The sequence below is a fragment of the Panthera leo genome, chromosome B4, assembly GCF_018350215.1.
Source record: "Panthera leo isolate Ple1 chromosome B4, P.leo_Ple1_pat1.1, whole genome shotgun sequence".
NCBI classification, from domain to species: Eukaryota; Metazoa; Chordata; class Mammalia; order Carnivora; family Felidae; genus Panthera; species Panthera leo.
This window is the reverse complement of record NC_056685.1, coordinates 80,258,618-80,309,530: the sequence shown is the minus strand read 5'-3', so window position 1 is coordinate 80,309,530 and position 50,913 is coordinate 80,258,618. Positions and strand designations below refer to the sequence as shown.

Sequence of the window (50,913 nt, the reverse complement as noted above, 5' to 3'; positions counted from 1 at the left end):
CCAAAAAGAAAGTAAAATTTGGGTGTTTTTAGTATGTGATGAGCTTATGTCACTTTCTGTGAAATTCTACTTGGCATCGCATAAATAAAAAGGCCAGATTTAAAGATGGGACTAATTGTTCCAACTGGTAGACTTTAGAGAAACTTCACTGGAAAGACCATGCAGCAGTTCCTCCTGGAAACTGGAAGAACCCTTCTGAGGGTGGTTCAATTACCCCCGGGCAGGGCCTAGTAACCCCGGCTACAAGTCAGAATCCCCTGTGGAACTCTTTTAAAGCCACAGTTAGCCAGACCTCATGTGTGAAGATTCTGATCTGCTAGTTCTGGAAGATCTGTCACTTTAAAACTACTCAGTGATTTTCATGCACAACCAAGATTGAAAAACAGTCATTCAAGACTTAACTATGACATCAAAAACTTCCAAACCTCTTGAGAAACCATAGACCATATGGTGGGAGAAGAGGAATTGAGTAGCTTGAACAGAAAGTTGATTTACATCACTTGACAAAGGTACTTTGCTCTCCCTCACCCCAAACTTCTGCGAAATTTGCCTTGTTCTGACTTGTAGGATTGTTTCCCTCTTCAGATTCAGACACACTTCCCTTCAGATTCTTGAGAGACACTGCTTCAAGAATAACGTAAGAGATCTCAAAGGCCTCTAGACTCAGTTTAATTGTCAAAGTAGCTTCGAGGCTACAACATTCTCGCCAAGTCTAATAGTATTAAATCAAATGGCCTCCATTATAGTCTTGGCCTCCCAACATGGGATATTCAGCTATCGATAATTAGACAAATGGTCCAAGCTTACCAATTCTTGCTGCCACTTTTGAAGCACTCTTTGTTAAGACCAGCCTTATCAGTCTGATCAAACTTTATACTTTTCTAGGCTGCTGGATAAAATAAGGGTTTGGGGTTATCTGAAGACTACATTTTAGTATTAAAGCTCTTCTATTATCTTTAAGAATCTAAAGATAACTGTATGATACTGGATTATACTGCAGGTGTTATTTTCCAGAAAGCCAATTCACTTTATAATAAGTGTTCGTGGCTCTAATATTATCATTAACATGCAGTGTAAGCTTGAAAGGGCCACCCTGGCTTGCGTTCCTGAAAGGCACCTGAGTGTAAATCCCTGGACTTAATCATCTAAATGCTCTCAGGAAAATCTGACATTTAACAGTCTAGCTCTGTGCCCTTTGTCTATGCCCTAGGCATGATCCAAAGCAGAATTGAAATGGGCTATTCTAGGCACTTTTCTATCCTTCCTTCTTATGCCACTCTGCCTTGATCCTCCCCCCCCCCCCCCCATCTCAATCAGACTATGCTGTCCCTGCTTTGCAGAAATCTCAGCTGTAGCTGTTGCCTGGAAACTTGGGAGTCCTTGAAGTGAATGTCTGCTAGGATAGCTAAAGACAGCTAGCCATAAGGGAAAGTAGGCCTCCTATTGGCAGTCAAATGTGGCAGATTTTAGATGGTATATTCTTAGTTCTTTCTAGGAGTCTTCATATGCTGATACGTACAACTTTAAAGATTTCAGACTGGCATTCACAGATAATTATAAAGTAGCCTGAACTTGAACATGGTACTGTTCATTCTTCTCTTCCCCTCTCCCCAAAAGGGCTATGCTGATCTGACAAGTAGCATCTTTGTCTAGCAAAGGGCTTAATTTAGATAGATTTGGCAAAGAGAAGGAAGGGAGCAATGCTGAACTGTAAAGGAACCAGCTGCCCCGGCCTTGCTTTCCTGAACACTCAAGCTGATGGTGAATTTCATCTTACCCCAGTACTGTGAGCTTTCCAAAGAGCCTTGTCTGTTTAATACTCTATTTGGGGGCACAGAATTCTATTCAAAAGAACCCATGAGACTAAAATATATGTATAAATGTTAATTTTTAGTTTTCCAAGGCATGTAAGCCGTGAAGTTCTCCTATTAGCTGACTAGGCTATTGCTTTAGACATGCAAAACTTTCATAGGGAGATACCCATATCTTTGCCTCTTTTTTTGAGAACAGAAAGTAGGCCTATGTCAAAACTACTTGATCTTAAATGTCAATATTTTCTTTGTCAACCCAAGGTTCCTACTATTTAGGCCTCATGGAGCCAGAAGTCCTAGAAATATGTCCTTATGACCCAAACCACAGGATGCCAGCCAGCAGGTTACAGTACCACCTGGCATCATGTAGAAAGGTACGTTTTCCTGGTTAATACAAAATGTTGGGATATCTGGGTGGCTCAGTCGGTTAAGCATCCCACTCTTGGTTTCAGCTCAGGTCATGATCTCAGTTTGTGAGTTCCAGTCCTGCATCAGGCTCTGTGCTGATGGTGTGGAGCCTGCTTGGGATTCTCTCTCTCCTTCTCTCCCTCTCTAATCTCTCTCTCTCTCTCTCTCTCAAATAAATAAATAAATTTTTAAAAAAATGTTAAATCACTGGTGGAAGAAATATAAGCTCAATATAAAAAGTTAAAAGATTAAAAAAAAAAAAAGAACAAGCTTCTGACCATACATAGCACTTAGCAGTTCTTAATGTTGGAAATGGTTTGTCTTCAGCATTTCATGAAAGGAATGGAGGGTAGAATACAGGCAAAACCTAATAGCCATTTCACAAGAGCCTTTTTCTTTTAGAAAAATCTGAAGATAGCTAAAAAGATGGCTAATTGCAAATATAATGCTTGCCATGTGGTCCCAGTCAAAAGGCTCAAGGAACATGAGGCTAACTGTGTCAATAGAACTGCTGTAGATGATGGTAAGTCTTTTTTTGGGGGGGTGGGGGGGGAGGATAGATGAGTGGCATCAAGTTCTTTTGCCCCATGCCCTCCATATTTCATAACTAGGGAAGTCTTAGCCCACTAAGAGGAATGAAAAACAAAAGGAAGTTTCTACTCTGCTTCTACAACTTCTGATCTGCTTTATTTCAGAGCCATTTAATCTTCCAAAGGTTATTTCTCCGAGTTTGGAGCCAAATGAAAAACTTTCTAATACTGCCAATCAGATTCTAGACCCTGATGTCTGGAACATAGGTGAGCAAGGGTGAAACAGTGAACACAGCCATAAGTGAAGGCTTGGACCCTAAGTCCTTCATAGCTGATAAGTACTGTAGTCCTGGATAAATGAAGTCTTAATACTCCTCCCACAAAATCCTTCAACACAGTCAAATAAATCTGGGAATTTCATCTGCATCTGGAGAAGCAACCCAGCAAAAAGGGATCTAATTAAAACCAAAAATCATTTATAACAGCTTAAAGAATCTTACCTTACCAATATCTGGTCACTTTCCATAGAAAAAAGTATTGGTATAAATTGAAACGTGTAGTCTAAAAGGTTTGGATTTATCCCATCTCAAGTGATATCCTTTCTCTAAAATGTAGCATGCCATAAAGAATCCACTAGTTTTTCAGTCAGTCTAGGTTCAACTATAGGCTGTGGCCATAAGGAAAGTTACTTCTCAACCACATCTCCCTCACCTATAAAGGTATAACACCTACCTTATAAGATAAGTATTAAATAAAGATGTATGTGTGTATTAGAATAATGCAAGTTCCTTTAACAGATAAAGTTCCAAGTTGTGTTGATATCCTGGTTTAACACAACAGAAGTTTCCTTGTGTAGCCCAATGCAAGCATTCAGTGGGGATGGTGGATTGAGACCACAGGCTCTTTTCATCTGTGACTGTCACCTTCCACGCTTGGCTTCCCAAACTGCCACAAAAAGACAGTGGAGGTGCAGGTGCCTCTTAAGCAGCTTGACCCAGAAGAAAATACTTCCACTCACATTCCATTGGCAAAAACTAATCATATGGCCACACCTAAGGTAAAACTGGTGGGAACGTTGTCCCTGGCGGCACAGGCAATTCCCAGCAACAACTATGGAAGAGAGATTCAAATCTCTGCTGCCAACTAGCTTTCTCTGCAACAATCTAAAAATGCTTAGTACTGGGGCACCTGGGTGGCTCAGTCGGTTGGGTGTCTGACTCTTCAGGTCATGGTCTCAGTTCATGGATTCGAGCCCTGCATTGGGCTCCATGCTGATGGGGCAGGGCCTGCTTGGGACTCTCTCTCTCTCCCTCTCTCTGCCCCTTCAGCATGCGTTCCTCTCTCTCATAAAATAAACAAACTTTAAAAAAGTAAAAATTAAAAAAAAATGCTTAGTACTTGTATCACATCTCCATCCTCTCTCCTCCTTTCTAGATAACACATATCATTCTCCTTTATTTGTTCTTAAGACATTTGCTCCAAAAATGCTGGTTTGTGAAAGGTAAGATAAATCATCTTACAGAAGTCATTGGAATAGTAGGGCGCCTGGTGGCTCACTCAGCTGAGCGTGTAGATTTTGGCTCAGTAATAATCCCAGCGTCATGGGATTAAGTCCCACATTAGGCTCTGTGCTGAGCATGGAACCTAAGATTCTCCCTCTCTTTCTCTCTCTCTCCCTTTGCCTCTCTCCCTCGCTTGCATACTCTCTCTAAAAAAATTTTTTTAAGTTATTGGAACAGAGAGAAAAATACCTTTAAGTTCAATTCTTAAAGCTAGATGGCCACTACGTCATAGACCTGGCAGATGCCTAAACTTCAATTATAAATTTTTAAAAATCTATACTCATGGGCTCTGAGTACCTCCATTCCCTCCCTAAGGCTCCACTTAGGACTTTAATCCATTAAGGACTTGATTACACAGGTTCTCAATTCTATCTTATATTTTCAAAAATAAAAAAAAATTCCTAAAATTGTAAAGGGAAAATAATTATTATACTACACATGAACCAACCTAACAAGGATCCAACCTAACAAGCTTGAAGGGCACATCTAAGAGTTAGAGAAGCCAGGGCACTTGGGTGGCTCAGTAGGTTAAGCATCTGACTCTTGGTTTCGGCTCAGGTCATGATCTCTTGGGTAGTGAGTTTGAGTCCCACACTGGGCTCTGCGCTGACAGTGCAGAGCCTGCTTAGGATTCTCTCTTTCTCCCTCTCTTTCTGTCCCTCCCCTGCTCTCTCTCTCTCGAAATAAAATAAGTAAACTTAAAAACAAGAGTTAGAGGGGCACCTGAGTGGCTCAGTTGGTTAAGTGTCCCACTTCAGCTCAGGTCATGATCTCATGGTTCATGGGTTCAGGCCCCGTATCGGGCTCTGTGCTGACAGCTCAGAGCCTGGAGCCTGCTTCAGATTCTGTGTCTCCCTCTCTCTCTGCCCCTCCCCTACTTGAATGTACTCTGTCTCTGTCTCTCAAAAATAAATAAGACATTAAAAAAATTAAAAAAGTAAAAAGAGAGAGAGAGAGAGAGAGAAGCCATCAATGGAATTACCCACCACATGTACAGGGGTATGGGAAGTACAAAGGGACTGTATAAACAGAAGCTTACACGAAGTCAATAATTCCTACTCTGACAATAATATAGTAATTTTAATCTCTGGGGCACCTGGGTGGCTCAGTCAGTTAAGCATCTGACTTGTGACGTTGGCTCAGGTCATGATCTCACAGTTTGTGAGATGGAGTCCCACACCAGGCTCTGTGCTGACAGCTCAGAGCCTGCTTGGGATTCTTTCTCTCCCTCTGCCCCTCCCCCACTCATGCACACTCTCCCTTTCTCTTTCCCAAAATAAATAAATAAACCTTTTTTATAAAGTAATTTTAATCCCCTAGAACTGGTTATCTAAACTAAATCTTCAGTGCTGGTCTCCAACTAATTTTCCTTTTTTGGTTATCTTCTACAGTGACTCAGGAGACATAAAAAAAGAGACTATGGATGAAAAACATCCTAACAACTATAAGTCCTGGAGAAAAGGTAGCGTAACTTTTTTAAACTAGTGGGTCCCTGGGTGGCTCAGTCAATTAAGTGTCTGACTCTTGATTTATGCTCAGGTCATGACCTTGGGGTCATGAAGTCAAACCCCAAGTCGGACTCCGCACTGGGTGTGGAGCCTGTTTAAGATTCTCCCTTTCAGGGCACCTGGGTGGTTCAGTGGGTTGAGCATCCGACTTCGGCTCAGGTCATGATCTCGCGGTGAGTTCGCGCCCCGCGATGGGCTCTGTGCTGACAGCTCAGAGCCTGAAGCCTGCTTTGGATTCTGTGTCTCCCTCTCTCTCTGCCCCTCCCCCACTCACACTCTGTCTCTCTCTCCTTCAAAAATAAATAAACATTTAAAAAACAAAAAAGATTCTCACTTTCCTTTTCCCTCTGCCCCTGCCCCTCTCACACTTATGCTTGCACTCTCTCAAAAAAAAACTAACAATATCATAGTTCTATGATATTAACATAGTTTTAACTAATCACTAATGTCGTATTCTAAATCTTCAAAGTTTCTTAGACAAACTTTTATTCTTTAAAAAAATAAACCATATTTTCTACTCTAAGTCCTTCTCCACACCAAATAGTAGAATGCAAGGAAAGTCCCAATGCCTTTAAGTCAGAGTATGGAGAAAGAACTGTCTAAAACTCTATTTGAAATGCAACTAACACATATCGAGCTTAGGTCTTCTATAAAAACACTATAAAAAATGACACTACTTTAATGTTCTCTTTCTACCCATAGGTCAGAAAAACTGATGGAGAAGCTGTGGATTAAAGAGCCAGCAGACAGAAAATGTATTGTCCTTTTTCAAACTTTGGGGGAATCTTAACTGTCAAGTTTTAGATAACAACTCCAGTCATTGTTGGCATCTTAATATGTTTTTATTTATTTAAATAAAGAATATCCTTCCTGTGACCAGCTTCATTTGGTTTTTTAGTCTTCCTTGTTTTCATATCCTCATTTGTCAACCAAAAGGCTAGAGGGCTTTTTTGCCTATTTCCCTTATTAGTGGAGGAAATACAGTAACCTTAGTCATATCCTTTTTTGTTTTTCTTTTTTTACCATTTATTCAGTTTTAAGAGAGAGAGAGAGAGACAGAGCGTGAGCAGGGTAGGGGCAGAGAGAGAGACACAGAATCTGAAGCAGGCTCCAGACTCCGAGCTGTCAGCACACAGCCAGACGTGGGGCTCGAACTCACAAACCATGAGATCATGACCTGAGCTGAAGTCGGACACTTAACCGACTGAGCCACCCAGGCGTCCCCTTAATCAGATTCTTTATCCTCCGATTATTTTTCTCCTACTCCAAGTCATGTACTACATGACCATCAGATCAACCTTCTTCAGTTAATTTTGTACAAACCTTCCATGTTTAAAAGATACAGTTTTGGGGAATGAAAACTGGTGCAGCCACTCTGGAAAACAATATGGAGGTTCCTCAAAAACTTAAAAATAGAACTACCCTACAACCCAGCAATTGCACTACTAGGTACTTATCCAAGGGATACAGGGGTGCTATTTCTAAGGGACACATGCACCCCCATGTTTACAGCAGCACTATCAATAATAGCCAAAGTATGGAAGAGCCCAAATGTTCATCGATAGATGAATGGATAAAGATGTGGTATATATGTGTGTGTGCGTGTATACACACGCACACACACATACAATGGAGTATTACTGGGCAATCAAAAAAAATGAAACCTTGCCATTTGCAACTATGTGGATAGAACTATAGGGTATTATGCTAACCGAAATTAGTCAGTCAGAGAAAGACAAATATCATATGATTTCATCATACGAGGGCTTTAAGATACAAAACAGATGAACATAAGGGAAGGGAAGCAAAAAAATATATAAAAACAGGAAAGGGGATAAAACATAGGAGACTCTTAAATATGGAGAACAAACAGGATTACTAGAGGGGTTGTGGGAGAGGGGATGGGCTAAGTGGGTAAGGGGCATTAAGGAATCTACTCCTGAGATCACTGTTGCACTATATGCTAACTTAGATGTAAATTAAAAAATAAAAACTTTAAAAAGAAGTAAAAAAAAAAAAAAGGATACAGTTTTTAGGAGCATCTGACTCAGTCAGTAGAGCATGTGACTCTTGATCTCAGGGTTGTGAGTTTAAGCCCCAAGTTAGACATGGAGACTACTTTAGAAAACAAAACAAACAAAAAAGATATAATTTTTATGAGAAGCTGAGTCTGGAGCATGTCTCCAAATCTCCCTTCTTAACTCTATAGAAGTCAGGTTATTCCAATCTTATATACACCTTATTCTTTGCTACTCTGTTCATTTTTAAATGTTACCCCTTGCCCTTCAACCATTGAAATCTCTTTCTAGCTGTTTTTTTGTTTGTTTGTTTGTTTGTTTGTTTGTTTTGTTTTGTTTAAGGCTACTTCTTATGCCTCACCACATTTAAACTTACCAGGTGTCCAACCTCAACCATACCACAAATCTTCACAAGAGAAGTCAGAATCACATGCTGCTTTGTATTTGCTATACCATATATCACTAGCCTGGTGCTATGCATCTAGGAGATATTCACATACTTGGTGCTTAAACTGAATCAAGACCCAATTTATAACAGGCCAAAATTTGTTCCTTTTAAGCTGTTGTTTTTGTTTTTTGTTTTTTGTTTTTTGCAGCTAGCTAATTTTAAAATGACTTCAGGGACACCTGGGTGGCTCAGTCTGTTAAACGTCTGACTTCAGCTCGGGTCATGATCACTTGGTTCATGGGTTCCAGCCCCACATAGGGCTCTGTGCTGACAGCTCAGAGCCTGGAGCCTGCTTCGGATCCTGTGTCTCCCTCGCTCTCTGCCCCTCCCTGGCTTGTGCTCTGTCTCTCTTTCTCTCTCAAAAATGAATAAACATTAAAAAATTTTTTTTAAATAATGACTTCAGTTTTTTGCTAGTTTACTGATTAGTTCAGGTATAGTTAGACTTACAATTAAAAGTAGAAATTGTAATCAAATGGATATTTTCTGACCCTATGAGACTTATTCCTACCTAAATACTTTCTAGATCCTTTTCAGATGATCTTTTTCTCCCCTTTAAAGCAGAAAATAGAAGGGAGAATAACTAGATACCTATAGAATCTAGCACATTCTAGTATACTTTGTACAAAGGAGGGCTACTGACTTGCTCCCTTGTATTTACATAATATAAACAAGATTTTCATCTAAGGCCTTACACAGATTTTGATTTTTTTAAATTACACTTTGGTATATTAACACCAAACTATATGAAAATTAAAATGTTTCCTAGGTGGAGCACCTGGGTGGCTCAGTTGGTTAAGCATCCAACTTCAGCTCAGGTCATGATCCCATGGTTTGTGAGTTCAAGCCCCATATTGGACTCTGTGCTGACAGCTCAGAGCCTGGAGGCTGCTTCAGATTCTGGGTCTCCCTCTCTCTCTGCCCCTCCCCAGCTCACAGTCTCTCTCTCTCTCTCTTTCTCTCAAAAATAAATAAACCTTTGAAAAAAACTTTAAGAAAATGTTTCCTAGGAAAAATAGCCCAAAAGACAAAGATGTCTTCCTTTATCATATCTTAGGTATATGGTATCGTCCCCTAAAAAGCCATGTAGTCTTAATTGATTGGTGTGACCACATAATCTTTTCTTCAAACCAGGATAATCTTGAGCATGAAGGGGGGAACAATAATTATCCTAGGATAACAACAACACCACCACGTTGGCCACCCTAGTCTTAAGGAATAAAACATCATTAATTAGGCAGCTGCCATTCAAAATATAGATGTCAGATCTACTCAAATCTCACTTTGAGAAGTTTTGAGTTCATTGGAGGAAGGCACCATAGAAACTAAAATATCACTTTTTTTTTTTTTTTTTTGGCCTTTGACGTAACATTTGGTCAAAGCTTTGAAAGTAAACAAACTTATGGAAAAATACTTAAAAGGAAAAAAAAAAAAAAGCAAAGTTTCAAAGTAACTGCCTCAAAGCCTGCCTAGATCTCCAAAGTCTTAACTATTCCCCCATACTCCCATAACAGGTGGTTTATGTCTCCATTTAATGTCCCTTCATTCTGATTTATTATTATTTTACTATAAGGTGCTTTAGGAGAGACATGATCTTGACTATGTAACAGTTCTGTGCCTACAAAAAAAAGAAAAATCAAAGTTGCTGAACATGAAGAATCTATATAGACATGGGGTATAAAGAAGACTCAGTGCCCTGGATTAAATATTTATACTGAATAAATCAATCTTTCAAAAACCTTGGTAACCAGAATCACTCATTTTCACCAAAAAGTCCTAACAAGGCAATTTAAGTTGTATTTATGTAATGCTAACAAGCCTTCCTAGCTATGAAGTTTCTTCCCTACAATCACGTTTAGGATTTCTACTCTTACATTCACAGTATGATGGGGAAACAATTGCTAAGGCCCATTACTCATGTCATAATGTACCAAACTATAGCTCATTGGTTCCCCAGCTTTATCTTATTGTTGGTCCATACTTCTTGACCTTTCTGTGCAGGCTTCCCAAGCAACTGTGGTATAAAACGAGGAAAGGACAAATCTCCAATATTTTAGTCTCTTCTTCCCACGTTTTCTTACAAGGTAGATGATGTCTCACAGTTGTCCTAACAGCTCCTGACAAAATACACCTGTGCTCTAAAATAATCAAGTATCTACTGTGCTTGCCACACTATGTTAAGAACTACAGTGGCGTGGTCCATTATAAAGGAACAATGTTGACAGTAAGAGTATAAGGCAATGGTTCTCCAACTTTCGTGGGTATCAAAATCACATGAAGGCCTTGCTAAAACACAGATGAAAGGACATCTCACCCGAGCTTCTGATTCAGTACGTCTGTAGTAAGTCCTAAGAACTGGCATTTTCTCAAGTTCCTAAGTGATACTGATGCTGCAATTTGGGACCACACTTTGAGAACCACTGGTCTAACACACAGTTTAAGTGCTAGGAAGGAAGGAGGGTGGAAGGAGGTTATAAGAAAACATAAGAACTTAATCCCAGGCAAACATTAGGTTTCAGAGAAAAAAATGACCCTTGAGTGACATTTTTATTTTTATCTTATTTTTTGTTTTATTAATAATTTATTTACTTTTTAATCTACATCCAAGTTAGTTAGCATATGGTGCAACAGTGATTTCAGGAGTGGATTCCTTAATGCCCCTTACCCACTTAGCCCATCCCCCCTCCCACAACCCCTCCAGCAACACTGTTTGTTCTCTATATTTAAGAGTCTCTTCTGTTTTGTCCCCTCCCTGTTCTTATATTATTTTTGCTTCCCTTCCCATATGTTCATCTGTTTTGTATCTTAAAGTCCTCATAAAACATTTGACGTTTTTAAAAATAACAGATCAGAATGACAGAATTTTAGAACTGTTCAGTGCAAGATTAGTCCTTTATGTAATTTTTAGTGGGTAAGATTTCTTTAGTATAATTCTGCCATTCTACCACCTTTTCAACAAACTTCTTTTAAGCAGTTCCATTTCCTCACCGATTTGTTCATAAGCCAAGTGATACTCACAATGGTTTGCAAACTTTGACTTACAATTTACATCTTAGCTGCCAGCATCAGAAACAGTGTGAGGAGCTATTTGTTGCTGACTCCTGGAAAAAGAACTAGCTGGAAGTCACAGAAAACACAGAGAACAGATTTCTCAAGCCCACTGGTAACTGTTATAGGCAATGTGGATTACACAGGTATATGACATTTATATATTAAGCCACAGAATTAAAGTACAAATTTTTCAAAAATCACTACTTTTTTTTTTAATGTTTGTTTATTTTTGAGAACGAGCCCGAGTACAAGCCGGGGAGGGGCAGAGAGAGACGGAGACACAGAATTCGAAGCAGGCTCCGGGTTCTGAACTGTCAGCACAGAGCCCGATGTGGGGCTTGAACCTACAAGCTGTGAGATCATAACCAGAGCCAAAGTCAGACGCTTAACCAACTGAGCCACCCAGGGACCTCTAAAAATCACTATTTTTATTCACCCTTTATTATCCTGTGTTTCTCGAGCTTAATATTGGTTATTATTCAATCCAAACTCCCACTAGGGACTCCTCTTTAAACATAAATTTATTTTCTTTGGCTCCCTGCTGGCAGCACTTCTCTGTGCTACTTTCCCTGAAAAATTGTAACCAGGCCCAACTTTTCACCCTCCTCTACAGCAATACTTCCCAACCTATCCTCATCAGTAAGAACATCTATTATGATCCCCTAGCTCTCTCATTTTGAAATATTTTGCAACTGTATTTATTGAATAGTTTTCCTATTTTTTTAATTTATTTTTGAAGGAGAGAGACAGAGTATGAGCAGGGGAGGAGCAGAGAGAGAGGGAGACACAGAGTCGGAAGCAGGCTCCAGGCTCTGAGCTGTCAGCACAGAGCCCGACACGGGGCTCAAACTCACGAACCGCAAGATCATGACCTGAGCAGAAGTCGGATGCTCAACCAACTGAGCCACCCAGGTGCCCCAATAATTTTCCTATTTTTAATTATGCACTTAACTACTGACCGGCATCTATAATTAGATAAGAGAATCAGGATTTTGTTGACAGCACTCAAGCCAGAAACAAAGAAGTTTAATATTTTAGTCTTCCGGTGGACTAAAGTTTCAGTTTTATTGGGCTATCTCAAACACTGAAACTCCCAAAGAATCTCAAGGACTACTGGAGTTCCTTCCATCCTAAAAGCTGAGAAAACTAATTTTCTAACAAAGATTTGTTTTTTTAATCACTAGTGTACAGATCTGTCTTTATAGTCATTAGTCCAGAGTGTTTGTTTTTACCTTATAATTATTAGTTCAAAAATATAATCTATAGGGGCATCTGGGTGGCTCAGTCAGTTAAGCACCAGACTCTTGATTTTGGCTCAGGTCATGATCTCACGGTTCGTGAGTTGGAGTTCCATGTCCAGCTCCTCGCTCACAGTGCAAAGCCTGCTGGGGATTCTCTCCCTCTCTCTCTGCCCTCCTCCCATCCCAAGCATGAGCGCACACACATACTCTCTCTCTCAAAATAAACTTTTTAAAAAATTTAATATACATAATCTATAATTTAAGGACAAATGCTAGCCTATCATCAGAGAGAACCAGCCAGGATCAGATTCGGTTTATGGTATTAATCCTAGCTAGCTTCTAGCTCCTAGACTAACCCTGTGTAAATGCCTTGGTTTGTTTTTTTCCCTTTTCAAATATATTCAACCTGGCTGAAAAGCCAGTCTGAAAGACAACTCAGCAGGGATCTTAGATAAAGCAGGAACTTTCTAGGTTGGAGATGAATGAACAAAGCATTTAAGAATAGAAAGAATAGATGTGTGGCGCATTTTTATTTTAAAATCTCCACTGAAAGTTGGGGGGGGGGGAGTTTGTTTACAAGTTGATGGGCTTGTTCACTCCTGCTAAATGGAACAGCTTTCTCAGCTGAGGATCCTGTCACCCTGACGCATTACTGAACGCAGTGAAGCCTGACTTTGGATTCTGGTTTGGAACCCACCCACCCCTTCCGTGCTCTCAAGCCCTAGGTCTTCCTCAGAAATTTCAGTCTGCAGGTATCTGAAAAGTACTTATGGGTCACAGTAACAATGTCAACAATTTCACCAGCTTACTGCAATTTGAAGCCTGAAAAATCACATTTCACTTCAAATCACATTGGCCCCACCAATCTGCATGAATGATGTGATAAATTAAGAGGTTTAGAATTTCAGAAAGGTTACCTTAAGATATTCCTAACAATCTGAAACCGATTTGCCGAAACAGCAGCTTTCTCTAAAATGCTTTGCGCTAGGCTTGCAGTGAAGCTTTCATTCTTAGCTATTATCTTTCAAGAAGCACTTTAACAGCTTGCTCCTCCTTCACAGGAATTATCCAGGCCACTCAGGTGAAAGAATAGCTTTCCTAAATGCAAAACAGTGCCTAGGTCAGTGGTTCCCAGCCTTGACTGCACATTAGAATCATCTGGGTAGCTTTTTAAAAATAACTATGCCCAGCCCTTTCTGATTAACTGGTCTGGAAGGGGAACTTGGGCTCCCCAGATGATTGGAATGTACAGACAAGATTAAAAATCACTAGCCTACAAGAATGGCTTGGGCAGGGCGCCTAACAACACATTTCTTTTTAGGGTCTTAATATGAGCCAAAGACTGTGATGCACACTCCTAAGTCCAAGAGCTGATAATCTTAAAAAAAAAAAAACAAAAAAACAAAAAAAAAAAAACAGGTAACAAATTATGTTTACAGAGTATTCTCGGAAAAATAAAATGTCCCATCTGTGATCCTTTTCACTGAAGCCACATTCAGTTCATGCTATCAGGATAAGTTCTCCTAAGTCACATTTAGGCTCTATTAGTCACTGATATGTTTCAAAAATCCCAATATTTCAGTACTCAGACTGATCTCTCATACTGCCTCCTATACTTTGGAGTACAAAAATTTTTGTCATATCGTATTTTTACTTCTTGGTTTTGAAAAATAGTATCACCAGATCTACCGTAACAGATGTCAACATCTTCCTTTTTTCCTGTCTAACCTTCAAAGACCACAAGTCCCTTTTTTCCATAAAGCGTTCCCAGCTTACTTTGGGCCTCAGTGATTTCTTCCTAACGTAAATTTCCAGTCCTGACCATATTTTCGACATCTGTTACACTGCTATTTTGCCTTTCATCCACTCTAGGCCTGTTTTCCTAAGCATTTCAGGGACAAGTACCGCGTGTGTGCGTGTGTGTGTGTGTGTGTGTGTGTGTATCACAGTTTCCACAACAGGGCGAACAAATCTATGTTTGGGTTTCCATTATCAAGTTATAGCGTTCTGGTTCCCTTCACCTCTCCAACTCTTTTCACTGAGCTCTCCCCTCAACTCTAAAACTCCCTTTAACCCAACGAGGTCATCCTCCCTCCCAAGCATTCTTACCTACTATTATTGACTTCTGAATTTTAAGATTCTACAACGCTTGCTAAACAAAAACAACTAGATTCCTGTCCTTGGTGTTTTGTTTGTTTAGGCTCTTCTGTAGGCTTGTCTCCTTTACGATTTCCCTCTTCCCGCCCCGCAAAATCCAAATTACACTTCTACCTGGGTAACTGACACCAACAAGGCTTCCTTCCCACCAGCAGCCGGCCCTAACCAGTCTCATTCCCGCTTCGAGCGCACATTCGCCTTCCTAAGATGGCCGCCACGAACCCCGAGGAAGGCAGGGCGGGTTCCACCCACGCAAGGCCACTACCGTTCCGGAGACCCCCAGGAGGATGGGCTAAAAAAGGAGAATGGCGCGAGGCGGGGGAACCTGAAGGGCAGGAAGGGGCCAAGGCGGGGCCCACGGCGAGGGAAAGGAGGGTCCACGCAGCCCACGCTCCCGCGGAGCAGAGGCCAGCGTCACAGGAAGTGGGGGCCCCACCCTCCAACGTCAGGGGCCGGAAACGAGCGTTGCTGGGGCGCGGAGGTGAGGAGAAAGCCACTGTGGGAAGAGCGTGTCTCGACCAGGTAGGGAAGGCGAGGCCCGTCTGGCTTGGGGCCGCCGAACACCTCCCCTTTAGTGTGCTGGGACACCTTCGCCCTCTAATATCTTCCTTTTTCCTCCCGTAGCCTTGGGACTGTGGGTTCCCGGCGCTGCTGTTGTGACTGCGCACCCCGAGGGCCTCTACCTCTTTTGTCTCCATTTTTTTAAGTTAACCACCTTCCCCCCCCCTTCTCGAGTTTAGTCTCCTTGCTTAAATCTACTCTGATTGTTTCGTTTAAAGGAAGAAAAACGATAGTTTTACTGAGACCCCATCTCTGTTAAGAGTTTAACCGGTCGCTTCAGACTACATCCAGCCCCCCAAACTTGACTGCTTCACGTAATTTGTCCATTTCACCGCGGTCTAGTACTAGGGAAAAGGTAAAGAATCGCCTGTTAACAGTTCGTTACGGAAGATACTTCAGTGGACACGGCTGAATGATGAAGCTATGGGTTCCAGGGCCCTTAGTCTACTCTAATTAGGCGTTCTGCCCCCAAAGTTTACGGTGGCTTAAAAATCAAGGAACCTAATACTTGGTTCTTCCTTCCAAACCTCTTAGTTTTTATTGAAAACGTGTAAAGTACGTATAAGTAAAACTTGTCAAAAGGCAGATCGGGATTTCTTAATCCAGATATGAAAAATATTTTTTACAACACTTTCACTAACAGTTGTCATTAAGAAATGGGCTCCACAGCAAATTTCTAGAGTTCCAGCTGATCACTTGTATTTCCTATCATAGATTCCAAGGCTGCTTATGTCATAGAATGGGGGGAAGGTGTGTAGAATTGTATGAAGGGCCAAAGCAGAGCTTGCTCTAGAGACAATAGCCGTAAATCTAGCCAATTTTCAGGAGTTTCCTATGAGAATGGCTTTATATAAATTTAGTTCTTCCCCATAATGATGTTTGTTTAATCACAATGCTAAATAGGGGGAGATCTTCAGTAGAAGAGGATCCAAACTACAGAACTATTTCCTATCCTTTAATCGTCTGCATTTCTGGTGGAGAGTTGTACTTTTGTTACTGTGGTATCCATAAAATGAACAGTTCTTAAGTCCTAACATTCAAAAGTTTTCCCTCAGTGGTACAGGGAATGAGTTCTAACTGGAGGCACTTAACCAAGTGTATCCATTTTAGCATAGGAGATTGGCAGGGGGGAAGGGAGGTGAAACATCACTGGAATAAGTGTGGCACTTCGCAGTCGTGCTTAGGAAAAGTCACAGAAATAATAAGCTAGAATGGCTCTGGGCTTATTGGATCCATTACGTGTGTACTTAAAGTAGACTGCCTTATCACCTGAGTACAGTTTAAATTAGTAGTCATATTTGGTTTTTCTTAACTGTGAGCCCTAGAATTTATTCCAAGAACGTGTGTTAGGCAAGCATGTTAAAATACTTCAAAGTAGTAAAGAATGCTTTAAAGGAGGGTAAATATTTGGGGGAACAGGACAGTCAGGCTTTCTTATATTGAACTTGGGTAGCTTCAATTCCAGTTCGACTCCCCTTTTTGGGACTTCCTTTGGTACATTTTTATTTCTGGTTACCTGAACCACTGCTTTTTTTTTCCCCCCTCAGCACTTGGATTCAGCTCCTTCATTTCCAACATGGAAGAAACTTACAGTATGTACTTCTTGTTGCTTTTAGAAAATAAGTTAAATTCTTTACATATAGTTTTATGTCTGACAAGACTTTTAGTGTGTTGGGAAGGATTCACATTTCTCCCTAAACTGCTGAAGATGTCTATGTGGTAGGTAGTAGAGAAATACCCAAAGTTGAAATAAGACACTTGAGGGGCGCCTGGGTGGCTCAGTCGGTTGGGCGTCCAACTTCGGCTCAGGTCACGATCTCACAGTCTGTGAGTTCGAGCCCCGCGTCGGGCTCTGGGCTGATGGCTCGGAGCCTGGAGCCTGCTTCCGATTCTGTGTCTCCCTCTCTCTCTGCCCCTCCCCCATTCATGCTCTGTCTCTCTCTGTCTCAAAAATAAATTAAAAAAGTTAAAAAAAAAATTTTTTTTTAAAAAGAAATAAGACACTTGAAATTTATCAAGCTTTGAAAAGGCTACAGTTGGGACAGCTGTGTTAAACTATATTTTTATTAAATGAAGCATTTTAATTTCTCAGGACTTCAGTTGCTCCTATTAAGTACAAGGGGCTAGTAACCCCTGTTTTCTTTCTATTGTGAGGAATAATATTGTGTACATAATGATGTTGACGTACGTTGAATTTTTAGGATTTAAAGACATCCTAGGAAGAGTTCTTAATTCTCAAGTGACCCAGGCACCTTAGATGGCCCAAGAAGTCAAAAGGGAGTGAGCACCTAGAATCATACAAACGTAAAAACAAAAGAAACCTGAAAAATCATTTCATTTAACGTTCAGATTTTACCTACGTGAAAATAGAACCTGGGTTAACTGACTTTCCCAAGGTCGCATAGTAAGGGACAGAGTCCTATGTTTTTCATGTGTCATGCCATACTTGATACCATAAGGCACTATGGTTTCTAGGTCCTAACCAAGTTTAAAGAACCTCTGCATCAGTGAATGGATGAAACTTGTCAGCGGGGCCTGCTTTGTTTCTTACTTTGCTGTCTCGTTCAGAATGTCTTTAGAGTAAGTTCCAACGAAAGGATATTTTTGTTCCATTTTACCTTCAAGGAAGAGTCCAGTAGAATCTTTATTACCAATCTATAGAAACTACATGGAAATGGTCTTTATTAAATATCTACATCAGAGGTTTTCAGACTTTTGAGCATGCAGCAGAATCACCGAGGGAGCTTGTTAAAACTCAGATTGCTGGACTCAATCCCACAATTTCTCATTCAGAAGGTCTGGGACCCAAGAATTTGCAGTTCTGACATGATTTCAGGCGAGGCTGCTTATCAGAGGACCACACTTTGAGAATCCCTGATCTAGAAAGCTGATTCTCTTTGGTCTTCCGTAGGGCTCCCTCCCCTACTCCCTTAATTTTTCTTAAAATATTATAATTTAAGCCTGGAATTCCATGTGAGATAGGCAGATAAATATTTATTTCTTCTTGGAAGCTTACTACTCTATTAAATTAGAAAGCAACAACTCCCCTTTATGTCTCTCATTCTTTACTTTTTTCAGCCATATGTTTCTATTTTGCTTAGAAAAATATCACTTGGGAGTGTGTTAGAAATGCACAGTGTCAGGACACCATCCCAGACCTACTGAATCAGAATCTGCATTTTAACACAGTCCCCAAGTGATTTAACGCCTAGGGATTATGTTAAAGTTTGAGAAGCTCTGCTTTAGAATATACTTGACCTTCTCAACCTTAAATTTTAACCTTAATCTGATAGATTGTGGGGCCCCTGGGTGGCTCAGTTGGTTAAATGTCTGACTCTTAGTTTGTCTCAGGTCATGACCTCATTGTTCCTGGGATCAAGCCCTTCGCTGATGCTGAGGGTACAGAGCCTGCTTGAGATTCTCTCTCTCCCCCTCTCTCTCTGCCCCTTCCCCACTTACATGCGAGCACGCGCACTCACGCGTGCACACACATGCTCTTTCTCTCTCAAAAATAAATAAACTTAAAAAAATTAATTTGATAGATTCCAGAAGATTTCCAGTTTCTGCTTGGGAGCTGTACCTCTTAGCTGTTGATACTTTTGTTGGGTCTAGTCCTGATTTCTATGAAGTTTCCTCCATTTTTTCTCACGTGGGTTCCAGGCCCTGCCCAAGGGTAAGGAACATCTGAGTCTGTGCTTTTAGAGGCAGCTTATCTACAGGGCCTACTCTGTTTTCCAAATTAAGTTATATTCCCAAAAAGCCAGACAGAGTTTTTGCTGAGCAGTTTGATAGTATTTATTACAGGTATTTAGGACTTTAAATACACCTGTATCTCAATGCCACACTCTTAGGTATCTGTCCAAGAGAAATGCTCATACGGTACACAAAGAAGTGTATACCAGATTGTTAGTCACAACATTATATATAATAACAAAAAACTGGAAACAACCTAAATGTCCATCCGTATAAAAACTGATTAAAAATCTATGGCACATCCCTATGCAACACTAAAATATTCCTGTTATGGTTTGGTTGTTTTTGGTTTGTTTGTTTGTTTGAATATTCCTTGTATGCACTGACATAGAAGGAGCTCCAGGATATATTAAGTTTTAAAAAAAGGGGGCAGGGGGTCAGAGCATCCGGCTGGCTCAGTTGGAAGAGCATGCAACTCTTGATCTCAGGGTTGTGAGTTCAAGCCCCACATTGGGGGTAGAGATTATTTAAAAATGTAAATAAAAACTTAAAAAAAACAAATAGCAAAATAGGTGCAGGAAATCCTGTCACATACTACTATATGGATGAACCTTGAGGACATTATGCCAAATGAAATAAGCCTGTCAAAAAAAGACTACCCTAGGGGCGACTGGATGGCTCAGTCTGTTAAACGTCTGACTTCGGCTCAGGTCATGATCTCCCTGTTCATGGGTTCGGGCCCCGCATAGGGCTCTGTGCTGACAGCTCAGAGCCTGGACCCTGCTTCAGATTCTGTGTCTTCCCCTCACGCTCCGTCCCTCAAAAATAAATTAAAACATTAAAAAAATTTTTTTTTAATAAAATAAAAAATTTTAAACAAGACTACCCTATGCTTTTACTTATATAAAGTATTTAGAATAGTCAAACTCATATAAACAAGAAGCAGGATTACTGGTTGCTAGGGATTGGGGAGAGGAGAGAATGGGGAGTTGTTGCTTGATGGGGATAGCATTTTGGTTCTGGATTGCTTGATGGGTATAGCGTTTCAGTTCTGCTAGGCAAAAAATTCTGGAAACTGGTTGCACAACAATGTGAATATACCTAACACTACCGGACTATAGACTTACAAATGGTTAAGATGGCAAAATTTTTTTTTAACTTTTATTTATTTTTGAGACAGAGAGAGACAGAGCATGAACGGGGGAGGGGCAGAGAGAGAGGGAGACACAGAATCGGAAGCAGGCTCCAGGCTCTGAGCCATCAGCCCAGAGCCCGACGCGGGGCTCGAACTCACGGACCGTGAGATCGTGACCTGAGCTGAAGTCGGACGCTTAACCGACTGAGCCACCCAGGCGCCCCAAGATGGCAAATTTTATGCTGTGTATCTGTTTATCACCATGAAAATTTTTTTACTTAGAAGTAAAATAAAATTTTTCAAATCTAGAAACCAGTTGAGAGCTGACCTAAGTTACCAGAGGCCAGGAAGTAAAGCGTTAATGGTAGGAAGCCATCATTATCAGCTCTGATGCATGGCACTGTACAGGTAGTATAACGTGTACGAGTCATAAGGTGTGTCCAGTCAGTCAGCTGCTGACATGGCCCGACGTGCTCATGATGGAATGGATTAAATGAAGAGAAACTAATAAGAATTCTATCTGTAAACTCTCCCTGGGTGTCTTGAAGCTTCAGAAATATGAAAAGATTGCTCGTCAGGATGAGCCCGGTTGGCGTAACAAGCCTGCCTGTCCTCTAATACTTTTCCTTCCTATTCTTTCCGTCCTTCAAGTCACCTTTCTGGCTCATTTGCATCACGATCATGGCTAGCAGTCTATTCCATGTTTACCACTCTCCCAGTGAAACTGCCTGTTTCAATTCCCCACTGACCTCTGATTTTCAGAGCAGTCTCCTGGTTTATAAGCTGCTTATCAAATGTGAATTGTTTACATGATTTCACTTTTATCATTGCCTTCAGTGATGGCAACAGCATTTTATTAGGTTGCCTCTTGTCCTCATAATATACTCAGAATGTGCTTAGCCATTTAATTTTCCTTTCTTAACCAAGCTTGTTAGAATTTGGGGCTCAGCTTGGGCATCATGTGAAGTCTACAGGTAGCATTATCCATTTAGAGAAACTTCTTTCGTAACTATAGAGGTAATTCCTGAAAGTATAGTCTTCTTTTAAAAAAAAAAAAAAATGTTTGTTTTTTTTTTGAGAGAGAGAGAGAGAGGGTGTGTGTGTGTGTGCGCGCGCACACGAGCGGGCAAAGGGTAAAGAGAGAGGGAGACACAGAATCCGAAGCAGGCCTCAGGCTCTCAGCTGTCAGCACAGAGCCCAACGTGGGGCTCGAATCACGAAACGCAAGATCATGACCTGAGCTGAAGTCAGATGGTTAACTGTGCCACCCAGGCACCCCAAAAGTATAGTCTTCTAAGGGTAGTTTTAAATAGCATGATCTAGGTTAGGGGCTTTCTTTCACATATGTCTGCAATTGTCTTAAACTTAGGAGGTTCTGTTTTTGTAGCTTACTTTTTTTTTTATCTAACTTGATAATCACTAGATTAGAGAATTCTGGTTTTTCCTCACCTGTGTTCCAAACTATGAAAAGTAAAACCACCAGGGCGCCTAGGTGGCTCAGTTGTTTGAATGTCCAACCCTTGGTTTTGGCTCAGGTCATGATCTCACACTGCGTTGGGTCCTCACTGACAACCCAAAGCCTGCTTGGGGTTCTCTCTCCCTCTCTCTCTTCTCCCGCACATGTGAGCACACATACAGGCATATTCTCTCTCTCAAGATAAATTAAAAAAAAAAAAAAAAAAAAAAGGTAAAACCACCTGTCTGATAAAGGTATTGTTTTCATTTGAGAGGTGTCTGCAGCAACCAATATCAGGAACTACTTAACAGTAGTCAAAACAAACGAAAAAGAAATCTAGATCTAGAGCAGTGCTTATGAACTATTTTCACGACCTGGCATACTAGTAAATAGGCAGGAATGCTGGCAAAGGGTATTAACTACCCTCAATTTGCCCTAGAACTGACTGATGGGGGATAGAGGGCACACGTGCAGAGGAATCCCCCATCAATATATTGGCACACCATCCATTCTGACCTTTAGCATACTGGTTGGGAGGCTTTGGTTTGGCTAGCTAGAGGTAAGAATGACCCTGAATTAGCACATCTAGAAGGGAGAAGAGGCTGTCATTTCATTTAACTTTATTGTTGTTTTCATTGTTACTCTTCGTATAAAACAAATTTATGTACAACCAAATATGAACTAATAAGATTCTATCTTATCAATATCCTATCAAGCTATCCCATGATAGCTTGTTTTGCTAGACTTCCCAAGATTTGGTGGTAATACAGTTTTATCTTCTCGGAGTTACATTTTCGTGTTTAAATGTTTAGTCACCCTTTTTTTTAAAATGCCAAGTTGTCATTAGACTGACTTGTTCTATTGTTAAAGATTCTGTTGAAAAATCCAGTGTGTCTGGAATACTGGAGTTGTACAAAGCCTGGTTGGGTTTATGTTTATCCTACCTTTCTCTCTTTTAGTCGATTCCCTGGACCCTGAAAAGTTATTACAATGCCCCTATGATAAAAACCACCAGATCAGGGCCTGCAGGTTTCCTTATCATCTTATCAAGTGCAGAAAGGTAAGATATTGTTTGCATTATTTGCCTTGTAATGACCTCCTGAGTTCTTTTAAGAGGCCAGATTTTGTAAATAACCGTATAATTTTAACAAAAGTGTTTTAACTTAATGCCGGAATTGTTTTAGGACTCTAACTACCAACATTTATAGAAAGGAATTTATTTCTTGAGTACATAAATTTTTTCTCGTTTTCATTTTTTTCCCCCTTAACTAGTGAGAAAACACCCTTTATATGCTCTTTTCACTCTTTGTAAAACAGAGGAAACACTAATTTTGCTAGCAACGAGAAATCCCTCTTGGCTTGTAAATTTGATGTGTTCGTTGTCCTGATAAGGATTGAGTGCCATAATACACTTATTTTTTATTTTTTTGTTTGTGTGTTTAGCAGTGTTAGAGAAGTTGAACAGCTAGAGGTTAGCCTAAGAAAAGATTCCTAAAAATAATCATTTCTCCAAGTTTAAACAGTAAGCGTCTTTGGGGTTTGGGAGGGTGGGGGGGAAGAAGTCATCTGAGTTTTTTCTCTGGTCTTAGCTGATGTAAACTACTTTAATTCTGGTATACTAATTGAGGCACTTAGAAAGGATTTTTAGAATACAGATGTCAGATACAGAGGGCAAAGGTCTGCAAGGACTTTTGCTTGGACAACATTTTTGGTATTTAATCCAAACTGCATACAATTCATGTATGCATTAACATCCTTTAAAGGGTGTTTCTCTTGTAATCTTGGAGACATGGTTGTAATGCCATTGGTGATCATTTCTCCACCCCTTTTGAATCTCTAGAGCAAGGATCCCTTAAAGTTGAACCTGGATAATCTGGACCAGCAGATACCACAATGACTTCCTTCCCTAGGCTCTCAAACATGCCCCAAGGGTAAAGGTTGGGAAAGGAAGCCAAGCGATAAAAAGACACTGTCTTTAACTCTCTTCTTGTGATGCTCTTAATCTTTCACCGCAAAAATCTTTGCATTGGAATGCTTGCAAATTCCTCACAATTTTCTTCATCCTCTGTTTTTCTCTAGTGTCCTCCCCCTTCACATTATTTTTACATTTTTGAGTATCATTTGTGATACGTGTTTTGCTTCTAATAATAAATGAATTTCTTAACTGCTGATATACTTGCTACAGGATTTGGGTGATGTTAAATACTTTGTTGTTTTGTTTTTTAAAATAAGAAACTTGGTCAGCAGAACAGACCCTCATTTGGGCTTTTCCTCAGTACAATAACCAAAATAAAGGTCAAATTGTTCACAGCGTCATTTCAGGGATCGTTACTTTAAATAAGTGTTCCTGTGTTAATCTAAAAAGCCATTGCTTTGCTGCTTCTGCGGCTCCCTTCCAACAGCTATTTTCCAGCACTATTGCATTGCAGTAATAGGGGCGCTACTGCAATGCAGACCAAGAGCGTGTTTCCGTGTTACTGTTTCCTGAATATCACCCTTCAAAGACATCCAGAGAGCTCCACCGTTATAGGCTGTGCTGCCAGAGTCTTGTGATCCTGAGAAAGATGGCTCAAATACCCAATCCGAAATTCACCATGTCCTTCCGTATAAGCCACTTTTGACCCAGTATCTGTGTTGTCAGTCTCTGTGATCCTAACAAAGAAGCTTATGTTTTGATGATCTTGAGGTCACCTGTACAGTCTGTGTGAGTGATAAATAATTCCCTCTCACTTTTCTACCATGAGTTTGCCTCCCATAGTTAAGCCACAAGTTTATTGAGAGATATTAGTGGAGTCGTTTATAGAATAAACCTCCTTATTTTGACAGACCCCTTAATTTGTGTTCTGCAGAATCATCCTGATGTCGCAAACAAATTGGCTACTTGTCCCTTCAATGCTCGCCACCAGGTTCCTCGGGCCGAAATCAGCCACCATATCTCAAGCTGTGATGATAAAAGTTGTATTGAGCAGGATGTTGGTAAGACTAGCTAAAATGTTCCAGTGCTAGAGGTTAGCCCTAGCTATGTATTGTGCTATGTTGTCACCTTGATTTTTGACTTTCATCATTTCAGAAGAATAATACCTTTCTGCCTTTGAGTTTTTTATCTCATCAGTAACAGGTTGTCAGGTTGTGTTTGTCAGACTGCTTTCCCTTCTGAACAGCCTGATCCATTTTACCAATAATTCATCTAAAAATAAGAATCATTTTATTGCCGTAAATATGATAAATGTCTTTGTTTCTGCGGGATAAGACCTCTCTGTTTAGCTTTTGTAGCATCCATTTTTCGGAAACAAAGACCTGTTAGGCTACCCTGCAACCTTTTAGGCCATTGACCCCTTTTAACATAATTGGCGATGTCCCCTTCTTACAGCAGAGTCTTTATTATCTTGCAGTCAACCAAACCAGGAACCTTGGACAAGAGTCTCTGGCCGAGAGCACCTGGCAGTGCCCTCCTTGCGATGAAGACTGGGATAAAGGTGAAGTGTTTCTATGTCTTTTTCTTCACAGTGTCTAAATTCTCAAGTCATTTGCTTTAGACAGAAGGAAGATTTTCCTTTTTTATGAGCACACCATGTTGTGCAGAATGCCTTATTATTTTTATTGGGCCCCAGAACGAGCACATTTGTATCACTGTGCAGACACGTGGAACAGCCTATCCCTCTTGATTGGAAGAAGCACTTCTTTACATCTGTTTTTTTCCATAAATTGTGTTGTACCATCTGTGTTTGGTTGTTACTGGGCACGTTTATTATTATTTATGTTGCTGTGTTTATATCCTTCAATTAAATCCCTGCTACTGTGTCAGGCAGGGTACTTGATCAATTTTTACTTGCTTCTCTAAACTTAGGTGTATTATTTCCCACCTTACAGATTCAACTAGCATAAACTACAGCACCACAAACTGTGTTTTGCTTTCTTTGGCAGATCTGTGGGAACAGACCAGCACCCCATTTGTCTGGGGCACAGCCAACTACTGTGGCAACAACAGGTAAATGAAATGGTCTCGTTCCCAGCACTGCCTCCCAAAATCCAAGTGCTCTGTTACCAAAGGAAGCCACCAAAGCCTGATTTGATCTCGTTCCTTAATGGTGTTACTTGGTGGTAATGTAGTCTAGATGTGGTTTTGACGAGTTATTTTCCTTTTTTATTCCTCAGTTCATAAAAAAGTCACATGCTTTGTGTTAATCACTATGGGAACACAAAAATACTAGCTTATAGCCTAGCAAGGGAGACAGTGGTACGAGACATTCTTGTGTCTGTTTGGTTTTTTTGCTAGGTTCACAGTATTTAAACACTTTGAAAAAAATTCTCCAGCTACACCACATGGATCAGTTTTACTCTGGGTAGCTAATGTCTAAGGAAAAATAATCTTAAAAGTTTGTGACTTGAAACTGGGTAAGCCAGAGTACCTTTGGGTAGGGAAGAAAATACATCTCTTCTTTCCACTGATTTGTATCTAAATCTATAAGATTTCTCATTACTGGGGAGCCTGGGTGGTTCAGTCTGTTGAGCATCCCAACTCTACATTTCAGCTCAGGTCGTGGTTGTGATTTCATGGTTCATGAGATCAGGGAGTGGAGCCTGCTTGGGGTTCTGTCTCCCCTGCTCATTTCTGCATATTCACTCATTCATTCTCATATTCTCTCCCTCTCTCTCTCTCCCTCTCTCCCCCCTCCCCCCTCCCCCTTCCCCCCGCCCCCTCCCCCCTCCCTCCTCCCTCCTCCCTCCCTCTTTCCCTCCCTCTCTCCCCCCCCCAAATAAACTTTAAAAAAAAAGATTTCTCATTACTACTTCATCTTCAAACAAGACCAAATTGCAAATATTCAGAAATGAAAATATTTATGGATTAGAAAATGAAGGAATGAGATGCTAGACTTCATTTTTCCCCAAATAGAATGCTTATCAATTTTTATTTCTTAGCTCCTAAGATAAGTTAACAATTGCATGTGTACCTTATTGTGTGTGTGCACTAAAATAGAAGAACGTGAAGATGAATTTTAATAGTACAGTTTTAATTTTCCCTCCGTCCTATGAGATGTGTTGCCTTTGGTTTGGTTGTCTTGGCATTTTATCTCTCATATTTGTTGAGTGAGTTGATGAGCCTGTCACACAACTGAACAGTAGATGGCATTGCTGTTTATCTCAATTTCTGGAAAATGAAAATGGTCAGACCCATCTTAATGCTTTTACAGAACAGTGAGCTTTTCAGAGAAGTAGTAATCATTCTAATTGCAAGAATGTTTTGATGGAAATGTGTTTACATTTCAGAATGTAGTTTGCTGTTTTCCCCCAAATTACAAAAAACACATTTTTGATGGTCTTGTGTGTGCCTGCCTGGAGAATACAGATAGGCGGGCATAGGCAAATTTGTCTTTCTTTTTGCAGCCCTGCAAGCAACATAGTTATGGAACATAAGAGTAACCTGGCTTCAGGCATGCGTGTTCCCAAGTCTCTGCCGTATGTTCTGCCGTGGAAAAACAGTAAGTGAAATAAAGGCAAAATGCTTTTATTCTTTTCATTGTGTAAATATGGTTGGTCTTGACTAGCCAAAAACATGTTCAGCGTGAACACATTACACTCGCATGACTCTGAGAGTGAGTGCCTCCTTGAATTTTGCATTCTGAGCACTTCGCTTTCTTCACCCTAGCCCTGGCCCTGGTTAATAACAGGAAAGTACAGGATCGCAGAAACCAAAAGAATGTGCTCAAGTTGGGGTGACCACTGACATCAAATACTGTGGGCAAATTTGGGGACCAATAAAAAAGCTATTAATTTTGCCTAGGAGGAAGTCATCCCTGACATTCAAGGCATAATATCAATAGGAAACTGGGATTCGAAATGGATTGCAGAGACCTAAAAGGAAATGAAAGAGAGAAAATGAAAGTAATAAGTCAGAAGAACTGGCATTAAGAATAGTATTCCGATGTCTTCCCTAGGCATCAGAGGCCGTTCTGGGTAAATAGGTACTGAATTCATATCATATCACCCTGATAAATTCCCACACCCAAGATACTGTCATTTTTATTTAATACGTACTTTCCTAATGTTGCTCCCAAATGCACATTCCCTTGATTTCGGTCTCTGCTGCTGTTTGAGCTAATTTTGTAGGTGGCTAAAAGATTCCCTTTAAAACATTTCCCTTTGGATACTTCCATTTCCAAAAAAAATGAGATCACCAGATCATATGCCTGAAGGCTTGATAGGTAATGAATGAACTATTCTTTTCCCATGCGTTTGAGTAGAACCCAATCACTAATTTTGAATTCTTCTACTTTTATATTGTAATTCAGCCTACCCCAGGAATAAGTCATTTGTGTTTAGTAAGAATAGGGAATGGAGTGAGTTTCAATTGTCATGGTGTATTTATTTTGAAATATTTCTACTCCATAGATGGAAATGCACAGTAACTGAATATCTCATCAAGTAAGTGTTTCAGTTTTATTTCACTATCTCTTCAGATGGTAGCAAGATTTAACTGGACATAAAGCAATTTGGGTCCAATTTTCTTTCAGATTATGGTACCAAATTAAAGCTTTGTGTGTGCCTGTGTTTTTTAAGTATATAGCTTCTATTATGGCTTTACACGCTAATGAATAGGCATTTACTGGTTAAATTAGAATTCTGTTAACATGCCAAGTTGCTTTCCCTAACGTTAATACACATTGCCTTTTTCCTTTTTCTTTTCTTCTTTTTTTTTTTTTATCAAAGTTGCATTCTAGATCTATCATGCCTTTTTAATGGGCTTGAGATTAATCAGACAGCTGTGCTTCACTGCTCTGCAATTTTTCCTTTGCTGTACAGTTTAACACTCATCAAAAAATTCACTCCTTTTAATGAGCACTTAAAAGTTTGGGGTCTCTAAGAGTCTTGCACTGTCGATCTTATCTGAATACCTGATTTAGTAGAATCTCACAAAATCTATATGAAGGGAGCAAAATCTTTTTACAGAGAAAGCCTTTCCTTGAGGTAACCGTGTACACCTATGGCAGAGCCAAATTTGATGCTTCAAATGCTATTTTGGTTGAGGTTGCCCGGCCATCTTGCTCCTGGCAAAAGGAATATTATTAGTCTAGGGAGGAGATGATATCCCCACTGTCATGCAGATAGTAGGCTCTCTGTGAATATTTACTTAATGAGTAATTGGCCTGATGCCTTCCAGTTCATTCGCTTCCTCTGGACAGTGAAGCAGGTGGATCTCCTGTGAGTTAGGGTTCATGTTGTACCAAAACTGATGTTTCTTCTAGTGAGAAGCAGAAAAGAGATTCTAAAAGCAAACACCCTTTAGCCACGGACAATATTTACAAGTTGCTTCTAGGTACTATCCATTTTTCTTGGTAGGTTCTGATGTCACATGGTTAAATACATCTGGAAACCAGAAAATTAGATTTGGCCCCAGAAGAGAAAGTGCTACAGCAGCACTGGGGTGTGTCAGGAAAGCACACACTGACCTGGATGAATGGCGAACTTTGAAGCCTTCTCTGACACGCCTCCCAAGATGCTTGGTGCTCATCTCGTCTGGATAGCTACCTAATAAAAATGGTCTAGGGGCGACTGGCTGACTCAGAAGAGCATGCAACTCTTGATCTTGGAGTTGCGAGTTCGAGCCCCACATTGGGTGTAGAGATTACAAAAAAAAAAAAAAAAAAAAAAGTTACTCTAAGATGAAAGCCTAGGAGAAGCTCCTGTCTCTAATGCTGAATACTAGATGTTCCTCTCCTTTGGAACTTAACTCTTTGCTGTTAAACCCCTTACATGCTGAAAATGTATTTTTCTATATAACCTCTGAGGAACCAAGGGAAAAAAATTATCCTAGTTTAGGTAAGAATCCTTAAACAGCCACAGACCTTTTTCTCTTAATAAAAAATAAAGCATCATATTTTGAATGTCTGTTGTAGAATGCTGTAGCTTCTTTGGAAAGATAAAAAAAGAGAAGATAGGACTTTATCCCTTAAGGAACTTAAGTATGGGTGGAGATTTTTTTTTAATACATATACATAAAAAGGATCGGTTCACCTTGCATTTACTATGCTTTTATCTCATTGTGTTTTTATAAACAAATCTTTTTACTAGGTACGTGTCTCGAAGCAGGTGATATCATATTAATTTTTGTTCCCCTAATGTGCATTGTAAACAGCTCAAAAAATATTACTGAACTAATGAGTAGATAGAGTATGTGAGAAGAGAAAAAGATCAATATGTTAGTTGAAATTAATCCAGAATTGTCTCGAGGAGTCAATTGTATGGATAGTCAATTCTGATTTTCTTCTCACTCATGAAACTGTTGACACAAGGAGTGTACATCGATCTCTGTGTAGAATGTTTTTAATTCAATTAACAAGTTTCTGTGTGCTTAGTGGAACTGAAAAGTTAAGGGTCAGAAGGTACTTGGTGTTCTGCCATTAACAACAGCAGATTCTTCCAGCTGACCAAGAGATTTTAATCAGGTTATGTGGCCTGTTGTCAGATGTAGTTGGTGTTTTTATCACTGACAGGAACTAAGATCTCTTCTTTTTCTCTCATTTCCTTGCAGATGCCAGACCCTAGAAGACTCTTGCTTCTTCCTGCTACCAATGGGTTCTTCATTTTTTTTTTTCTCCTAATTTTAGAAAGATAAACTGTGACTTTCAAACTGACAAGTACCTTTTTCTTTTTTCCTCCCTGCTTTGAGTCTCATTCATTTGATGCAGGAAAGAACTCTCAAACTCAGAAGAACTGCTTCAAATAAAGCATCAACATAGATAGCTTGATAGTTTCATTAAGTACCTGCAGCCCCAAGATCAGAAATCACATCCTGTTCCACATTAATGAAACATAATTATTTAAAGTTATCTTAAAGGATCCAGCTAAAGCAGGCAAGAAACTTGGGTTGGAAAAAAAAAAAAACAAAACTGTATTTATGTTCTCTGACACACATCAGCAAGCTTCTTTTTAGAATTTATAGGAATGGGCCTTTTTTGATCAGTGCATCTTTTTATCCAGAGTCCTCAAGATGTTGATAGCATTTATATAGCAAAATACCCCATTCTTGGTTAAAATCTTAGAACATCTTGCTCTCTGAATATTTCCAACCTAGGGTAGGTTTCTTTTCATCTCTCCCACATTCCAGCTGGAAATTGTACTCGGTGTCAAACCAGGTGTAGATTATGTAGGAGTGAAGATTGGAATGGAGAGGAACAATGTATGCGTGGGGAAGAGATAGGCTTTCCACCTGTGTGTGAAATTTGATTAAGCTTCAAAGCTTAAATTTGTGATGGCCCTGCCGACTACCCTGGGATTTGTGTAGAGTAAGTTCAATTTCTGAAACACCCAAAGCTCGGGCTGTCCTAGCATCTGGTTGGCTCTCAAGAGGAAACCTCATGATTTCCCCAGACCAGTTTTTTTGTTTGTTTATTTGGATTATCTGTGCGTTTTTGCTTTTTTGTTTTTGTTGATTGGTTGGCTTTTTCAGGTTTGGTTTGGTTTGAAGTCTGCATGGAGAGGGATATAGGATGTGGTATAGATAAGGATTTGGATGAAGCATGCTTACAAATAATTTCAAAAATGATCTGTCTAGCATTGTTTGTGGGTAACAGATAAGGGAGAGTGGGCTTTTATGGAATGCCTCCTTTCATGAGTTTTCCATTGGAGTCTCTCCTAATGAAGCAGAGCAGTTTATTTAGTTGCCGTCTCTAAAAACAGGTTCAAGATAAGCCCCAGTACAAGGTATTTCTGCTTCTAGCTGTGTGATCTTAAGTGAATAACTAAACCTTTTCCTCTGGAGATGGTGATAATGTATGGAGGGGGGAGAAAACACCCATTATGCCACTAAATCTGGTTATTTGTATATCAACCAATACCTCACAACCTAACGTTTTAAAAGTACTCGTCTTACTGGAAAATTACAAATCCCTGTTGATTTCATTTGTTTGGGTGATAACAACAAAACTGTCTATTCTGTAGTTGTAATCCAGAACACCTAACCAGTTTAGGAAGAACAAGCAGGGGTGTGAGTCTCATTGCAAAGAATTAACTGCTTGAATACAACTCAACAAAAGAATCAGAAATCACAAAGTCACAAAACATCTGACCTTTTCGAGTGTGAGTACCACTCACTGTAGGAGAACGCCTACCTGTGTTAATTTCATTAGCTCACAAAATAAACAAGCCTGCTGTTTCTTTAGTAAACTAATGATTAAAGCAGCCAATTTGTCTGGTCCAGGAGCTTTCAGGGACTACTTGGGATGTTTATTGGGCCTAGAATTCACTAGTCTGGATTTAGTTTACTAGAGATTTTTGGAAATTCCCAAAAACTAGAATAAAGAAGTGACTAAGTCTATACATCTGTCAGAATTGGGAAGGAGAAACTTCTCTGTGAGATCCTCTTTTTCAGAGGATGACTTCCCTTTGGAATGTGGACAGGTAAGCAGCTGAATATTCTGCCTTAATTTCAGTTAAAGTCAAGTGTTACAGGTTAAATGCAGAGGTATTTCACAACTTTAGCCCAGAGAGCCTTTGAGGCCCGCATTTCAATCTTATCCAAGGCTTCCATACTCTACCCCAAGGAGAGGATTTGCTTTTTGGAAGATTGCCTTTCGCTGTAGGGGTTCTAGAAGTGCCATTGTGATTTGCAAATGTTCTTACCAGGGATAAACACATGGAAGTAAAAATGATTCTGAGCTCTCCTGGTAGCTGTACCCGAGCTAAACAAGGAGAATATCTGGATTTAATTTCAAGTAATGCATGGTAGTACCTTTTCCTTGTTAATCTCTTAGACAAAATGTATATACCTATACTGGCATTCTTGGAGTCCTTTAGTGTTACTTTTCCCAGTTCATTTTAAGCTTTAAAGTAGGCAGACACTGAGGAGATAACGTTGTGTTTATATTACCATTTTTAAAGAGGCAGGTTATAAAAATCAAGGTGATTTGTATACTATATTTTAAATGATTGAAGCAGGACTGGCCTTGGAAAGGAGACCTTTAAGAAAATACACATTTTCCGGGGTGCCTGGATGGCTCAGTCGGTTAACTGTCCGACTTCGGCCCAGGTCACGATCTCACAGTTCGGGAGTTCGGGCCCTGCGTTGGGAGCCTGCTTCAGATTCTGTGTCTCCCTCTTTCTCTGCCCCTCCCCCACTCACAGTCTGTCTCTCTCAAAAATATAAAAAATAAACATTACAAAAAAATTTTTTAAAAATACACGTTTTCTTGTGCCAACTCAGTGGGTAGCATAAGGAAAACCACCAAAATTCTATGAGAAAAATACTGTAGTGACCACTCATTCTTTTGATGACTGTCTTCCTGGTACGATTAAGGTCCAGAACATATTCACATCCTACTTTACAGTCCTGGCCTCTTCAGAAGCCACTGAGGACACTATTAACCTGCTACCCCAGTACCAACAGGCTCAGGTGACTTTCTATAATAGCTGTACTGAGGTCTGACCAATGCAGACCTTTGTATGAACAGGACATTTGCCCTTTACACAGCAATTCCACTGCCTGGTCCAACTCGCTTAACTCATAAACTTGGTAACTGGTGAGACAGATATAAAAGTTAAGATTGTCTATAGCTAGGAAAAATAGCATCCTAGGCCAGATAGTACCCCTGGAGAACAACCATATGGTCAGCAGATTTGCATTTGTGTTTACCTTAAAGACTGTTTTATATAAAAACTAAAATAGTGGAAGAGCCTTTGAAGAAACATGAAGACAAGAAGACCTACACATTTTTATGGAGGATGTAAATCCAGGTTGTATGAAATACTTCATATTAACCCAACCATGCCTCTTCGTTTTTATTAAAATGCTTGTCATTGAGGGGCGCCTGGGTGGCTCAGTCAGTTGAGTGCCTGACTTCGGCTCAGGTCATGATCTCACAGTCCGTGGGTCTGGGCCCCACATCAGGCTCTGTGCTGACAGCTCGGAGCCTGGAGCCTGCTTCGGATTCTGTGTCTCCACTTATGCTCTCAGATAGATGATAGATAGATAGACAGACAGACAGAGACAGATAGGGAATGATAAACACAAACTTCAAGACAGTGGTTATCTCCAGTGGAGAAGCTGCGGGGATGGGATTAGGGAAAAACACAGTATATTATTCTATTCAATAAGTTGGGTGGTAGGTTTCCTGGTGTTTATCTGATGCTTCGTACGTGTGTATTAAATACTATATAACTGGGCATTAAATACTATATAACATAGCACCAGGCTATGAGCTGTCAGCACAGACCCTGGGTGGCTCAATCAGTTAAGCATCCGACTTCGGCTCAGGTCATGATCTCATGGTTTGTGGGTTCGAGCCCCACATCCGGCTCTGTGCTGACAGCTCAGAGCCTGGAACCTGCTTCACATTCTATGTCTCCCTCTCTCTCTGCCCCTCCCCTACTTCCACTCTGTCTCTCAAAAATAAATATTTTAAAAAATAAAATGAATAAATACTATATAACTTTAAAACATTAGGAACAAGTATTACATAGTTGCAGAGTGCTTACTGTAGGCAAACCACTGTTCTTACTTGACATTTTACATACTTTAACCCAGGGTTAGGAAAAAGAGGCCCAGAAAACTATCTTTGCCAAGGATCCATGGCTTATTAGTACTGAGCTGTGACCATAACCTGGGACTTCTGATTTCTAATTTACTGCTTTTGGCTTCTAGACCCTTCCTGTTTCCCTAAATGGTAATTTGCACCCAACCTCTCACTCTCCCAGGCTGTGAGTTTCCTTTTGAACTCATTTCCATGTCTGTCACCTTGGACTTCATAGTCACTCCGGTGGCCTAAATCAGCACCCTGAATTCTCTTGACCGCATTGCTTTTTTACTGTCTCTGCGTCACCAATTCCCAAGTCAAGTGGAACCCACTATCTCTTACACCCTATTTCTTCTGGGTTCTTGAGCATGGTGGTAGAAAATCACCTAAATATGCCAACTGACTCCACTGCAGATGTATGATTTCTTAACTCGGGTATTCATTCTTGTTGGGCTTTTTCAAATTTACCTGGTGACCCCTGCACCCTTTTTATTGTTCTCAACTTTATCTTTTTTAAATTTTTTTAAATGTTTTATTTATTTTTGAGAGAGAGACAGAGTGCAAGCAGGGGAGGGATAGAGAGAGAGGGAGACACAATCCGAAGCAAGCACCAAGCTATAAGCCGTCAGCACAGAGCCTGATGCGGGACTCGAACCCACAAACTGTGAGATCATGACCTGAGCCGATGTTGGACACTTAACTGAGTCACCCAGGCGCCCCTATTGTTCTCAACTTTATAGTCCCTATTTCCCATCCTTACTTTCAGCAGATGGCTTTGCCTCTTACTCTCTAGAGAAAATAGTGGTCATCAAACTTAGCTTCCTCTTTTTCCCATCCCCAGACTAAACTCTTAGAGCATCCACTTTGCCTTTATCTCAGGGGTATGCTTCCTCTCCAAGGCTAACCTCACCCTTGCTACCTGCTCTGTATCCCAGTGTATTAGTTATCTGTTGGTGCGTAACATTTCCCCAAAGCTTAGCGGATAAACCAATAATAAACATCTATTACCTTCAGAGTTTCTATGGGTAAGGAGTGACTTAGGCGGGTGATCCTGGTTTGGGGTCTTTTATGTGATTGCAATCAAGATCAGCCCGTGCTGCAGTTTCTTGTACACTTGACCGAGGTTGGAGGTTTTGCTTCTAAGGTGGCTCACTTACTCGCTTGGCAGATCAGTGTTGGTTGGTGGCAGAAATCTGAGTGTCTTCACAACATGTCAGCTGCCTCCCTTCAGAGAGAGTAAGTTAAGAGCAAGATGGAAACCGTAAATTATTTTATGACCTAACAAGAGTTACACAGTATCATTTCCACAGTATGCTTTTGGAGACACAGCTGAGCTGTGGGAGGGGGTTTTACAGGAGCACGAGCACAAGGATCACCGGGGACTATCTTGGAGGCTGGCTGTCACACCCACTTCTATCCTCCACTGTCTTCCAGAAGTTATTTGCTCTTTTCTCTTTACCTTAATTTTATTTCTCTTAAACTCTTTTTATGTGTTATACTTTTCGTTAATAAATAGCCTTTGGGGCGCCTGGGTGGCTCAGTCGGTTGAGCATCCAACTTCGGCTCAGGTCATAATCTCGTGGTCTGTGGGTTCAAGCCCCGCTGTCTCGGGTTCTGTGCTGACAGCTCGGAGCCTGGAGCCTGCTTGGGATTCTGTGTCTTCCTCTCTCTCTGCCCCTTCCCCGCTCATGCTCTGTCTCTCTCTGTCAAAAATAAACATTGAAAAAAAATTTTTTTGTAAATAAATAAATAGCCTTTAAGCTCCAAAAATGCTAAGGTTACATTTGTTCTTTTAAAAAAACACACACACCTAGGGCTTCTGGGTGGGTGGTCAGCGGGTGAAGCGTCCAACTCGTGGTTTCAGCTCAGGCCCTGATCACACAGTTCATGGATTCAAGCCCTGAGTTGGGCCCAGTGCTGACAGTGCAGAGCCTGCCCAGGATTCTCTCTCCCTCTCTCGCTCTGCCTCTCCCCCATTCTCTCTCTCTCTCTCTAAATAAACATTAAAAAAAATTTTTTTATCTAGTAATTCTTTCCCAATTTACCTAATAATAGTTGCAGAGGCTTTTTGAGCACTTGATGTGCCAAGCACTGTACAAAAGCACATTGTATGTGGGGCGCCTGGGTGTCTCAGTCGGTTGAGCTTCCGACTTCGGCTCAGGTCACAATCTCACGGTTCATGAGTTCAAGTGCCGAGTTGGGCTCTGTGCTGACAGCTCAGAACCTGGAGCCTGCTTCGGATTCTGTGTCTCCCTCTCTCTCTGCCCCTCCCCTGCTCGAGCTGTGTCTCTATCTCTCTCAAAAGTAAATAAACATTTAAAAAATTAATTTTTAATTAATTAATTCCAATTAATTCCACATAAGCCCATGAAGTAGATATTATTAGGTCCCCATTTGGTAGATGAGGAAACTGTGGATTATAGAATATACAAGATTTGACCAGAGTTACTTAATTACTGTATGTAGGAACAAGAATTGGAGTTAGGTCTGTGACCCCTAAAGGCAGTATTCTCTTTTTTTTTTAATTTTTTTTTTCAATGTTTGTTATTTTTGAGAGAGAGACAGAGTGTGAGCGGGGGAGAGGCAGAGAGAGAGACACACACAGAATCCGAAGCAAGCTCCAGGCTCCGAGCTGTCAGCACAAAACCCGATGTGGGGCTCGAACCCACCAACTGTGATATCATGACCTGAGCCGAAGTCAGACGCTCAACTGACTGAACCACCCAGGCACCCCCTAAAGGTAGTACTCTTTTTTTTTTATGTTTATTTATATTTGAGGGAAAGAGAGAGACAGAGAGACAGAGCGTGAGCAGGGGAGGGGCAGAGAGAGATGGAGACAGAATCTGAAGCAGACTCCAGGCTCCGAGCTGTCAGCACAGAGCTCGATGTGGGGCTCGAACTCACCAACCACGAGATCTTGACCTGATCCGAGCTGGATGCTTAACCAGCTGAGCCACCCAGGTGCCCCTAAAGGCAGTATTCTTAATCCCACTGTGTTTTATACTTGCTCCAGCCCTGCTGTCTCCCCATCCTGTTCATAGTCAAACTATAGTGAACTCACCATCTCTCCAACACTGTGCTGTTTAGTGACTGTACCTTGGTACATCTTATTTCCTAAAATGCATTCGTTTCCTCCCTGTGCCAACACTTTTCTGCTTAGCATCTTCCACCTTCAAGTTCCAACTCAAATGTTATCTCCTTGGATAACTATTCCAGCCTCTCTGATCTAGGCTCCTACTGTCCTCTGTTCACACTATATTTTTAATGTTTATTTACTTTCTGAGAGAGAGAGACAGGGTGTGTGAGCAGGCAAGGGGCAGAGAGAGAGGGAGACACAGAATCGGAAGCAGGCTCCAGGCTCTGAGCTGTCAGCACAGAGCCCGACACGGGGCCTGAACCCACGAACCGTGAGATCATGACCTGAGCCGAAGTCAGACACTTTTAACTGACTGAGACACCCAGGCGCCCCTGTTCACACTATTTTTAATAGCATTTATTGAGTTGTGTTATAATTATCTTCTAAATGCCTGCATCAGGCAAGGTTTAGAACAGGAAACAGAAACTCACAGTATCTCAGTATTCTTAAGGAAAAAGGAAACTTAATGCAGAGCATTAAGTGCTTACAAAAATCACTTGAATAGCTGGAGAAGCAAACTATGGCGGGGCCTCTAGGAATGATTCCCAGAACACTACTGAACTAACCCACCTGGGGAGCTGCAGTCTCCGATGGCCGCTGAAATACTGAGTTTGAGAACATAGTGCCGTAGCTACAATCCAGGGATCAGGAAGCTGCCACAAACAGTCCTACAACATATATAGTATCAGAGTTTTACAGAGCTACTGACCGATGTAAACATCCAAATGTATGGTCAGCAGAGGAAGGAAAAAGGAAACTAGATAGTCAGCACCTGAAGCACTGAGAGTTTACTCTAGGGCCTGTTGAGGTTTTTGAATATTTGTTTTACAATAAGATTAGGTCACTCTTTTTTTTTTCATGAGGAAATTGGTTACTTTCAAAGTTCAAAGAAAAAAGTACCATATGGCAACCTGCCCCCATGCTAAAAAAAAAAAAAAAAAAAAAAAAAAAAGCCAAAAATTTGTTGCTACAGTACGTGAGTACTAAGTGGACAAGGGCAGGCAAAAACTACTTGAGAAAAGTGGTTATGAAAGCAGTTGACAGAAGTGACATTGAACTGAGAGTCCATACAAACATACCTTCAATCTAAGACCAGCCCCGCGACCTTGGAAACCTTAAACTTTTCTGTGCCTCATAACTGTCTTCATAAAGTGAGACTGAACTTAGATAACCTCCGAGGTTCAATCCAACCCTACAATTCTGTTTTCTTAGTTATTCAATTGAAAAACATTTTGTATTTATTTTAGAGAAAGAGAGTGCAGGCGTGGGGGGCGGAGGGGGGCAGGAGTAGAGAGAATCTCCACAGACTCCACTCTGCACGGAGCCTAGTGCAGGGCTCTACCCCACAACCCTGGGATCATGACCTGAGCCAAAATCAAGAGTCGGACGTTCAACCTACGGAGCCACCCAGGCGCCCCCAAAACACATTAGTGTTGTTTTTTTTTTTTTAAGAGGAAGATTATACAACCATTTTTAGGGCTTTCTTTACTTTTTGATCATTCTGTAAAATTTTCCTGTCAACCTTAAAATATTCTCTGAGGCCATCTCGATGAGGTGAGAGAAGCAGAAAGTAACGTAGAAAGTGATGGGGTTTTGCTTCACCATGCCGAGTCACATGGAGTGTTTTAAAAGCACACCAGAGCAACTTTGGAGTTCCCTACTTTCCAGTCTGGGGTTTTGGTTAATCTGTCCCCAGGTGTCAAGGGGAAAAGAAATTCTTTAAAGAGTCATCACTGATTCCGGGAGCTAGAAAGGCTCATCACAACCTCAAAAACGAGGCTTGTTATAAAAAAAAAAAAGTGCATTAAAAGCTGTCTCCAGGCTGTGTTAGCTAGGCGAGAGATTAAATAGAGCTTTCCCCATGTCCCTGCAACCTCCTTTGGGCTATTTGAGGTGCTTGCTGGATTTTTTTGGCCTATTTTTTCTTTTTCCTTCAAGACTTGCCCTTCATTCTCTTGCTTCTCTGATGCAAACTTCTTTTCAGAACACAATTTCCAGACAAACCTTCAGATGTTAGCCAAGGGTCGGTACTGTTTTTAGTTGTTATTTCCTTCAAAATAGACACCGGCAGCGACTGGTGCTGTCTTTTTTCAGAGAATCTGTGTTGTTCCAGGCTCCGCGTGCAGCCCGTGTCATTCCTCCCCTGCTAATATGCTTTCTTAGCTTGCTTCATGCGTGTTTACCAACTCCAGTTTAGTCCCCGGGCTCTCCACCCTTCACCCCGCCCCCTGAGCTGTGCATTTCAAAACGTAGAGAAAAAAATGACAGCTTCTTCTCAGGCCCCTCCGGTGAAGGCTGCAGAATCACCAGGGCCAGTATGTCAGAGTGTACAGCCTTTACCAAAACTTTGCACAGACATATTTTGGATAAGCAAAAGAGAAAGCCACTCAACATGTAACACACAGCCTCTTTTCCAAGGACCTCTAACAGACGGGCAGGCCCAGGGCTGCCTCTCCTCAGTGCAGAAGATAAATGAGATGACAGTGAATGAGCAGGGCTTAGTCCTTAGCCAAGGATGATCCAAACTCCAATGTTGTATCTATTGCTACATGCAGCAAATTAAATGGGACGTACACATGAAGATTTGTTATAGTTACAGTCCTGTCCTCGGGCCTTTTATAGTCAAAGGCACTGTTTCTCAAAGCATAATCCAAATATCACCTACATCATAATTACTTGGGTGCTTATTTTAAAATGCAGATGCCTGGGCTTTGATCCAGACTTACTAAATCAGAATATCTGGAAGCAGCACACAGGAATCTGTTTTTCACAATATACCTCACATCATTCTTCTGTACAGTAAGGTTTCTAAAAGTACATGTTACTTTGAATAAAGGCTTTTTAGGAATTCACCAGGAAGATATTCACACTATTTGAGTTTTTAAGGACCTAGGTCCTTCATGGATCCTTAAAACTGTACACACTAATCACAAAGTAAAGAGTATAGTATAGTAACTATTAAGAATATGAGATAATAAAGGAACGGTACCTGAATCATAAGATCATTTAAAGGCATAAATGGAAGGGACACCTGGGTGGCTCAGTGGGTTAAGCATTGGACTCTTGATCTCGGCTCAGGTCATGATCTCACTGTTGCTAAGATCAAGCCCCGCATCAAGCTGTGCACTGTCAACTTGGGATTCTGTCTTCTCTCTCTGCCCCTCCCCTGAGTTCTCTCTCTTTCTCTCTCAAAGTAAATAAACATTTTTTTTAAGGTATAAATGGGGAGGAAATGCACTAAAGTTTTTAATAGTGTTAACTATAAGCACTGTAGTGAATAAACTGAGGACATTTAATACACAGATGACATGATGTACACACAGCACAAGATTATCCCCATACATTGTCTTTACTCCTTGATTTCCAATTTTTAAAACAAAAATTTGAGGGGCACCTGGGTGGCTCAATCGGTTGAGCATCCAGCTTTGCCTCAGGTCATGATCTTGTAGTCTGTGGGTTCAAGACCCGCGGTGGGCTCTGTGCTGATAGCTCAGAGCTTAGAGCCTGCTGTGGATTCTGTGTCTCCCTCTCTTCTGCCCCTCCCCTGCTTGTGGTCTGTATCTCTCTCTCTCTCAAAAATAAATAAGCATTAAAAAAATTTTTTTAATAAAAATTTGAAAGACAGAGGGCATCCTTTCAGTCAAGGTCAGGCATCCAAAACAATAAAAAAGAAATGACTGCTTTTTACTTAACCTTGGTAGATCACAATGTAGTCGGGGAAAGGAGAGTAGATTTCTGGATCTGGTGTCATTTGTTTCCCTAGCCCTGTACCCTCCATGGATTGACGTTATTGTGTGTCCTACTCAATTTTAAGGGTATTTATTGACAGTGTCCCATTTCACCAATAAAAGATTCATTTGAGAGCTGTCACTACTTATAAATGACCTTCACTTCTGAAATGACTTTCATGGTTTCCACCATGAAATGATTGAATGATCGCTGGTAGGTCCTAAAGGAGTTGTCTTTGCTAGTAGGCATGGGAAGAGAACAGCCATGAGTATGAGGAGAGCAGTAGAGAGGACACCCCACCCCCCGGATCTCCCATATCTCTCTGTCAGGTGGGGGACATAGAGACAAGGGCAATTCTTTATCTATCTTTTTTTCTCCCTGCCCCTAAGGTGAACAGGGACCCTGTGATCCATGCCTAAGTATAACGCCACCTACCTGCTGCTTTCTGTTTGTGGACATAGTTAACAGGTGTGAAGAAGGGCATAGATTTCAACCACCCCCCGCACCTAGGGCAACTGATGCAAGGAGGTGAGGCCCTTTATCCAGCCTCTTAGAGACTTTTGGAGAGGGAAAGAATAGCATATGGAGGAAATTGTACACAGCTCTCCCTGGAGTCCAGCCTTCTGAAAAGGCAGTTTCTAAGAGAGAAAAATGTGGCCTCAACAGATTGAGAAGGAAGAATTTAACCTTGGAATAAAGGTGGAGTATTAGTGAAGTTTTACTCTCCATATTCCAAAGAGAAAGCTAAAAGGAGGGTTGTCGATCTCCTTGATGTCCAGCAGGTAGAGATGCAGTCTAAGTCTGCCTGGGGCTGCAGTGGAAAATACTGGGCAATAAGCAGCTTCCAGAGTCTTCTGAAGCCTGAGAGAGAGAATAAGCAAGGTACCTTTGTTGCTTCCCAGTCCCCACTTACCTAAACCTATTTACACCCCATTTTCTTCCTTCCCTTTCTTGGAGACTTTGACCTCACACTAGGACCTCTCAGCTTCTGATACGAGGCTGGGAAGGAGGGATACAAAGAACTCTAAGGTGGCAGAAGGATGGGAAGAAGGGGATCACAGACACATTTGAAGGAGTTTCCTGACGTCCAGGTCTCGGCTGTGTAACACAGATCCTGGGTTGGCAGTGAGGTGTCCTGCCTGCCGGTCTAGAAATGCCAGCATCTTAAACCCATGGAGAGACCATGCTTCTAAAATTCTGCCATATATATACACAAATCTAAAAGTGACACAAACCAGGACCAGCAAATCAGACAAGATGCAGCATAGGTATCCCGCCAGCCATGTGGCATCTGTGGATATGCCAGGCACCAAGTAAAGGCATGGGTGGGCACCCTCCCTACCAGTGGGCAGCAGGCCATGACCATCAGCTGGATACGATCAGCCTGCCAAACTGGAGGGCATCCCAGGGCATTGTGCCCATCCGCTTCCCCTGCCACAGACTGAATGGAGCCCAGAACTTCTGCGAGAACCTCCTGCATATGGAGAAATAGATTCAGTTTGTCACTGAGAGCGACAGGAGAAAGGGAGGCAGGCAAAGGGGGTAGCATTCTATCTGCAAACCATAGCAGAAGCTCTTCATCTTTGCCCTTCCACTGGAAAAGAAAAGTCTAGAAATGGACCTTCTGAATATAACCCAGAACTTGAGGTTGAGTGTTAGGATAAATGGGAGTGGGATACACGGGAATTAGTAGAGTGGAAGGCAAACGTGGCTTGGTGGAAAGAACTAACTTGGGATAACGATACTTGGATTCTATCCCACGTTAGCTGTATGACCTTGGGCAAGTTACTTCATTTCTCTGGGCCTTGGTTTCCTTATCTGTAAAATGAGGACATTGGACTAGACAGTATCTAGAATATCTTCCTCCTCTAATATCTGCTATTTAGTTTTGAGCAGTGATTGACTCTCCCTTGTTTTTTAAATTTTTTTTTAATGTTTATTTATTTTTGAGACAGAGAGAGACAGAGCATGAATGGGGGAGGGGCAGAGAGAGAGGGAGACACAGGATCGGAAGCAGGCTCCAGGCTCTGAGCCATCAGCCCAGAGCCCGACGCGGGGCTCGAACTCACGAACCGTGAGATCGTGACCTGAGCTGAAGTCGGACGCTCAACCGACGGAGCCACCCAGGCGCCCCGACTTTCCCTTGTTGAGGGTGACCCATATAGCACCCACAGAACCCTGTGTGACCCCAGGCATAAGCTGTGTCTAAACTAAGGGAACCATGTACTGGGGGGGCGGGGAGGGGAAGTGAAAGTTCTGAGTTCCTAGTGTCCCTACTCGTGCTACCTCTGTTCCCACACTGGACGTCCACCGCCACAGGGATGTGAAGTCCACAGACCTCCTAGTCTTCTGTGTACTGAGAAGGCTGGAGGCCCTAGTCAACCTTGTAACTCAAAGAATCTAAAACTATTGTGTCAAAAATAAAGTGATGCTCATCTAGGTAATATCCTTTGTGCAGGATTCCTCCCCCACCGTCTGCAGTTTCACTTTCTACAGTTTGAGTTACTTGCGGTCAGCCGCGGCCCAGAAGCAGAGGAGCCTCAGACAAGATGTCAGAAGGTCAGTAGTAACCGATGTCATTCGCCTCTCTGTATCTCATCACGGAGGCATTATCTCATATGATCATCGTAAGAAGAAGGAGGAGTACAGCACAGAGATATTTTGAAAAAGAAATCACATTTATAACTTTCGTCACAATATATCATTATGATTGTCTTATTGCTCTTGTTAATCTCTTACTGTGCCTAATTTATAAATTAAATGTTATAGGTATGTGTGTATAGGAAAAAACAAAGTATGTATAGGGTTCAGTACCGTCTAAGTTTCAGGTATCCAGGGAGATATCCCCTGCAGATAAGAAGGGACAACTGTATTGCTACATACTGAGTCTGGGCCCAGTGCAAGTCTGTCTCTGATCTCTGCTCCATTGCCTACAGAGCTCCCCCTCCTCACTCAAGCCCCTTCCTGCTGATGCAGATTCACAGTAGGCTGGCCATTGGTTCTGGCTGCCTGTGCAATGTTCACCTCGCCCCTGGGCAAGGACTTGTGCCTGAAGTGATCCTGTGAAGAGAGCCAACACTTCACCTTCCCCCGCACCCCACCCCCAGGCACTATCTCACTTCCTTTGTCCAGGTGAGTTTCCAGTATCCTCTAGATACTGGAAGTTTCCATAGGATACTGGAAACTCCCCATTTACCAAAGCTTCCCTATATACCCAGGCCTAAGAACATATTCCACTGCCGAACTGAGAACGGAGAATTCTGGGGGATTCCGGAATGACAAATAACAATACTCATCCTGAGACCTGAGTTCTACTCCTTTATCCTCACCTCCACCCTGGGGACTCGTAAATACCCTCAGAAATAAAAAAACGGTCAGAATGGACCGATTGACATCTTGGTTTTCCTCATTCGGATGTGTCATACTGAATTTCAAGGGGAATGTCATTTCACCTCCCATATTTTGCCAGATATTTCTTTTTTTTTTTTTTTAATTTTTTTTTCCAACGTTTTTTATTTATTTTTGGGACAGAGAGAGACAGAGCATGAACGGGGGAGGGGCAGAGAGAGAAGGAGACACAGAATCGGAAACAGGCTCCAGGCTCCGAGCCATCAGCCCAGAGCCCGACGCCGGGCTCGAACTCACGGACCGCGAGATCGTGACCTGGCTGAAGTCGGACGCTTAACCGACTGCGCCACCCAGGCGCCCCTTGCCAGATATTTCAATATGCTCTAATCTCCAAGGCGGAAGTGGGAAGGGAGGTGATGCAGTAACTTGAAGTAAAATAGGTAGAACTCATGAGTCCTACTTTCAAGGAATTTCTAATCTGCACTCGGTACCTATTGATGCATAACGAATCGCCCCCAAATGTAGCGACTTAAAACAACAGTAAACATTTATTCTCTCACACAGTTCCTGTGGGTCAAGAACTCAGAAGCAGCTTAGCTAGGTGGTTCTGAGCCGAAGGTCTCTCATGAGGTTGTAGTTAAGATGTCAACGGGGGCTGCAGTTTTCTGAAAGCTCAGCTAGGGTTGGTCACCTTGTACTGCAAGGTGACTCATGTGCACGAACTCAAATTCTGGCAAGTCGGTGCTGGCTCTTGGTGGAGGGCCCTAGTTCCTCACCACATGGGTCCTGCCATAGAGCTGCTTGAGTGTCACCATGACATGGCAGCTGCCTTCCCTCAAAGCAAGTGATCCAAGAGGCACACCAAGGTAGAAGCTGCAATGTCTGTTTATGACTCAGCCTTGAAAGTCACATATGTCGCTTCCACAGTATTGTATTGTAGGAAGCCATGTAGGAAGGGAACACAGAAAGGGCATGAATACCATGAGATGAGGATCATTGAGCTATCTTGGAGGCTAGCTACCCCATAATCCATCAAGTATTTCAAGGTTATCGTAAATAATATATTATGCTAAATAGAGGAGGTTGGATGTTTAAACGCCTGCAAGAAATTTTTTTAATGTTTATTTCTTTTTGAGAGATGAGCAGAGAGACAGAGTATGAGTCGGGGGAGGGCAGAGAGAGGGAGACACAGAATCTGAAGCAGGCTCCAGGCTCTGAGCTGTCAGCACAGAGCCGGGCGCGGGGCTCTAACTCACGAACCACGAGATCGTGACCTGAGCTGAAGTCAGACGCTTAACCACCCAGAGCACCCAGGTGCCCCCGCCTGCAAGAAATTTGAGTATGCTCACGATAGATCAAATTCCACACTTTTTCGCAAAATGCCATTAAAAGAAACTAGACCCTTTGCCATTGCCCTGAAAGAAAGAAAGAAAGAAAGAAAGAAAGAAAGAAAGAAAGAAAGAAAAGAAAAAAAGGAGAAAAGAAAAGAAAAGAGAAAAATAAAATTAGACCTCAGCAGATTCTATTTTCATTGAAACTGGTTCAATTTGATTTTTGAACTCCTTAAAAATATTCTTCAAAGTAGGCTGAGATTTCATGATTTCATGGTGCTCTTAATCTTTTTCAAAAAACATAGGCCATGCTGCTGTAACAAAGAGACCCACAGAGTGGTTCAAATAAAGGAATAAACCAGAAGGAGATGGGTAGGTAGTCCTTGACTAGTGGAGAAGTCTTGTATGGCTTGGTGGAAGGTGGCTACTTAGTTTGTCACTATGTCCCAGCAAGCAAAAGGAAGAAAGAGGAAGCCAAGGGCAATCAGCTTTCCTTTTTAAGAATATGACCCAGAAGTTACACGCATTGGTTCATTCACATTCCATTTACCAGAACTTGGTTATGTGGCCACTCCTACTATAAGATAGGCTTGGGGGGAGGGGGTGGCGTCTGGACAGCTCAGTTGGTTAAGTGTCTGACTGTTGATTTCAGCTCAGGTCATGGTCTCATGGTTCATGGATTCAAGCCTCACGTCCGCCTCTGCAGTGACAGTGCGGAGCCTGCTTGGGATTCTCTCTCTTTCCCTCCCTCTCTCAAAATAAATAAATAAACTTTCAAAGAAATTTAATTTAAAGGAAAGAAAGAAAGGCTGGGCAGAGTAGTATCTAGCCAACAGCCATGTATCCTGCTAAACTTCAGTGTGGGTAGCAGAGTGGAAGGGTCGTATTACTAAAAAAAAAAAAGAAGAAGAAGAAGAAACTGGACGTTGGGAGACAATGGTCTCTACCATACCTGCAAATCTGGTTCTGTGGGGACAGCTTCAAGTGAACAATTTTAACAAGCCGTTAGATCACATCTCCAGATACATTTCAAGAATTGGATGTATATCCAAAGCACGATAGCAAGAAGTGCTATCTTGCTAGAAGATTATCTTGTTAAAAAAATTATTTGTCATGGCACCTGAGTGGCTCAGCCGGTTAAGTGTCTGACTTCGGCTTAGGTCATGATCTCACAATTTGTGAGTTCAAGCCCTACATGGGGCTCTGTGCTAACAGCTCAGAGCCTGGAGCCTGCCTCAGATTCTGTGTCTTTCTCTCTTTCGGCCCCTCCTCTGCTCAAGCTCTGTGTCTCTCTAACTCTCAAAACTAAACATAAAATTTTTCTTTTAATTTTTTAATTAAAAAATTGTCATACAGTTCAGAAATTAATTTTGTAATATCACTGTTATGTTTACCTTTGCTTTTTTGGGTTTTTAAATTTTCTTTTTATGTTTATTCATTTCCTGAGACAGAGACAGAGTGCAAGCAGGGGAGGGGCAGAGAGAGAGGGAGACACAGAATCCAAAGCAGGCTCCAGGCTCTGAGCTGCCAGCACAGAGCCTGATGTGGGGCTTGAACTCATTAACCGCAAGATCATGACCTGGGCTGAAGTCAGATACTTAACCGACTGAGCCACCCAGGCACCCCTACCATTGTTGTTGTTGTTGTTGTTTAAGTAAACTCTACCCCCAACATGGGACTCGAACTCATACCCCTGAGATCAAGCGTCACATGCTCTACTGACTGAACCAGCCAGGCACCCCACCATTGCTTTTGCAAAAAGGTTTAATTTATTCAAATAATATTTACTGAACTGGGCAATGTGCTAGACAACGGAAAAACTGAAGTAAACAAGACCCTTACCTCACAGAACTGAGTTTAGTGGGTGTGAGAAAAGACAGGATTGATTCATTTTCAGAAATACCAAATAAAAGCTGTGCTGTCTAGTTAACAGTAGGTTTACAACCTGTTGGAAATATATATGAACCCCCCCCCCCCATAATGGAGTCCCAATCCCTTCAACACTTTACTTCCTGGTTCTTCTTACCCTCTCTGTTTCAGAGGCTTATTTTCGTGGGCTTTGCAATGAGCATGTGTCAAAGACCAGAGGGAGGAAGGACTGAAAGACTCTGTCACCTCAGGAAATGTACATTTGCTCCCATCAGACTACTTTTTTTGTTTGTTTTTAACGTTTATCTGTTATTGAGAGATAGAGACAAAGAGCACGAGCAGGGGGAAGGGCCAAGAGATGGAGAGATGGAGAGATGGAGAGACAGAGAATCTGAAGCAGGCTCCAGGCCCTGAGCTGTCAGCACAGAGCCCGACGCGGGGCTCGAACTCACAATCCACGAGATCATGACCAAAGCTGAAGTCAGATGCTTAACCGACTGAGCCACCCAGGGTCCCCTCATCAGACTATTTTTTTACCTTACTACTACGCCTTATATGGGCATAGGCGACACCCGGGTAAGGTTGTAACTTCTGTAGTACTCAGCCAATGAGGAACCAGGGGCGGGACTTGCATACTAGGAGATAAATTGCCTGCTGTGACTGGCCGAGCATGCCTGTCCATCAGACACCTGCTTTTGCAGGAACGTTGACGAAAGCCTGGCTTCACTGTGCTCCAAGTCTCCGAGTCCCTCCTTTGATTGGGTCAGTGGGCTTATTTCTCACAGTGGGCAAGACAAACAAGAAGATACAGTGCAATGACTAGAAGTCTAGGGAACTGGGAGAGGATTAAGGAGGAAGTAATGTCTGTGCTGAGAACTGACCAATTAAATACATCCCGTTTCATTCAAAGAGCTTATCAGACTTTGAATAGATTTCAGATTCATCAGCCAGATTGGATGAGGTTTTAATATTTGCAGTCACGCACTGCAGCAGGTGATGATACATGCACCATGTTCCTTTAATTCTCCCAACAAGTCAAGGAAGGTATGACTTCTGCTTTACAGATGAAGGTACTGAGACTCAGGAATGTCAAGTAACTTGTTGTGAGGGAGGCAGCATTCGAACCCAGGTTATCTTTCCAGTATAACATATGCCTTTTCTGTACAGATTAAAAGCATATTAACAAAAAGCAAACGTTAGCATTAAAAATTATATGGAATATGCTTTCATAAAATATTTACCGTTTCTTCTATCATATATACATCCAAATGTACTCACTTTCTAAATGTATTCACAAGGACTTTATAAATACCCTGTATAATTAAATTCTAGACTGTGTAGTCCAGACTATGAGCACAAGAATTCAGAAGAGAGGAGCGTGACTGAGAGTTAGAAGGAGTTGGGGAAGTTTGTGCAGGCCTTGATGAGTGCCTTCCAGATGTTGGAATCACAGGAGAAAACTAAAGATAAATTCAGCACATTAGTAAAACAATACTGAATCATTGAGCCTCAAGGGACTGACTTAGAGGTTGTATCGGGAAGAGGCTTTTTCTGATCCAAACAGGTAGGGGTCGAAGGAGGCTTCAATACCAATTTATCCCCATTTAAGTGGCCCTGGTAGCTGTGGCCCAACTCCCTCCCCTTTTCTAGGAAAACATATATTCCAGCATTCCCAAGATCTCCCTCTCCTCCTCCTGTATCATCATGTTATCACTTTGCATATCAAGAAATATATATTGGGGAGCCTGGGCGGCGCAGTCAGTTAAGCATCCGACTTCAGCTCAGGTCATGATCTCACGGTTCGTGGGTTTGAGCCTTGCATTGGACTCTGTGCTGACAGCTTGGAGCCTGGAGCCTGTTTCGGATTTGGTGTCTCCCTCTCTCATGCTCATACTCTCTCTCACTCTCTCAAAAATAAATAAACAATAAAAAATTAAATATATATATATATATATGTATATATTATTTTCCTAATGCTAGTCTGAGGGCCAAATCAATGGACAGACACACAGTCCTTGTTCCAGTAAAGCTTCCAGTCTAATGGGGATGCAAACAGATAATTTAGAGAAAAGAATGGGGCAAACGTAGCCCAAAATGAAGCATAATTGCTCCCCTTAGATGTACTTCTAGCTATACCATAGAGAGGTCACGGCAAACTCCTTTACATGGAAGAGAACACCAGGCACGGATGGCACGGTCCCAGGCTGAACCAGGTTACTTGAGCCCCCCAAACCTCTGGTCAATCCAGAACAGTCACCTGGAAAAGGGGGAAGAGGCCTTACCTCCACTGGAACACTGCCTCTCCTATCTCTCCCCACAAATGAGCCCTGAGTGGGAAGCTGACCAAAGGAAGAAGTAGGAGGCGCTGCTAGGGTATGACAGGACCCGGCAACCTGGACCCGGGCCAGCGGAAAAACGCCATTGTCTCAGTTGCTTTCTCAACTTCCTGCCCTCAAACATCTACCTCACCCAACAGGCACACTGAGTGTCAGGCCTCCCGCTCTACGCTCTACCTCCTGGCGAGGAGGCATTGCACACCAAGAGAGCCAACCCCAGCGTTCTCCTAAAGTGAGAGGGAAAAGCCGCCAGACCCGTCCCCTGTGGGGAAAAAATGACATAGCTCAGGCTTTTGGATCACTAGAGGAGGATGGTTCTAGACCTTTAATGAAGATCCAGGATACACTTATCTCCCTCAGGCTGCCCTCCTTTCTCAGGGCGGTCATCGGAGGAAGATCAGGGGTTTTCTGGCAAAAATGAGCAACAGCTAGATGGGAAAAGAGTGGGGGTGTGTCTCTGTAGGGGTCTGAGCCTTGAGGCATGTCACATTGGTGTGGTTTGTGGGAAAGGAGAATTCAACAGACTGGGTGGGGCGGTGGGTGTGTCCCAAGTAGAATGAGAGCGAGATCTACCAGAGCTCAGTTTTGTGAAGATCTCCAGGCTCCCGGCCCTACCAGCCCTCACCCTGAGCCCATTTCATGACTCTAATGAGACCAGATGCTCATTCCCAGCTGATTCCCATTCCCAACCACTGGCTTCCAGCTCCTTGGTCCCTCCCCTGTCTCCACACTCACTCCTCTGGCAGGATAGCCGGGCTTTTGGCTGGGAACCGAGCTCAAAGCGGAAACGGGCAGTTGGGAGGTGTGATTTATGTCTCTGACTTCACCCCAGGCTGGAGCCCAACACGTGGACCCTCCTCCCCTCAAAGTGTCCTTTTGGTAAATTTCCTCCTCCTCCTCCCCCTCAGAAATCTCAGGCTCTTCGAACGGGTCAGAGGTCATCTGGGGGAGCCTCCACCTCCACTACCATCCCCCCCTTCCACCACCCACCCCCACCTCCTGCTGACCGGTGATGGAACAATCTATTAACTTTACAATCGCCCACAGGAGGCAAGATTCCCCTATCAACCCAAACA

At 41.8% G+C, this 50,913-nt stretch overlaps 2 protein-coding genes across 6 annotated transcripts; both read left to right on the top strand.

Moving 5' to 3' along the window:
• The first annotated feature begins 401 nt into the window (after positions 1–401).
• LOC122224644 (gametocyte-specific factor 1-like) lies at positions 402–6,700 on the top strand. Its single transcript, XM_042946750.1, has 7 exons — positions 402–509; positions 2,073–2,185; positions 2,622–2,742; positions 2,915–3,016; positions 4,184–4,250; positions 5,703–5,773; positions 6,522–6,700. Exons 2-7 carry the CDS (start codon positions 2,093–2,095, stop codon positions 6,533–6,535), a joined length of 468 nt encoding a protein of 155 aa, XP_042802684.1. The 5' UTR covers positions 402–509; positions 2,073–2,092; the 3' UTR covers positions 6,536–6,700.
• An 8,358-nt stretch (positions 6,701–15,058) lies between these two features.
• Positions 15,059–30,318, top strand: GTSF1 (gametocyte specific factor 1). Of its 5 annotated transcripts, none has more exons than XM_042946749.1 (9): positions 15,059–15,215; positions 16,843–16,887; positions 22,539–22,639; positions 24,429–24,555; positions 24,972–25,055; positions 25,450–25,567; positions 26,965–27,059; positions 27,970–28,002; positions 30,110–30,318. In XM_042946749.1, the coding sequence occupies exons 2-8, from the start codon at positions 16,872–16,874 to the stop codon at positions 27,984–27,986; spliced, it is 558 nt and encodes a 185-aa protein (XP_042802683.1). In that variant the 5' UTR covers positions 15,059–15,215; positions 16,843–16,871; the 3' UTR covers positions 27,987–28,002; positions 30,110–30,318. The 5 variants fall into 5 exon arrangements, with proteins under 5 accessions (XP_042802683.1, XP_042802681.1, XP_042802679.1 ...); XM_042946747.1 differs by having other exon boundaries at positions 15,063–15,256; XM_042946744.1 differs by lacking the exon at positions 15,059–15,215 and adding an exon at positions 16,120–16,269.
• Positions 30,319–50,913: the final 20,595 nt, after the last annotated feature.

Coding starts and splice junctions, on each gene's coding strand:
- LOC122224644 (XM_042946750.1), top strand. CDS start 2,093: ATGGAGCCAGAAGTCCTAGAAATATGTCCTTATGACCCAAACCACAGG. Junction 2,186..2,621: donor ACCTGGCATCATGTAGAAAG/GTACGTTTTCCT, acceptor TTTTTCTTTTAG/AAAAATCTGAAGATAGCTAA. Junction 3,017..4,183: donor CCCTGATGTCTGGAACATAG/GTGAGCAAGGGT, acceptor CCTCCTTTCTAG/ATAACACATATCATTCTCCT.
- GTSF1 (XM_042946744.1), top strand. CDS start 16,188: ATGCTAAATAGGGGGAGATCTTCAGTAGAAGAGGATCCAAACTACAGA. Junction 25,056..25,449: donor CGATGAAGACTGGGATAAAG/GTGAAGTGTTTC, acceptor CCCACCTTACAG/ATTCAACTAGCATAAACTAC. Junction 25,568..26,964: donor AACTACTGTGGCAACAACAG/GTAAATGAAATG, acceptor TTCTTTTTGCAG/CCCTGCAAGCAACATAGTTA.